This window comes from Cupressus sempervirens, chromosome 3 (assembly GCF_028749045.1).
Source record: "Cupressus sempervirens isolate cs-2001-9-10 chromosome 3, ASM2874904v1, whole genome shotgun sequence".
Taxonomy (NCBI): Eukaryota; Viridiplantae; Streptophyta; class Pinopsida; order Cupressales; family Cupressaceae; genus Cupressus; species Cupressus sempervirens.
Window position 1 is genome coordinate 399602499 of NC_143120.1, and position 72089 is coordinate 399674587.

The 72089-nt window shown below is 34.0% G+C and overlaps 2 protein-coding genes and 1 pseudogene across 2 annotated transcripts; 2 read left to right on the plus strand and 1 right to left on the minus strand.

Moving 5' to 3' along the window:
- Positions 1-36849: 36849 nt before the first annotated feature.
- LOC149566701 (putative beta-1,3-galactosyltransferase 8) lies at positions 36850-46086 on the minus strand (annotated as a pseudogene).
- Positions 46087-46354: 268 nt separating this feature from the next.
- LOC149566702 (secreted RxLR effector protein 78-like) lies at positions 46355-46681 on the plus strand. Its single transcript, XM_089816517.1, has one exon. It carries the CDS (start codon positions 46355-46357, stop codon positions 46679-46681), a length of 327 nt encoding a protein of 108 aa, XP_089672643.1.
- Positions 46682-46826: 145 nt separating this feature from the next.
- LOC149566703 (uncharacterized) lies at positions 46827-48365 on the plus strand. Its single transcript, XM_089816519.1, has 2 exons — positions 46827-48143; positions 48300-48365. Exons 1-2 carry the CDS (start codon positions 46827-46829, stop codon positions 48363-48365), a joined length of 1383 nt encoding a protein of 460 aa, XP_089672645.1.
- Positions 48366-72089: the final 23724 nt, after the last annotated feature.

Consider the following 72089-nt stretch of genomic DNA (forward strand, 5'->3'; position numbering starts at 1 on the left):
GGTCTCCTACATGAATCTTTGACATGCCACCATAGCAAAAATTTTGTTTTTGGGGTATAGCTTCACATAGTTTGGAATCGATTTTTAGTAGTGGTTTGGGACCTATGAAACTCATCTGACCTATTAAAATGTATTTAATATTTTTCATGTCTTCCTGATATTTTGTCAATGATTGTCCTTGTAGTGATTTCATTTCTTGAATTGGAATTTTGAGAGTCGCATGTATGGTGGATGCATGTATATTGAAAGTCATGATGCTTGTTGGTGCAAGAACAAGGAGTGGGTTTATTGTGTGGACAATTGAATTGTATAGTGCATTTCTTATGCAACTAATAAGATATGATTTTCCAAGTCTAGTAGTTCCTTGTATGGAGAAATTAGATGTAGAGTGGTCTATAATAATAGAAAATGCAATTTGTTGATGATGTGATAAACTATAGTTGTTGGAGGAGATACAGATGGAGTGAGGAACTAATCTAGCCATCTTGCTTCTATGTATAAATTGAATGTCATGGTCGTGCAAATTCAAAGGAACATTGTGTTCTTCCCATGGGTAATAATAAATGCTCAAAGAGACCAAAGACTTTAATTTTTTTCTATTATTTTTTTGAGAAATAGATATACTACATTGTCCATGAACACAAGACATTGAAGTATTGCTATAACTTACTTTAGAAGTGCTCTTATGTCAAAACTTTACTTAATCTTATGAAAACCTATTCCTTTTTTAAGTATAAGATGATTTTTTTATACAATTGAATGTTAAAAAACAAAATAATTTGATAATATACACAATTTATATTGGAAGTTGTGAATGTAACAATTTCTATTCATAGTAATTTTTTTCATTATGAATTTCTTATTAATTACAAATATGTTTAGTAGATATATATAGGTAATGTAATTAGTTGCATTTAATGAGAAATTTTATTAATAATATTTAGATTATAAATATCTATTATAGATATTATAATATAGAATAATTATTTAATAGATAATTGTTAAATTTATATAATCTTTAATTTTATTATAATCTTTGTTTAAATAAAAATGTGATATTACTATAATTTTAATAGTTATAAAATATATATAGATTTTAATATTTTAAGATTTTTGTATTTAATTAATATATGTCAATATATTTATTTTAAATTATGCACTAAAATTATATGTTATTTTGTTTTATAATATGATCATTTCTTATGAAGTCTTATATAATTTACACTATTTATATAATTTTTGCATTTAAATTTAATGTTTAAAATCAAATAAATGACTATTAACAATATACACTTTACTCAATCCATTTCTAATGATTATTTTGTTTCTAAATTTGATTACATGTATTTTTTTTTACATCAATGTGAGAGAAGGATCATTCATGATGATGTCGAATTGTTGATACCAAAAAAACATACATAATCAAATCGAGAAACAAAAATATCATTAAAATATTTGACATCCAATTTTCACAATTTAACAAGACTATATTTACTATTAAAATTGTTTTAACTCTTGATAATACTTAAGTAATTTTGTGATTAACTTTACAATAAAATTTGAACAAAATTTAAATTTTTTTTTGACAAACTAATTTTTTTTTTTGCATATATTGATAAGAATTGTGGAATTTAAAACTAAAAATATAAAGAAATAGAAAAATATAAAATATTTACTTATTTTGCTAACCCTAGATGAGTTCAATTTTCTCCTCAAGTTGCACAACTTAGACAATCATAAAACTAATATGGGCTAACAGTGCTTTGGATTATAAGGCCATAGCAACCTAACTTGGACACTCCATAGCTAGCCTTTTTAACCTTGCATTACTTGGAGAAAATAGGGAAATTAATCCTACACAAGTATGAAGTCCTACACAAGTCTAAAGTGACAGAAACTATTCATTCTAGCTAAACTTCAATTCATGCTTGTAAATGATGATGGTTCAAATTATCTTTTTGAAAACCCATATGATCCTATTTGTTGATTTTATGAGACTAACATAAATGAGTTTTACCTTTGTTTCAATTGATGTTTTTCTTTGAATAAATGTTCATAATTTCCCTATATTTCTCATACCCACTAGTAATATTTACAAAATATTACTACCAGATATATACAACTCAAATAATTTAATCCTTTTTAAAAGACAATTGTAAAACAAAATTTGTGCATAATATTTAGAAAAAAAAATCTAGCTAATTATCCTATCAAATAAATATTTAGTAAACATACTATCATAAAAATTTGCTTACGATAACAAGCTCATGGGTCCTGATGTAATCTCTAGATATTTTTTTATTATTCTCACTCCATTTGGAATAGGAATAAGAAGCTATTTGTACTCATTGACCAAGCCATACATAACATTGTCACCAGAGGAAATTATTTCTAATGTTATGAACATAAACCATCATAAGTGATGATAAATAAAAAAGACCTAAAGGTTTATTCAAATCTTTATAGCTGAAAAAAGTGAACAAGAATAAAAAAAAGAGAACAAAAAATTAGGATTAGGTGTTCCAAGCATGTAAATAAAGAGCTTTAGCATGCAAATAAGGTCAATTGGTATGGATCTTGAACAAGTATGTAACATAAATAAAAAAATCACTCTATAGTGACTGGAGTATTGTTGACCTAAAAAACACATTTACCTTTCATATGCATTTGATACAAATCCATGAACAAATACTTGAATGTTAGGAATTGGTGGGATGAAATGACACTTACTAGCATGGGAAACTGAATCAACAAGGAAAAGAAAAAATTGTTGGTCTAATAATGTTCTTTAAAAAGGGGCATAACTCCACACCCTGGTCGATAAGCATCTCATGCAGTGGCATGGTTTCATCCATACAGGCTTTGAAGAAGTAATCCATCTCCAAGAGAAAATGAAGAAAACCCTAGGAAAAAATTGCCTGCCAAGTGATTAAAAAATGTCACATTCCTCAACCATTAACAAAAACCCTATAAAAAATACCCCCCTCCACCAAGTATTGACATTGAAATCCCAAAAAATCTAGTCCATTGCTAAAAGCTTTATAGAATCCAAACAAAAAGAAAAAATTTCTCTGCGCAAGCCACTAAGGTTCTTTTGGTTCCTGGAAGATGACGAGAATTGGCTTTTTCAAACTCCGGATTTAAAAGTTTTTGCATTTTTTTCAAAATTGGAAAAATGGAATTAGCATACCAAACTTCCAATTTTGCCTCAAAACTAGGTTTTCCAACTTCCTACTAGCAAGTAGGAATTGAAAATTAAAACTTGGTTATGTTTTTTAAGGTGTGTTAAAACAATATATTGGACTACTTTTTGAAATTTACCTTAAACTCCCAAGCTTACACATAAAAATGTGTCTTCACATGCATCTTCAGAGTAAAACAAACGATTCAAGTATAATCCCAAAAATCAGAATGAAGATTTGCAAAACCTTGATTTGGATATACCAAGGTTTGTAGAAATCCTAGTTTTTTAAATTCCATGAACCAAACAGGCCCTAAATGCCCCCATTTTTTTGATAAAAAAGACCACATAAAACTTAGAGCCCCCATAATCCATCTTGATGATCATCTTCAATTTTTGGATGTAGAAAACCCTTGTATTTACAAATATTGACAAAAATGAATGCTGAAAACCTCAAATTAGAGACTCCCCACTTGGAAACAAATATCTTATAGTGGCAGAGTGAATGCATCTGCTAACAAACTAAGAATGCATGTTTTCCTCGTTGGAGGCATGTAGTGCACCTTGGCCAATTTGTGCATGATTCTATGGCACAAATCGTCTCCTCAATACTCAAAAATCAATAAAATTGATTTGGACAGTGTGACAGAAACCCACCATTAATGGAAAACCATTTTGTGGCAATCTGGTTGGCTCCCTATAGACTTACAATTAGGTACAATGGGAGCTATTCCCTGTGAAATCTGCAATGTCCACCATCACATTTATAGGTATAAATCTCTTCCTTACTAGGAAATATGGAATTTTTCATTCTCACATATGATTGCACAAAATAATTAAGTGATCACACCTTCTCAAAGAAAATAATGGTTGGATTAATAGTTCCCTCAATTGGGTGAGGATGATATCAAAATCTCCTATATCTCCTTCTCAAATAAAATAATGGTTGGATTAATAGTTCCCTCAATTGGGTGAGGATGATATCAAAATCTCCTATATCTCTAAATAGATATTGAAAGATAGGCTATCGATGGGCACAATCTCACCATATCAACATATTTGTAAACAAGAATTTTCCATTATGAAAGTAGTTGATAGAAGTCATAAATTAATGGTCATTCCTTATATCTAATTTAATGTTGCACATTGATTGAGGTGTTTGTCATGGTTGTACAAAAATATGATTGCAAAATCAAATATATAACCTAAAACTTTTTTTCTCGCACTAGTTTTTTTGCATGAGACAATTCCTAGCTGGAGACAACTCCAAAAGGAAAGGCTACCAACTAATAAAAATTAAGGCTACTAAATTTGGACACAACTAATATGGATAATGCTAGGTAGTTTCTCGAGTAACACCACAGTCATGTTATGTGATCTATCATCGCTATGTAAGAGAGTATAAAAAAAAATAGATATATGCCAAACCTATTAGATTTCCACAAGCCATATGGATAATGCTAAGTAGTTTCTTGATTCTATTGTATGATTTATTTATTTCAATAGTAATGGACTAAATCACACTACGTCATCCATCATCAGAATGTAAGACAATATAACAAGAATCAGATAAATATCAAAGCTATTAAATTTTCACAAGTCATATAGATAATGTTAGAAAGATTTTTTATTCTTTTGTGTGATTTTTTTAACACAAATGGATTGAGTCATATGATGTGATCCATCATTAGAGAGTATGAGGAGAATTAGATAAATATAAAAATTGTTACATTTTGAACAAGTTATTTGGATAAAGTTGTGTAATTTATGAGGTCAATTTTTTTGGAACATCAATGCTTTGGATCTAGTCACACTATATAATCCATCATAAAAATGCAAGAGAATATAAGAAGAATAAAGATGATGGATGACTCTAAGTATGGTACAATTTTTTTATGTTCAATTTTTTTCACAAAATTGAATCTAGATATTATCTAGCACTAAATAAATATTGTATATTAATTAATATACAAGTTGGAAATGTAACTATTTAAAAATAAATTAAAATTTTACTCAAAGAAAAATAGTTATATATTTGATTGTTTCTAACAACTTTTTTTATTGGTAAGAGAATGAAGTCAAGAATAATTATTATGTGTTGTGATTAATTATTATTATATTTTATTAAGCTCGAGTAGACTTGAACCAAAGACCTCCCATATAAGAGGCGTACAATTTACCATTGTGATGTAGGCTATAAGAGCCTTCTATTTCTAACAACTTTTATTTATCATAGAATAATCTAGAAAAAAAAAAAACACAAATAATTTCTAATCAAAAATGATAATAGAATAAAGAATAATGTAAAGTCAAACCTTGACTCTAACAAGAAGTGTTTATGTATCCCAAGTGCCTCCCACCATGGCACCCCTAGCACTCCGTCAATGACTCTTTTATTGATGAGGAAACTCAAGAAACCTACCCCCTAGCTAAAAATCCGTAGTCTACATAACCATTTAAGAAATTGTGAATGTTGTAAATAAGCTAGTGAGGCATATAATTGACAAAGGGAAAGGAAATAAACTAATGGAGTATGAATAATAATAATAATAAAATAGTGGTGTTGATGATAATGACACTAGGAAGGAAGAAAGATCAAGTAAGTCCATGATATATGATAGCCAGGTAAGTGTACAAAGATCTAAAAGAAAAGGGAGGGTTTTAGATGTCACTTTAAAAAAAAATCAATGCAAGGAGGGGCATGGAAAATCCTATTACAACATGTGGGATATACTCAACTTGCAACCTTCTACCCATGCTCAGAGTTACACATGGAAGCTACATGATTTATAAATGAAACCATATAGTACACAAGGCTAGATGTAGCATATTTTAAGGGTAATTATTTCACTTCACATATAAAATAACCACAACATGCCCATCTATGAGGCCTTCCAAGTTGTGGCCTGAAACAAAATAAGAAATATACAAAATCAAAGCCTTAGCTTGCATTTCTAACCTTCCTGGTCTTCTTACTATTTCTTCCTATCTATCTTCCTTATTTCTCCACATCGTACCAAGTTATGCTTATAGCCAACTAAGCCAAAAGTTAGCTAGTCAAGCATAAATTATAATTTAGGACTATACTTGGAACAATTAAAAAAAACCCATGCAAACATTCATATAAAACCATGTGCTCTTGATGGAAGGTCCACAAGTGTGTTAGGATTCATCTCCTAACTGTGTAAAACACCACATAAGAAATTGAAACCACGCTTATCAGATCAACATGTTACACAAAATGAAAACAATAGGAAAATAAGATTGCAAAGATCAGCACATAACTCAAAAAAATCCAAGATATGAATATGTGCACTCAGGACAAGGATCAAGGATAGCCCCTCAATACAATGAAAACTGTACATAACATGATATCAAAAGCAACGATGGCTACAGTTTCATAAACAACATACTAGTACAGAAAACTGGAAATATTTTTGGATGATGCAAGATTACTCAAAGACCCAAGATGCTCCTACATCAAAAATCTACAATTTTTGAACTTAAATGAGAAATTAAAGATTGTTAGACTCAAATTTTCAAGATGTAACAGAAAAAAGAATTGTAGTCCTGTGAATCTAGTTTCTAAACTAGTATTTTTTTCTTGATAAAATGTGCAGTTTAAAGTCCTCAAAAAGGGGGAGCACACAAAGTGGTATTATTTTTTAGTAAAAACATAACATAGTGTTATGTGTGCTCCCCTTAAAATGCTAAATATTCAATTGAAAATTTTTAATTGCTCTAGTCTTAAGTTACCTAACAACACGTGGTTTATACTAAATATTTTTGGCTAATTTTTTAATATATTTATTTATTTATGAATTTTGTAATTGGAAACATCCTGAAAACATGAAATATTTGTGTGCTCCCCTAGAAATCATTGAAAAGTAATCAAAACCCAAATCTTCTTTTTTCTAAACTATGTAGAATGGAGTCCAGTTCTAACAATCTAACTTATTGCAAATTTGATGAATGAGCCAAAACTAGACCCCATATACTACATGCTTCCTTTTGACAAAAAAAAGGGCATACATTCTAAAGAAATTACACATGAAAGGATTAAAATAGTCTAAATTAAATTCAACCATGAAGAAACCTAATGAAAGGCATGAAAAAAATAATTTAAGAATTTTTGGTATGTTTGTTGGAAAATGTGTCTCATACCTATTTGAGATCGCCAAGCCTTTGGATTAGATCTCTAAGGAAAATCCAAACCTTAGGAGGTAATTCCAATGCATTAAGAAATGAGTTCATCATATAACACACTTGCACTATAACATGTATGTGTTATATAAAAAATAGGGAGATCACGCTATCATATTCACACTATAAGGAGTTCATGTTATTTAAGAAGTTTCCAAAGGAGGGAGAGAGAGGGGGGAGAGGGATATAAACATAGAGAGAGAGGGGGGGGGGGGGGATTGAGAGGGAGGGATGGAGAGAGGTGGATAGGGAGACAAAGATAGGATATGATGGATAGAGAGAGGGGGGGGGAGAAAGAGAATAGGAAGAGAGAGAGAGAGAGAGAGAGAGAGAGAGAGAGAGAGAGAGAGAGAGAGAGAGAGAGAGGCCCACATTTTCTATTTAAATATTTGTGTTCTTTGTAGTATATCCGAGAGAAAATCTCTTATCATTTTTTTATGACCACAAAGTAGTACATACTGTATCATTTTGCAACACTTTTTTAAACTTCTAATCCACATTTTAATGAGAAAGTAAACTATTCCCCATCAAGATTGACCACTTGATGTAAGTGTTATCTTATTTAAACGAAAAATGTAATGCCTTATCTTTAATATAATTTGGCATGTTGTAATGTAGTTTAACTGTAATATGACAAATTATATCATCCATTTAAATTGTACTTAGAACATTTCAATGATTTGGTATGTAGAAATCATCATCATGCCAAGAAAAGATGTAAAAACTCAAACACAGAAAGAGCATGAAAGAGATTTGGAAACTAAAAGAGATAGAATGATACTATTTCATGATAATAAAAAATACTCTACATTAGTGAAGAATTTCCTTTGGATGAGGAACATGAACCATAAATAGAAAGAAATAGAGAATCATAATTGGAAAGACAAAGAGAAAGAATGAGACTCTTGTTCTCAACAAGACAATTGAATTGTGAAGATGTTGATACATCATCTGATGATTTCTTAAGTTGAAGTCACACCATCATATCATGTTGAAGGTAACCCATCATATCATGTTGAAGGTAACCCATCATATCATGTTGAAGGTACACCATCATCCAATATTGGAGTCACATTGTCATATCATGTTGAAGGCACATACTGTTCTACATTTGATGGTGTGCACACTCCCTCATCTCATGTTGAAGGAACACCATTAGCATATCAAGTTGGTGGCAATCCATCTTTCACATCTTACTATCAAGGCACCTTATCTTTGGTTGAAGGTGCGAGATTCACCCAAAATTTTGTTGATGATCTTAATGTTGAGCCCACTCAAGAGATTGGAATACATTCTACAATTCATTTTAGAAAGCCAAAATATTTGATTGATATTGATACTAATATTTTGCAACCAATGCCTAACAAGATTAAAAAATGTACTTATCAATAAATTTTAATCATATTTGGAGATTATTTTTTGAAGAATTAAATGTGATGGGAATATAACTATTTTTTGAAATGGTGAGAAATTGGGAATTTAGGACCATCGTGAAGATTTTTGGGCTGATAATGATGGATAAGTCAAATAAATAAAAACATTGTAAATAATCTAATGATTGCATATGAGAAAAACAATGTAAATAATCTAATAATTTCACATGTTGTAATGTATTTTAATTGTAACTTGAAAAATTATATCATCCATTTAAATTGTACTTGGTACATTACAATGATTTGGTATGTAGAAATCATCATCATGCCAATCAAAGATGCAAAAACTCAAACACGGGAAGAGTACGAGAGAGTTTTGGAAACTAAAAGGGATAGAATGATACTATTTCATGAAAAAAAAATACTCTACATTAATTAATAATTACCTTTGGATGAGGAACATGAACCATCAATAGAAAGAAATGGAGAATCATAATTGGAAAGACAGAGAGAAAGAATGAGACTCTTATGCTCAACAAGATAATTGAACTATAAAGATGTTGATACATCAACTATGATTTCTTCACTGAAGTCACACCATCATATTGTGTTGAAGGTAACCCATCATATAATGTTGAAGGTACACCATCATCCAATATTGAAGTCACACTATCATATCACGTTGAAGGTACATAATGTTCTACATCTAATGGTGTACGTACTCCCTCATGTCATGTTGAAGGAACACCATTAATATATCAAGCTGGTGACAATCCATCTTTCACATATTAATGTCAAGGCACATTATCTTTGGTTGAAGGTGTGTGATTCACCCAAAAATTTGTTGATATTCTTAATGTTGAGCCCACTCAAGAGATTAGATTACCTTTTACAATTCATTTTAGAAAGCCAAAATATTTGATTCATATTGATACTAATATTTTGCAATCAATGCTTGACAAGATTCAAAAATGTAGTTGTCAATAAATATTAATCATACTTGGAGATTTTTTGAAGAATTAAATGTGATGGGAAGATAACTATTTGTTGAAAAGATGACAAATCAAGAATTTAGGACCATCGTGAAGATTTTTGGGCTAATAATGATGGACAAGTCAAATGGAAAAAAATTGTAAACAATGATCAAAATGATCAATAAAATACATATATTAATATTATTTAAAAATTCAATACTAACTGTTACAAATAATAAATAAAATTAAGAAAACTCTTCCATATCTTAAACAATGCTTTGGAACTAACAACTACAATGGTAATTTTACGATCAATAGACTCATGAACAATTATATGATTATTTAATGAAAATAGTTGAAAATGATACAAAATGCTTATTATTTGTAGTTATCAAGATTACATTTTTATTTTTTTTCTAACATCACTTATTAATAAATTAGGGTAGCCTTGTTAGTGTACCACCATGTCCTCCACTATGTGGTGTCAATATTGAAGCTGCAATATTTAGCTAATGCACATGTATGTAATTTTGTTAGACAACCATTCATATAAGAATGGAATATAGACATACTAATTATAATTCATTAGTACATATATATACCCGTGGGAATAATGATGTCATCACAAAGCCAAATGACCCTATCTTAGCACTGCCCTGACCACTTTGACAACATATTGATCATAATTTTCCAAATATTTTAATTTCTCATTCATTTATTAAATATACATAATCCATTAAATTAAAATACCATGCAAAGAAAGATATCTTTGTACATAAGTTGCGTCATGTTCATGCTCACTATCAAATGTGGACATCGATGGTACAATAGAGAACTAATGCACATGCATAACAAGTTATGAGACAACCATTCATATGATTATATAATTTAATTAAATCTATTAATTGCAATTATTAAGTCGATACATACTTGTAAAGTCATCAACATAGAGTAAAATGGGGGTGGCAAATCATTAGTAGTGACAATGAGAGTTTCACCCTAAATTTTGAACACATTCAATACATACTAATTTACTAGTCATTGATGTATATATGAGACATGCTAAAATTAGTCTAAAATTATTTTAAATATTTACATGTGTATCAATGTGAAATATCACAATGAGGTATGCATTGGTCATCAATTCATCATTTTCCTCATCTCTATTAGAAGTTTCAACTAAGAAAAAAGATCCACATAACTAGCACATATGAGCTCGTCTACACTTATAACTCTTATCCTCAAGTAATGGAGTGGAAAAATGAATGAGACTCAGAGTTAGAGGACTAATGGTGCCTAATGTGTCGACCTCTACACATTCCTACACAATGGAAGGAGCACTAACTCACTTCACCTAGGGCATGTGAAGAGATGCCCTAGGTGCATTAGGGTCATGATGTACCCCTTACCTATCAAATGATGACATGCCCACCTCTACTCTAAGAATCTAGAATATCAAAATAAACTGGGACCTCCTCGAGGATAAACTTGCCGTATGATGTCCTTGAGAAATATTTAGGAACAGCTCATGATTGTTATAGGGAGGGGCATCAAATACAATCCACCATTTGTCCCAAAAGTTATTATTTATGTCCTCATTAATGCACCAATGAATAACGAACCTCTCCAGTTCTAAGGGTGTCTTTTCTCAAAGATTTTTAAACAATTTGCGTAGGTCATCTTCAGGAATATTTTTATTTTTTACATCTTCATATGAAAACTTATTTGCATAATAACATTTTTTTCTTCTCTCTTATTATGTTATTTATCAAGTTTCTCATTAACTTAGCCTATGTGGTTCAAAATGGATTCAAGTGATTGTGCAAGTTGTATCCTTCTAGGATTTGGTTTAGCCAAAAAATTTGTCTCCTAATCAATCATTCTAATTCAATTTTCCTCTTTCAATTTTATTTAATGATTTTTCTTGTGTCTTAGGAAGGGGTCTTTGGATTGGTGGAGGTCATTGAGGTTCTTGGTCTTTATTTAGAGGGTTTTGAGGTGAATTTTCTAGAGGTATTTGCACATTAGTCATTCCTAGAAATTAAAGAATCCTATTTTTAAACCTAATTAAACATTAAAGATCAAAATTGATTGAAAATTAACAAAAAAATTTAAATCTAATGAAAAAGAATAGTGGAAATACTTACTTATTCACTAGATCTTGATTAGCATTGATGTGGAGACATTTTTTAATCCATTTGTTGAAGAAATTTGGAAAGAAATGCACATTCACACTATTAATAGCTCAAGAATATGCTAAAATCACACTATATTTTGAATTTTATTATTTATTTGGTAGTATAATCACACTATATTTTGAATTTTACAAGTTGAATTAGAAGAGGAAAGTATTGGAGATGGAGAAAAAGAGTATTAACATATCCTAATTCAAGTATTAAAAAATGAAAGACTATTTTACAAGTTTCAACTTTTATTATTTATTTGGTAGTACAATCACACTATATTTTGAATTTTACAAGCTTGAGGCTCGTGTTATCCAACCCATACTATAACCACTCTATGCCTTGGATTGGGAAAAAATGAAAGTGACATCCTTTTGGTTTTACATCTTTGTGCACTTAAACCTAGTGCCAAAATTAAAAACTAGTGTTTCTAACTCAAGAAACATCTATTGGAGAATTATTGTACTCATCAATGGGGTAGTGCAAGTATCTATAGGTTGATTGTAAGACTATTGTAGTGGAGCCAAAAACCTAGAAGAGGAAAGTATTGGAGATGGAGAAAAAGAGTATTAACATCTCCTAATTCAATATGCATGCTATGTATAACTCAACCACCTCTCTATGCTCACTGCAAAATAAAATTCTTCGAAAGGATGTTAACAAAGATGGAAAGCATACACATATTTTTTAAGTGTATGATCTACTAAGGATATTATTGATTTATTTTTTCTATGGGATGTTGACATTCATGTTTTGTCATTGATGTTAACATATATGTTCATATATTTTAGTGATGAGTTAGATAGACTATGAGTCTAAATGCTATAGGCTATTAGACAAAGTAGTATGAATGGCATACACCATTCATAAGTATGAAAGCATGGTTATTTGTTTAAGAGTGAGGTTAAACCTTATGTCTATAGTTGCAAAGTTTAATGTGTTAATCTATGAGATGTTGGAATACTTTAGAATAAATGAGAGGGGGGGTGAATCAGTTAGCCAAGGTCCAAATATCTAGATAAAACTTTTTAGCACTTAACAAATTCATATACATATATCCTTATCATGCATCATGCATGTATCTAATAATTGCATAACTTTCTAGGTCATTGTCCTAGGTCAGAATCACTTTGCAAAAATGTAAACAATAAACACTACAAAATTATTCACACATTTTGACACAAGGATTTTACACAGAAACCCAATTTAGGAAAAACCACCAATAACATGTTGCTAATTCTCACTGTTTAAAGTGATGTCTGTGAAAGGCCAAACCTATTAAAGATTAAAATACACACTACTAAATGTGAATTGGTTAAAGGATTTCAATCACCCTATTAAGAGTGAGCCTTGGTAGAGGACTTCAAAACATTACATTAGAACATTGAACATGGTTAAAGGATTTGCAATGACTATGAGGTCAACCTTAATCCAAAGGATTTATCCTAAACTGATACAATGATTAGAAAGTAAAAATATGACTTGATCTGATAATAAGTCACAACTCACTTGTAGATTACAAATCTCTATTTCAGTCTACCATTCTTCTTGGCTTTCATACTCTTCATCTCTAGGTGAGTGCACCAAGTTGTGGTGCCAAAAAGATGACACCCTTTTTTTCTAACTTTAGAAAGTGTGTACGTGTTATAACACATATGCACTTTTAAACCCCAAAAAATTTATAAATGGGCTGCAAACCCACAACTCATTGATTTTTTCCTCATTTTGCAACTTTCTCTCCTCACAGTGTGTACGTGAATTCAGCAAATTGAAGATTTTCACCACCCACCTCCTCAATATGCCTCCTTATCATCAAATTTTGAGATCACGATCATGCTATATGTTGTCTAGCCTTCTTTTTGCATTGTTCTATATGTTTTTGTATTGTTTTGTAGGTTTTTATCAGTTTTTCTTTAAATTTGTTTATTTATTTAGATTGCAATTAGTTTCTTATCAAGAAATGTGAATAATGAACTAACAAATCCCCAACAAGATCAAAACCAAAACCCTCAACATGATCCAAACCAAAACACTCAACACGATGAGAATAAAAACCCTCCAAAATAAGAACAAGAAATTCCACAACCTAAACCAATTGGAAGACCTCCTCCTTCCACACAAGACAACATAATAAATGAAATAGAAAGAGGAAAAAATGAATTAGAAGCACTCATTGGTGAAAGCTTTTGGGCAAAATAGTCCAATGAGAGCTCAATCACCATCCTCCCTCGAGTCCATTATGACCCATGTAGCTTCTGTTAGTGGTCAATTGGATATTTGGTAGGTTAAGAGGGATGAATAGAAAAGATATTATGCAAACAAATTATTATATCAAGATGTTTAAAAAAAAACCAAAAGGTATCATTTGTACATTGTTTAGAAAGCTTGGCGAACAAAATACTATTAGAGAGACAACTAAATGGTTCTGCATCCATTGGTGCATACACGATAGTATTAGAAATAATTTTTGGGATAGATGGTGGATGGTTTTTGATGCCCCTCCCTGCAATAATAATGAGGTCCCAATGTATTTCTTAAAGAAATTGTATTGTGAGTTTGTCCTTGGGGAGATCCCCAATTATTTTGATATATTAAAATTTTAGGGTAGAGGTGGGGGGTCATCATTTGAGAGGTCGAGGGCACATTGTGACCCTAATGTAGTTGGGGCACCTGTTGTCAAGCCATAGGGTGAGCATGTGACTATTCCTTCAGTTGTGAAGGAACATGTACATGCCAACACTCTAGGGACTATTAATGTTTTGATGCAGACCCTCATTCATTGCACAAGTCCATTAGTTGAGGAGAAGCCTTCTGTGCATCGCAGTCACATGTGCACATCATGTGAATCCTTATGCACATTTAGCAGTCATGTTGGAGATAATGTGGATGATGGGCTAGTCACTGATCAATTTGTGAATGAGACATTTGGCATTGACACATAGGTAAATTACAATTATAATAAACTAATTAATTTGATCACATTTCATATTTAGAGTGAATGACTAATTAATTAGCATGTATTTATGTTGTTCAAAATTTAGGGTCAGAGTGTTTGTGGCCCTAGTAGCAATCCCCCAACCCCATTTTTCATCCCATCAATGAGTCTAGAGGTATGTATTTATTTAATCATTTAAATTAATACATATATTTATTAAGTAATCATATGAAGGATTGACAAAAAATTTATGCATGTGCATCAGTTCTCTACAAGACTATTGGCATTCACTAGGGATGTCGAGCCTAGACGTGATATGAGCTTCATAGAGGTACATTTGTTTCATTTTAATTTAACCCATTTGATTATATTTGTTTCATGTTTCATATTACATGTAACATGTATTGTATGACATGCAGCTCTTGACATCTAAGACTCCTCATCTTCAACAGTCCATCAATCATGGAGTGGCTACAACTATGGCTAGTTCACAACCATTGACTGAGGTATGAAAGAATTTTCTTGGTTTTAATTGTTGATTATAATAGTTAGTATCAAAATTTATAATGTTATTTATAAGTAATTATATTGATTGAATTGTTGTAGGTTCTTATTACACCCAATCATCTATGAGCCCTTGAGGTGGACTTGCAGAGTGACTATTTGATGGCGATAAGAAAATAATTAATTTTGTGTGTACATATATTTGATTTCAATGTATAATAATTATTTATTCATATCTACTTTGTTTGTATCAGCTTGAGTTAGAGAAGAGCCTCAACAAGAGGACAAGTGAGCATGTGAGGAAGACCCCATCATCCCCATCATCTCCCTCCACACGATGACTAAAGACCTCTAGAGATTTGGTTCCTTCCCCTCATGGGAAGGAGAAGATATAGGTGATAGAGACACATGTATAGGCATCAACGAACATATATGTTGGATTTTATGTTAGTGGACATATTCGATATACATTTGATGTATATAGGACATTTTATATTTGATGTATGACATTCATTTGATGCATGACATTATTAGACATGACATTATTGGTTAATATATGATATGTTTGTTCATGTATGACATTATTGGTTATCATAATATATTATGTGTTTGTTAATGTATGACATTATTGGTTATCATTTTATATTATATGTTTGTTCATGTATGACATTATTGGTTATCATAATATATTATATGTTCCTCCATGTATGGCATTATTGGTTAACATAATATATTATATGTTCATTCATGTATGACATTATTGGTTATCATAATATATTATATGTTCATTCATGTATGACGTTATTGTTATCATAATATATTATGAGGTTGCATGGGTACTTGTACCCACACCCCTGGTACTCATACCCACGTACCCAAGTACCAAGTACATGTATCTGAAGTATCAGGTACTTGGTGGAGAGCATCATAGCTAAGGACCTTGATTGAGATTTTGGATTTTTTGTTTGTGTATCAGCTCTTTGTTTATCAAGCTTAATTCAATACCTAATCAGTTTGAAACTTTGATAGAATATTGATTAATAATAAACTTTATCACTATTCAAGAATAAGTTTATCATTTCCAATATGTCATCATAATATGATTTATGATCTTTTCATGTTTAAAGTTTTCCTTCTTTGTTATTTGTTTATCAAGCTTAATTCAATACCTAATTAGTTTGAAACTTTGATACAATATTGATCAACAATAAACTTTATCAGTGTTAAAGCCAAAAATTTATCATTTGCAATATGTCATTTTCATATTATATATAATCTTCTTGTTCATGTTTAAATCCTACATTCTATGTTATGCATCTAAACATTTATCATAAATTATTATTACAAACATATAACGAATCTAAAAATGAAAACAATACATTACATTTGCAAACTTTATCACTATTCTTGATTTGAAAAATTATTGTCATGACTCATAAATTCATATTTTATATAATTATAAAAGTATAATTAAAAATAAAGTTTGACATACCCAAGTACCCCTATCCCCTATTATAAAAAGTAGTTGTACTTGTACCTGTACCCTTACCCTAAGTACCCCAAGTACCCCTGTCCCCATGCAACCTTGTATATTATATGTGGATCTTGGTGTTTTCTCTACACCTATGTGGTCTATAGGATCTCTTGCTACTTATAACATCCCCTAACCTTTCCCAAACTCCTCACCAAGTTAATTGATCCAAACTTGTAGCATCACTCCCTTACTCTTCTAGGAACAATATCCTCCAAAGCTTTTATAGGTATACTAGGGTACCATAGCACTCCCCAGTCCAACTAAGGTTTCCATGATGTCCTAAGGTGTTATTGGAACACTTTTACTATTCTTGAATGGATAAAAACAATGGGTTTGTACCCAATTTCAAGATTTCTTCACAAAAGGACTACAAGGAGAGCCCCTAATTAGGCCTCCAGCCAGATTTCTAGGTCAAATAGCTCCTTTGTCTTAGAGTTTCAACACCTCTAGCCTTAATAATAATTGATACACATGACCCATGCTCAAGGATTTTTAGGGTCTCAAGGTGCGTATAGGTCGTACAACAAAAATAGCAAAATTGAGGGTGTGGTAGGGTTTTCTTGGCTTCTTGATGTCCCCACTTTTAAGAAACCTTCCACACTTCATCAAGAGTCCTACTCCATAATTTAGAACCTCCTCATACCCCTCTTTAATCCCTCAAAAGGGCAAGCTTTCATTCTTCAAGATTTGCTCTTGAGAGCTCTTTCTTTGCTAATAGTCCCTAGTCGGGTATTGCCTAGCTTGCCTAGGGCTTGGTCAGAATTATTTGCACTCACTTTTAGGGCCCTTTCTTGCATAATATAATACATTAGGTTTTTTAGCCTTGAAATCCAAAAGACCATGCAATTTCCATAATGGAGACAAGACTTACAACCCTTTCATGATATACAACTCCAAAACTGGTACCAGACAAGTATCTTTGAAGAAACTGGTACCTTTTTCTTAGAGTTTCAACACCTCTAGACTTAACAATAATTGATACACATGATCCATGCTCAAGTATTTTTAGGGTCTTAGGTTTCGTATAGGTCGTACAACAAAAATAACAAAATTGAGGGTGTGGTAGGGTTTTCTTGGCTGCCTGATGGCCCCACTTCTAAGACACCTTCCACACTTCATCAAGACTCCTCCTCCATAAGTTATAACCTCCTCATACCCCTCTTTAATCCCTCAAAAGGGAAAGTTTTCATTCTTCAAGATTTGCTCTTCAGAGCTCTTTCTTTGCTAATAGTCCCTAGTCGAGTATTGCCTAGCTTGCCTAGGGCTTGGTCAAAGAATTATTTGCACTCACTTTTAGGGCCCTTTCTTGCATAATATAATACATTATGTTTTTTAGCCTTTAAATCTAGAAGACCATGCAATTTCCATAATGGAGACAAGACTTATAGCCCTTTCATGATATACAAGTCCAAAATTGGCAGCAAACAGGTATCTTTGAAGAAATAGGTACCTTTATCTTAGAGTTTCAACACCTCTAGCCTTAAGAATAATTGATACACATGACCCATGCTCAAGTATTTTTAGGGTCTCAGGGTGCGTATAGGTCGTACAACAAAAATAGCAAAATTGAGGGTGTGGTAGGGTTTTCTTGGTTGCTTGATGTCCCCACCTTTAAGACACCTTCCACACTTCATCAAGACTCCTCCTCCATAAGTTATAACCTCCTCATACCCCTCTTCAATCCCTCAAAAGGGAAAGTTTTCATTCTTCAAGATTTGCTCTTCAGAGCTCTTTCTTTGTTGATAGTCCCTCGTCGAGTATTGCCCAGCTTGCCAAGGGCTTGGTCAAAGAATTCTTTGCACTCACTTTTGGGGCCCTTTCTTGCATAATATAATACATTAGGCTTTTTAGCCTTGAAATCTAGAAGACCATGCAATTTCCATAATGGAGACAAGACTTACAACCCTTTCATGATATACAACTCCAAAACTAGCAGCAGATAGGTATCTTTGAAGAAATTTATAAAACCTTTCAAAACTTGGTCACAAACTATAAGTAATGCATGGAAAATGGGAAAAAAACAATAAGACAACTACAAAATACAACAAAAATATAATAACCAAATGATTTGCCTCAAAAAAAGATTAAAAACCAATAAAATATGTGCTAAAACAGTCATAGTCTACTGCATGCATTCCAATAGTATGGATTCATATAAGAAATGAGTTGCCAACCCTTGATTAGGGTTCCTCCAAGCATAAATAGATTGCTCCTTGGGTTAGAGATAAGTTTTAGGGCTTTTTCAAAGCTTCTTTACAAAGTACATGAAAATATTATACCTATGTTGGAACCCAATATTGGTTTTCATGACATGAAAGAAGATTTTCTTAGTCAGTTAAATATTCTTGCTTGGCAGTCTAGGAGAACTCAAGAATATTAGCATAGAGCTAGTATAGTTCTTAGAGAGGAAGAAGATATAGATGATGTTCTTAGATAACTATGAAAACAAAGGCAAAGAAAAAACTAAATAACCTCTAGAAACCAAGAATCCCAAATATCTTAGTCTATGAACTGTTGTTGGGAAAATTGGAGTTTGTATTCTCTAAACAATACAGTAGATCTCAAAAAAAGGAAGGTATCCCTAATTATATATTTCAATAATTAAAAGACCTCAACTTCTCACCAAACCTTATAGGGTCTAGGAGGAAAGAAAAAGGTAGACCTTCATCTCCTTTGAAGGAAACCCAATCAACTCCCACCCTACTATTTTGAAAACTTAAACTTTACATGGGATAAATCTTCCCCCTAAAGTCACTATCTCAACTCTAATTGCTGCAATGGCTCAACCATGGGGAGCTTCTACCTCTTAAGTGCTAATCTAAACAACCTACCCAAAGGAGCTAAGGAAATCTTGCCCAAGTTCAGTGGTAATTCCTATCGAGAGATGGTTGAAAATGTAGAAAATCCTTAAATATTTGTCAACTCTATAAATTTTCATCTTGAATATATATTTGATGTAAAAAATAGGGCAATATCCTGGTAATGTCAGAATATCCTTCATGCACTATTCCAACAAGAAGCCAACTGATCCTTAAGACTCAGGGCAATACATTGTGCCCAAAGTAGCTAAACAAAGGTAAACACCATTTTCGTCAAACCTTTGGTTCAAAAATTCAAAGTTCAATGACTCCAAAATCTCATTTGCTAAAAAAATCCATACTTTTGTAAGTCATGCAAAACTTAAAAATTCCCCCCTATAAGTACCTTAGATCGAACCTTAACAATTTGGATAAGTTGATTGAACATGTCACAGGTCATCAATTTGTGACTAAAGTTGTTGATAAATAATTAACTAATGTTTTATCTTTAGAAATTGGTCAAAATTATGTAGTTCATTCCTCCATTGTTAAATTTGAGGCTAAAGTTGGTTCATATGACAAATATGTCTCATTAAATATGAAGCTCAAACCATTCTATATTTCTATGTTCATACACAACCATAAGATCAATAATTATATAATTGACTCGAGGGCCTCTAACGACACAATGCCTTGTATGTTCTAAAATCCTTAGATCCACCCCCCTCCCACCTAATTAAAATCTTTGGTAAATGGTCTTTTATGGATTATAAGAAGGCCCTTCTAGTACAACAAATAAAAAATGCTCAATTTGCATTAGCCACTCATCCAGGCAAGACACTAAAGATATCTATTTTGGTTCCTAATATCCTAGTTAGTAATGACATGTCAAGAAAGAGTTTTTATAGGGACCTAGGAGGAAAATTTAAATTGGACTGGTCCCAAGATGCTATACTAGTGGGTAAGGAAATTGTGACACTCCAACCAAATGGAAAGTCTATGTACATTCCTTTCATCAGAAGATCCGTGAGCCCAAATTCTATGCAATAGGTGTTAAATTTCTAACTAAATTATTTTAGGAGGGGAAGAGGTTGTTGAATCTAAAATTAATAATAAGGATTCCCTATAGGATATTGAGTTCAATGGTTATGTTCATCCAATAGTATAGGAGTTGGTGTAGTGTTGATATCACCACAAGGTGATAAATTCCCTTTTTCTTTTAAACTAGAATAAAACAACACAAATACAAAAATGGAGTATGAAGCCTTGTTGGTAGGAATTGTTGAGCCTTTTTGTTAGGGGAATATTAAATGTGAAAATCCCAAGGTTGAAGAAGTATCAAAATAAGGCATGGGATGAAGTAGAAAGATTTAAGAATTACCTTATTACCATAAAAAAATAACATGTTTAAAATGATGTGTATGATCACCGCTTTACTTTCTATCACAAGTCTCCATCATTGGATGAGATGACATATCCAGTTGCATAGTCAAAGATCATTGTCCTATGGTATTTAGAAATCCTTAGGGAAATTTTGGTTTAGCATGCCTAAGAATGTTTGAGTGCTCAACAAGATGGGATGAGCTTGGGGATAGTATTTACCTAGCCACTCGGAGCTAATAGAATAGATAGTTTGATCCCACGATGAAGGGTGAGAGAGATTTGGCAGTTGGAAACTTTGTACTGGCCAACACTACAAGTTTCAACATCACCTAAGATGGCATAGAAAAATCAAAATGGAGTAAGATCACCAAAAAGAGAGAGGTTATTGTAGGTCTCCACAACATGGTTCTATAGGACTTGGAATCGCATCCGTACCTCACACGAGCTCTGAGATATGCCCTATCAAAGATCACTACCCTATGGCATTTAGTGACCCTTAGGGAAGTATCTATTTGGCATGCCTAAGAACATTTTAGTGCTCAAAGGGATGGGATGAACTTGGGGCTAAGGTTTACTTGGCCACCCAGAGCTAACGGAATAAACAGTTCAATCCCATGACAAATGATGATGGAGATTTGGCAATTGGCAACTTTGTATTGACCAACACTATGAGTTTCAACATCACTTGAAATGGCATCACAAAATCAAAATAGTGTAAGATCTCTAAATAGTGAGAAAATTATTGTAGGTCTCTATAACAATCGCATCAATACCTCACATGAGCTTTGAGATGTGCCCTATCAAAGATCGTTGCCCTATGGCATTTAGTGACCGTTAGGGACATTTTAGTTTGACATTCCTAAGAATGTTTGAGCACTCAATGGGATGGGACAAGCTTGGGGTTAGTGTTTGCCTAGCCCCCTAGAGCTAACAAAATAGACAGTTTGATCCCATGATGAATGTTGAGAGAGATTTGGTAATTGGCGACTTTGTATTGGCCAACACTACAAGTTTCAACATCACCTAAGATGGCATCGTAAAATCAAAATGGAGTAAGATAACCAAAAAGTGAGAGAGCTTATTGTAGGTCTCTACAACATGGTCCTATAGGACCTAGAATTGTATCCATACCTCACACGAGCTCTGAGATATGCCTTGTCAAAGATTGTTGCCCTATGGCATTTAGTGAACCTTAGGGACATTTCAATTCGGCATGCCTAAGAATGTTTGAGCTCTCAAGGGGATGAGATTAGATTGGGGCTAGGGTTTACCTAGCCACCCAAAGCTAAAAAAATAGATAGTTCGGTCCCACGATGAATGGTGAGGGAGATTTGGCAGTTGGCAACTTTATACTGGCCTACATTACGAGTTTCAGCATCACCCAAGATGGCATTGCAAAATTAAAACAAAGTAAGATCTTCAAAAAGAGAGAGATTATTTAAGTCTCTACAACATGGTCCTATAGGACCTAGAATCACATCTATACCTTGCACAAGCTTCAAGATATGCCCTATCAAAGATTGATGCCCTATGGCATTTAGTGACCCTTAGGGACGTTTCGGTTCGGTGTGCCTAAGAATGTTTGAGCTCTTAACAGGATGGGATAAGCTTGGGGCTAGGGTTTACCTAGCCACCCAGAGCTAACAAAATAGACAATTCAATCCCACAATGTATAGTGAGGGAGATTTGGCAATTGACAACTTTGTACTAGCCAATACTACAAGTTTTAGCATCACACGAGATGGCATCGCAAAATTAAAATGGAGTAAGATCTACAAAAAGTGAGAGAGGTTATTTTAGGTCTCCACAACATAGTCCTATAGGACTTGGAATCACATCCATTCCTTGTACAAGCTCAAAGATATGCCCTGTCAAAGATCGTTGCCCTATGGCATTTAGTGACCCTTAAAGACATTTCAGTTTAGCATGCCTAAGAATATTCAAGCACTCAATGAGATAGGAAAATATAGGGGATAGGATTTACCCAGCCACCTAGAGCTAATGAAATAGATAGTTTGATCCCACGACAAATGGTGAGGGAGATTTGGTAGTTGACAACTTTGTACTAGCCAACACTATGAGTTTCAACATCAGTTGAGATGGCATCACAAAATCAAAATGGAGTAAGATCTCCAAAAAGCAAGAGAGGTTATTGTAGGTCTCTACAACATGATCCTATAGGACTTAGAATTGCATCCATACCTTGGATGAGTTTCGAGATATGCCCCATCAAAGATCGCTGCCCTATGGCATTTAGTGACCCTTAGGAATAGTTCATTTCGGCATGCCCAAGAATGTTCAAGCATTCAACAGGATGGGAAAAGCTTGGGGCTAGGGTTTACCCATCCACCAAGAGCTAACAAAATAGATAGTTCAATCCCATGGTGAATAGTGAGGGAGATCTAGTAGTTGGCAACTTTGTATAGGCCAACACTACGAGTTTCAACATCACCTGAGATGTCATCGCAAAATCAAAATGGAGTAAGATCTCAAAAAATTTAGAGAGGTTATTGTAGGTCTCTGCAACACGATCTTATCAGACCTAGAATCTCATCCATACCTCACACAAGCTCCGAGATATGCTCCGTCAAAGATTGCTGCCCTATGGCATTTAGTGACCCTTAGGGACATTTCAATTTGACATGCCCAAGAATTTTGGAGTGCTCAATAGGATGGGATGAGCTTGGGGCTAGAGTTTACCTAGCCACTTAGAGCTTAAGGAACAAATAGTTCAATCCCATGACCCTTTTCCCACTAAGTTGCAAATTTGAGCAACTTTTACAACTTTCAACAATGCAACTTTGCACAAAAGATGCAATTTTTACATTTTTCACTTGATTCCACTTCTAGGACTTGGAAAAGGTTCCAACATACCTAAAACCAACTAAAAAGAACTCAATCCTATGATTTCTTGACCAAAAACATTAAAAATCATGAATTTTCCTAATGAGCAACTTTTGCTTATAAATTGCATAAAGTGCCTTAAGCATACAAAATGGTGTCTTTCTTTGAAAATGATGGACTTCTCATCCAAGGTTTGTTTATTCTAGCCTAAGTAGGGAAAAAAAACATGAAAACCAAAATATAAACCAAGTTGCAAGCACCTATCAGCTTATTGGTTTCAAATTTGGTATAACACCTAAATTGGAGGTTGATGCTTTTTCCTATTAGTATGATGACAACTCTACCATGGTTGTCTATTATTCCATTAAATTATAGGAAATCTTGTGATGTATTTGAAGAGGTTGTTTGATACCTTTGTATGTCTCTATGAACTTTGTAAAAACCACTAGATTGGGATAGTATCTAAGATCATGGAGGGAACCAAGTTAAGTGTGAACCAAGTTCAGTAAGAGGTGTGAACAAAACAATGTTTATGCCTCCTTTGTTAGGTCTATTTGATATACAAGAATACAAACAAATTTGGAAAAGTTAGGTCTTGACCAAATGACCTTAAGGACTATTAAAACCTTCGAAGGATCATAGAAATCCTATTTGCATTGAAAAACCACCAAAATTGCTTATTTTTTATCCATTCATATAATTTGGCACTCTGGCTTATAATGGCACCTAGAGCCCAGTTGACCTTACATTTTGATCTTATTACAACATTGTTATTAATGTTCCAAATCCAAAACTAGGACCACAATCCATTTACCTTGGTGCCCTACACCAGTTTCCTTCAAGCAAAATAATGTAACCATCCCCTTTCTTTTCTACCTATAACTTGGGGATGGATTATTAACATGCATCATATGTAATTATGCATACTAATGTAGGGAATAGTCAGAGCATGTAGATGATTGGTGCAGAGTCTACAACCTTAATCCACCAAAACCTTCTTAAGTGCCTAGTAGCACCCAACCCACTACAAGACACCAAACAAGGTCTCCAACATTTACCCAATGCTAACTTCTATCTCTTCAAGTGGACTCCACTTCTCCAAGATCTTACCCTCTCCCTAGGGTTCTTAGCAAACTTGGGCCAAAATAAGGCTTTAGGGACACTAGCCCTCAACTAGGCTAAATAGGAAAAATTAGGAAAAATTCTTTCAAGGGTTCAAAAAAATAATTTTTTTGTCATACTTACTCCTATTCCACTAGAATTCATCCACTTTTAGGGTTCCCACACCACCAATAGACCTATTTCCCAAATCTAGGCCTAGAAATCCTAGTAGGTCTATTTTTAGTTTTCAAAGGTTAACTCCCAAGCTCCCCAAACAATGTGGAAAAAAAATAACTTTTTGGATACTCATTTTCAGACTCTTGAAGATTCCAAAGACTCATGGGCTGATCCTACTCTAGCATACCCAAAAACCAACGAAGTTCACAGTCCTAATAGGCTTAATTAGGTTGGCTTTCGAGGGCAAGTGTCAAGAGATGGGGTCATAGAATCAGCACATCCACTTGGGACTCTTACTCACCATTACAAAATTCCATTCCACCCTTCACCTAGGTCATTATAGAAAGTTTGAGAGTTTTACATCAATTTCTCTTCAAAACCAGGTTGAACACATGATGATGTTTAGCCTAGGGCCTACAAAAAAAAATAGTAAACCAACTTTTCTACCCCTAGAACTATGAAATATGTAAGAATACACCCCTAAATTTATTCTCACCAAATGGCATCAAAAACCCACTATTGGATTTCAAGTTAGAGGGCCATAAGTGTAATCTAGTCAATTTACGGGCTTACCCAGGCAGCCATCAATAAAATGGCAATATCTTATACAAATGAATAGATCAAAACCTCAAACCAAATGAAAATGAAAGATACTTCAAATGCCTATCCAACCATATCAAATTTTCACATGTGGAAATCCATACATGTCTATACAACAACAAAACATAGGAAAAATGGTAGAAAATTAGGTTTTTATTGCTTCAAAAGACATCAAATCCATACAACCATCACCCACTAAGGCCTGTATGGTCATCTCATACATATATTATTACATTTAAATGGTTATAACCACATTTCAAATGGTGGTTGTAACATACACTTGGTTTTTCAACAAAATTGCAAAGTTGTCAGCATTTTTGCAATTTTGCTTTGACAACTTTTGCAATTTTTAGCAATTTTTGACATCTTAACTCCTAGAAACCTAAAACTTAACCCAATGACCATAAGAACCATTATAATCTTCTAGGAAACATAAAAATCCTTTTTTCCTTGAAAAATCACCTAAATTTTTCATTTTTGACCCCTTGATTCAATTTGGCACTCTGGCTTATAATGGCACCTAGAGTCCAATTGACCTTATATCTTGGATCTTATTAAATTATTTTGCAAACTTGTTCCTCATTAAAAACTAGGATGACACCTATCTATTTTCCTTAGTACCCTGCACCAATGATCATCCAACTAGACAAGTTTGGAGTGTTTGGGTGCATGAAAATGCACTAAATTTGATGTCATAGGTATAGCAGCGGGAGATCTGCCTAAAGGAGGCCATGATTTTTTGTTAAAAAGTCAAATTAATCATTTTTAACATGGTGTAGGATCAACTAATAGGTCCTGGAAGTGATTTATTTGTCAGATTTGAAGAGGCCCTAGTTTTTTGCCTTATTTGGTGAGGGTTTCATAAAAAACACATATAGAGAGTTTATGGGTTCAATCCAATTGAAGAATCCTCACTTTAGAATCATATTAAGATACTTTACCAAGTTGTATGGTTGGGGGATAATTATTACATATAGTTCTTTTTTAAATGGAGGGGTTATTATGCCTAAAAAGTGGCACATAGTATAACAGAAGAGACTTGGTCCAAAACAACCATACCTCATATTTTGATATGTTATAGAGAATTTAAATAGGTATCCTAATATTTAATTTATTGTCTTTATTTTATGGAAAAAGTGGAGAAAAATGCAAGAGGACAACATTTGAGGGCTAATTGGGGCTTGTAGGCCTAGTAGGCTGGGATGATTGGTTTAGCTTAGAGATAGACTCTTGGTATTTAGTAAAATAGTTATTTGGGGTGTATTAGGGTATTAAAAACCATTATATTAATAAAAAGTCTTTGGATAATTCATTTACTTGATTTGGGAAACTTAAGCCTAAAGGTTGCATTCAAGAACCTATATAATTCAAACTTCTACTACATGCAAAATACTTGTTAACACTTCCAACTTGTTAAATGGGCTATCGCTTAGCAATTCCATGCTAGGGACCCTTCCCTAAGCTAGAGACTTATCCCTTAAGTTTCTTATTTTCCTATGGTAAGGTATTCCTTAACTTTTAGGCCAATTAGTGACTCTTCCAAATACATTGTGACTTCCTACACCCTAGCTATCACACCTAGGTCTAGTGACCCTTATTGATGAAGAGTGTTGAATCTAAGGCTAGGTTTTGACTATTTCGTGTCAACACACTTAAGATTTTTACTAAGTTCATGGCAAGCTAGTAACACATGTCAAGTAAAATATGTATAGATGTCGAGTAAATAGTTGATGCCGAGCTACAAGGTATGCCGAGCCAGATAGAACTACAATAGGTGCTGAGAAATCTTCAGGTGCTAAGTGAAGTTCAAGCGCCAAGCAAATTATAGGTGTCAAGTCACTATAGAAGCCGAGTGGAATAGAATTTCTATAGGTGCTGAGTGAGCCAATTTTTCTATATGAGCTGAGCATCAGAGATAACAAGTGTCGAGTAACACAGATTGGACATAGTTGTTTGTAATTGCACAAACACCTATGTAAACCATTTTCTGAGCTGACATAGAAGAATCTCAAAGAATATTAAAGATATGAACGAATCTTTTATATTTTCTATGCAATCAACATGCAACCAATAATAAAAATGGAGAAGGCATGCAACCAATAAGAAAAGTGCAAGGAATGAGTGGGAAATAAAGACTTAATATGGATTGTAGATTCATACCTAAACCTTAGTCTTCAAAATCCTTAAAAGGAGGATGAAAACCCATTATATTCATGGATGAATGAAGTGTATGGGTAAATTATAGTGAAATTCAGAGGGAAGTGTGAAAAGACTTAGAAGAATAAAGCAACATAATAACATCCAATTGATGAAGAATAAAGTATCAGACTATTGAAGAGAGATATATCAGATCAAGCAAGGATCAAGTCAATCAGAGTAGAACAAGGATCTAGAATCAGCAATTGGATATTGAAAATTTATCAAGTCAAAGACTTTCTAATACTCTCTAGCAATTGTGTTAGATAATGGAAATCCTATGGACTTAGGTTGGCCTAGTAGCCATTTGTAAATCCTTTAATATGGTGACATTCCAACTGAATGTACTAAAGTCCTTTAACTAGGCCTACTTTTAGTAGGGTAGTGAAATCCTTTAACTAGGTCACTTTTGGCAGAGTGTAAAAGTCTTTAACAGGACATGCCTTTTATAGGGTAGACCATTAGAAGTGGTCAAACATTATAACCTTGAACAATTACACATTGCTACAGTGATATTTTGTGGGTGTCATCCCCACCCCAATTTTACCTTCTCTTTTTGGAGGGTTTTTGGGTTACCAAATTTGTGTGTCATCTATTTTCATGCATGTCTTTACTTTCAATTTTAGTAGATAGATTGAATGCATGTGGATGCTTTTAGTTAAAGGAATTTAAAAGAGTTAAAGTTAGTTATTTCTAATTCAACCCCCCCCCCCCATAGAAGTAAATCTTCCCACTTGTTAATTTCAAAAATTGTATCAAAGCTGAGTTCTCACAAGCAGGATCGGCCTTATAGCTTGGAGAAAAGTTATGGAAATGGAAGTTTACAAACTTGGGAAGATCATAGAGAATCAAGCAATTGATATACAAATTTCTTTACATGCTTTGGAAGAAGCTGGAGGAGAACTGAGAAAATCCTTAAAAAGAAAAAAAGAGATTGCCATAGCTAAGAATGACACATAGTACAAAGAGGTTGACACGTCAAATCTGTTTTCAAATGGAGATTCCAAAGAGTTTGATGTAGCAATAGTAGACCTGATAGAGAAGAATAGAGCTCAAGTAGAAGAAATTAGAATACTCAAGCTTGAACAAGAATCACAAGCCATAATGCTTTGTGAAGTGACTAAATAGAAGAAAAGAGCCATTGAAGACAAGGCTATGCTAGAAGATGACAAAAGAAATCTTACCAATAGACTAGAGGAAAAGAAAATTGAGTTTGAAAGAATTTCCAACATGCATCTAGACACCTTAAGTCAAATGATGAATGCACATCATGAGTTGAATATGAAGGATATTGAGATCTCTACACTGAAGATGTAGAATGATCAACTGCAAAATGACTTAAAAAGAGAGAAGGAGATTGTAGAAAGCTTCAACGAACCTAATGAGGCCATCAAGTACTTTGAGTAGCTACTAAAGTCACCAAGGGCTAGAAATGGCACTTCAGGATTGGGATACATTAGCACTGAACAAGGAGACTCCTCCAAGACTATAGAAGAATGGAGTCACAAAGGTAAGAACACTAAACCTACTTTTCATTTCTGTGGTAAAAGGGGACATACTTCTAATGTATGTAGGAGCAAGAATTCCCATTAGCATGATAAGCCTAAGAATGCAAGCTATTGGCACAAATGTAAGAAGCAAGGACATCAAGCACATGAATGCAGGACTAAGACTATCAGTACACCAAAATTTGAAGGTCACTACTACAATTGCAAGAAGTATGGACATAGAGCATTTGAGTGTAGATCAAAGCCTATGTGGACATCAAATTAGGCAACAAGAGAAGGTAACCATGGTCATCACCATAATTGGGACTATAACACTAGGTATAGCTATCATTACTGTCAATAATATGGACACATTAATAAAAATTGCATAAGGACACATTTTAGAGGGAACTACAGTAGATGGTTAAGTCAAACCACATGTTTCAGTTGCTTGAAGATTGGTCATATCACCAGGAATTTCCCAAAAAATTCGAAGGCACCCAAGTCAAAAGTCAACAAAGGAAAAGAGAAGGTAGATGTTGAATACATTAGAGGACAAATGAACAAGACATGGAAGAAGAAAGATGAGGTTAGCACATAAAATGAAGGGATCACTTCACCTAACAGGTCAAGTGGTCACACTTCATCTAACTAAGCAGAAGAAGGCATAAGGGACTAATTTACAAAGCTTTATCATATATTAGTTCCTAAATAAGATAGCACTAAAAAGAGGAGATCAACATGGTTAGAGATGCAAAGTTGGAATTCAAAGTTTTCACCAATATTGCCAAGTTGACCTTAGATGTCAAGCGAATGTTAGTATATGCCAAACTAATAGTAGGAGCTAAGTGATTGGCCATAGCTGAGTTGGTAATGGAAGTCGAGCAAAGAAGAAATCTAGTTGGAGCCAAGTGATGGAAAGCCAATGGAAGTCGAGTTATGCTGAAATCCTTAAGGAGCCAAGTGTATAACTATATACGCACTAAGCATTTAATGCTATGTTTTGAAGAGTAAAAGGTTTCTTTTTCAATCATTTCTTGTCATGTCAAATACAAAGAAAGAACAAGAAGAGCACAGAAGTGATTGACAAACAACAATTGAAGCCTTTGCATGGATTTCAACAAAGATCAAGCATTGTTTTCATCGATCGAAGGTATTCCTCAAGTGCCGAGTTGCGTAGTCATAAAGTTTAATATCTTTTGAGACCCTAGATTTACAATATGGCTTCCTATTCTAAAAACCCTAATGAAAAGGAAGGTTTCAAGGTTTAATTAGTTAGCAATGAGGTCAAACAACTAGATTATAGGCTGATTCCAAAAGTTACATATAAGAACAACCTTGTCAGTGCACTATCTATTATTCCGCCCAAAGTCATAATGGTGCAAGATGTTAGGAAATGCTACAATTGCAATGTAAGAGAAATAGGAGACTTGGAGATTTATCAAGCATATGATAAACTATGTGAAAATGGAGTGCTAAAGGAAGAATTTCAAATAGTTGAAAGAAAGGGCTTAACACATGCCCTAGTTTTCCCCACAGTTTTTAAAACTAAATGGATAAGAATTGTTTGAAGTAGGATACATAATGGTTGTTTATGGCTAGAGGGAGGTCCTATCAAGATAATGAAGAGAATAATACATAGGGTTATAGTTTTTCCAACCCTAGATCAGTACAAGACCCTGCGAAGTGATTCTAAGGAGGTTATTAAAAAGAACACTAGGGAAAAATGGAACAAAAGGAGCATGGCTATTGATACAATAATAGATCCCCTTTTGGAATTTGTAGTAAGAATCATATCTCACAAGTTTTATCAATCAAGTAGATTGACTATTGTTCCATGCATTGCTATGGATGTGGCCTACAAAATTGTCAAGAAAGATCATACATATGATCTAGCAGAATTGTTATTACAGTAGATCATAGAGAATCTTGGAGTAATAAGAAGATCAAAAGGTGTTCAGTGTAAGTTTGGATCAGTTCTAATTTGTATATTTTTCTATGTTTTGGAAGAATTTCCATCTTTTGCCAAAGTAAACTCAAAAATAGATAAGTTAGCTATTACTCAAATCAATGAGTACATTAAGCAAATGGGAGACAACTTTGACTCTCTAATGACAGGTTACTTTGAGGATTTCTAGAAATCTATGAAGCAAAGACTAAGCATACCAATTTCCCTATTGGAACAACACATCAATGATATTTGTTTCTTAGTTGATATTGATTATACTTATATCCAAGTAGCAATTCCAAGGGTTAGATGGTTAAGGCCATTAGGATATGAGCTAAATATTGATGAAGCATTAGCAACAGTCACAACATTTCTTGCAGAGGAAATTGATAAGGAGGCACCACACTTTGGGACATATGATGTGGTACGATCCAAAGTGGACATGGACTTGAAGACTGCCTCCACTCTAAATAAGAAAGATAAGCTTGTAAAGAAGCTTAAGGAAAATTTTGGAGAAGGAACTACAAGAGAAGCAAAAGGTGAAGGTGTTGAAGCCAAGGAAGATGATGATGATGATGAAGAGGAACATCAACCTCTTGCATTGACACAAGGCTTAGGTGAGGATGAAGAAAAGGAAGAAGGTACTTAGGAAGAATAAGTGAAGGAAGCACCAACTCAAGCCAAGCCCAAGAAGAGAAAGGCCAAAGCTCAGCCTACAGCCTAGCCTCTAGCAAAGAAAGATAAAAAGACAACCCAAGGCAAGCCAACAATACTAGTAACAAGAGCCACCACAAAGAAAAGAAGAAGGCTACTGAGCAGACTGGTCCTATGCAAAAGAAACTAAGGAGAAAATATGTTGCATAACTAGAGTTAGATGATGAGGAAAGGATAGAATCTTAAGATATCAGCCAATTTAGAGTGGTAATCCATGCTCCTAAATCAAATATTGATAAAATTTGTGATAATGTTAGGAAGAATGTAGATTTTTCTGGATTGAAAAATATTGATTTTAATAAATTAAGTAAAGAAGATTAGAATAAAGTTGAAGAATTAGTATATACCATGATGACAGAATTCAAGAACACTCCTCTTGAATTAGACAATACAATGCCAAAGGAATTATCTGAAATTTTTGAAAATAAGTGGCATTATTGTTTAAAAATGGAAAGAGAGATAAGAGAATCCACATTGGCACAAGTAATGCCAGAATTGAGTAAAGGTCAGATCACTAAGGTAAATAAGAAACATGGTAGCAAGTTTACACCAAAATATAGAGCCTTTAGCATCTTGCAGAATAAAGTTGAAGAAGTTGTCACTAAATCAACAAGAATGTGGAAGTTGATATATGGCTTGAGTACTATCAAGGATAGAGAAGAAGATCCCTTTGAGGGACAGAGCATTGAAAAGGATAAAGATGCAAATAAGGTTGGGGCCAGTGAGAAAGAAGAAGAAAGAGAACAAGAAAAAGATGAAGGAGAAAAAGAGCAAGAAAAAGAAACAGTGGAGGAGGAAACATAAAAAGAAAATGAAATGACAACAACTGAAGAGGAGCAGCAAATTGAACAGAATGTACAAGATACACAATTGCCACCTCCTAGTCCTCCACATACAGCACCTGTAATTACATTCATTGTAAAGGATGTCCCTAACACTACTATTCAGATGATCAATCCTTTAAGTGTAGAGGATCTCAAGAAGATCCTTCACCAACCAACACTACAAGCACAACTATGCACAAATCCAGTATTGGTGAGTGTTGATGAGTTGTAGAAAGCTATCGCAGCAATAACAAGGGAGAAAAAAACTACACAAGAACAATCCTCACAACCTCCCACAGCTACAGTTGATCAACCTAAAGAGCAAGAGGTACAAGACAAAATTGCTAAGGCTAATTCTACAACAAAGGTGACAACCACTACCGAGGAGCAACCAAAGCAACAAACAAGACAAGGTGTTCCTGCATCACAAACCCAAAGTGAACCTCCTCAAATTGTCATAATTCATCAAGGTAGTAGAGGAGAGGAGAATGAAGCAAAGAAAAACCCTAAGGAGCAAGAGGCAATACAAACGTTGGTAAACTTGCCTACCTCAAGGACTCCTTAGCAGAAGCTGAGAACTAATGCAATGTCATTGCAAATATCAGCACCAAGGTCAAGCTCTACTAAGGTTACAAGGGTACTTCACTATGGAGACCCTACATTAGATGAAGAAATAGTCATACCAAGCTATGACTCAAAGACAATGAGCCTGCAATAGATATATGAAGTGCAAGAGGCACTAGAGAAGAGGAAAAGACAAGAGATACTTAGAAATGAGTATAAGCAGAAGCAAGCATTAGTAGGAATAAAAGAAATATTTCTTGATGCCTTCAGCTTGCAAACACCTAATGAAACCAAGCCTATATTGGAACAACTAATAGATATTGTAGAACATGTGACTAATGAAGACTAGGAAACCAATGTGAAACTCATAGAATGGTCAGAGAAGAAATTTCAAGGAAAAGTAAATGAGAAAATATCTAATGAAATAGCACTATCATGGGTTGAATTGGAAAAAAAGATTGAAAAAGTGAAAAAGGTACTTGAGAATGTATTCTCATTGTACAAAAAGTAGTGTGATTTTTCATACTTCACACAGGAGACAAGCTAAAGAATAATGAGATTGGAGAGAAATCTAAAGATTCCAACACTTAACTCCCAAAAGATCCAGCTCAAAGTGAGAAGCATTTTACTCAAACACTTTACACATAGAAAGAACTAGCTATGTTGATAGTTGAAGAGGCCAATATCAAGGCCAAACTGATGCAAAAATAATCCTCCACAACTCCACACCTGGAAGTACTCCATAAAGAACAAGCATATGTGGAGAATGTTCTAAATAAAGATCCTAATATTTCTACTTTGGAAGGACTTGTTCATCTTGTAGTAGAGACAACTATCCAACATAAATCATTGGAAATTTCTTTGGATAATTGGGATGCATCTCTGAAGATGATTATGGAGGTCAATAAAACATTTTTGGAAAAATATGGTCTTAATCCTTAGAACCCTTTGACATAAGTGTCAAAAAGGGGGAGATATAATAAAGGGGGAGAAATAATTGAGAAGGAGATATAATGTTTTAGGGGAGTTGTAAATAAGAACGGAAGGAAATGTAGATATAGAGCACAGGGTACATAGATACATTAGCTCAGGGGGAGCACAAGAATTTTGGTTACACTTATAGGAATAGAAATGACACAATAGCTTAGGGGGAGTTACAAAACTTTTGAGGTATATATATAGTTTTTACAAAATTTTGAGAAGTTTTCAAGTTTTGTATATATGTCGAACTGTATGCATATTTTACTCAAGGAGATTAGACTTTGATATACTGCTAAGTGTTTTGACACTCATGTCAAAGAAGGAGATTGTTGAATCTAAGACTAGGTTTTGACTATTTTGTGTCAACACACTTAAGATGTTTACTAAGTTCATGCCGAGCTAGTAACACATGTCGAGTAAAATATGTATAGATGCTGAGTAAACAATGGATGCTGAGCTACAACATATGTCGAGCCAGACATAACTACAATAGGTGTTGAGTGAACTTTAGGTGTCGAGCAATCTTCAAGTGCTAAGTGAAGTTCAAGGGCTGAGCAAAGTAAAGGTGTCAAGTCACTATAGAAGTCGAGTGGAATAGAATTACTATAGGTGCTGAATGAGCCAGTTTTCCTATATGAGCTAAGCATCAAAGGTAACAAGTGTCAAGTAACACAAATTGGAAATAGTTGTTTGTAATTGCAAAAACACCTATGTAAACCATTTTATGAGCTAACAGAAGAATCTTGAAGAATATTAAAGATAAGAACGAATCTTTTATATTTCTTATGCAATCAGCATGCAGCTAATAAGAAAAATGGAGAAGGCATGCAACCAATAAGAAATGTGCAAGGAATGAGCAAGAAATAAAGATTTAATATGGATTGTAGATTCATACCTAACCCTAAGTCTTCAAAATCCTTAAAAGGAGGATGAAAACCCATTGTATGCGTGGATGAATGAAGTGCATGGGTAAACTATAGAGAAATTTAGAGGGAATTGTGAAAAGACTTAGAAGAATAGAGCAACATTGCAACATCTAGTTGATGAAGAACAAAGTATTAGAATATTGAAGAGAGATATATTAGATCAAGCAAGGATCAGGTTAGTCAGAGTAGAACATAGATCTGGAATCAACAATTGGAGATTGCAAATTTATTAGGTCAAAGACTTTCTAATACTCTCTAGCAATTGTATCAGATAATGAAAATCCTATGGAATTAGGTTGGCCTAGCAACCATTTGTAAATCCTTTAACAAGGTGGCATTCCAAGTGAATGTACTAAAGTCCTTTAACTAGGCCTACTTTTAGCAGGGTAGTGAAATCCTTTAACTAGGTCACTTTTGACAGAGTATAAAAGTCTTTAACAAGATAGGCCTTTCATAGGAAAAACCATTGGAAGTGGTCAAACATTATAACCTTGAACAGTTACACATTGTTGCAATGATATTTTGTGGGTTTCATCCCCACCCTAGTTTTACCTTCTCATTTTGGAGGGTTTCTAGGTTACCAAATTTGTGTGTTGTCTATTTTCATGCATGTCTTTACTTTCAAGTTTAGTAGATAGATTGAATGCATGTGGATGATTTTAGTTAAAATAATTTAAAAGGGTTAAAGTTAGTTACTTTTGATTCACCCCCCCCCCGCTTTAGAAGTAAATCTTCCCACTTGTTAATTCCAATAGCAGAGCACACATCCTAGTTTTGCCACTTAGTTCTTAAACCTCTAAGGGTACCCAAACCCACTTTAGGATGATGTCTTGGTTACCAGCCTTTGCCAAATGATGACCTTTACTTATCCAAGTGGACTCCACTCTACTAAGGTCCTTCCCTTTTCCTAGGGCTCTTGGTAAACTTGGATCAAAATATGGCTTTAGGGACACTTGCCCTCAACTAGGCCAATTGGGGCAAAACAAGTAAAAAGGTTTCAAGACTTCAAACTTAGACTTGATTCAGCATTTCTAGGAATAAACCACTAGGATTCATGCACTTCAAGGCCCCAACACCTTCAAAGGATCAATATCCCTAACTCAGGCCTAGAAATCCTAGTAGGTCAAAATTTAGTTTTCCTTGGCAAACTTTCCAAAGCACAAAGCCAACTTATCACCTTTCCATATACCTTTTACCTAGTTCTTGAAGACTCAATGAATTCTAAATTATCTTCAGATTAAAATATTACAAAAATTTAAAAAATGTTAGATTTTTAAGATAGATATCAACTTTAAACAACATATAAAATGGCACTAGCTTTTTATGTAGAATTACCCATCTCAAAAGAAAAAAAACAAATAAGTTCTACCCAAAAAACAAACACATGAACCATCTAAAAAAATTATAATATAAAATATACTATTTAGATGAAACCATGAATGATGATAATATACCTAGATTGACATGCACATCATCATCAACTTTAACATAGAAATCAACATCCCATTTAGCGAGTGCTATAGAGAAGTAGATCTTGGTCTTTGCTAAGAGTTGATGGTAGCCTTCAACATGTTCAAGTCTAAGGAAGTCATTATGCTCGACATCTTCTTCTTCAATTGCATGATCCAAAATGCCACCTAGTGTAGCACTATGCCCAATCACAAACCTTATCACTATCCCCTTCTCCTCCTCCAACTTCTTTAGCTTTTCCCCTGCCATTCTCATTTCCCATTTCCCATTTTATTCATGGGCTTCAAATAAGACATAATAATATTCAAATTTAAAAACTTACAATTGTTACAAGTGTTTTAATTGAGTACAGTTCTTGACCTTGTGGCATCCAAGTGTATTGAACAGAATCATGTCATTTTCTACTGCTAAAAGTATTGTTGATTCCCACCACGACAAATGCTTTTTTGGTAGAATATTTATTTTCTTTCTCCACTCCATTCATCTTCATTCCACTCACAACTCTTGTTTCTTATAATTCCATTTCCAATGAAGATATCATTTTGTCTAATGACCTGCATCACTCATACCCCTTTATATTCTTCAAATGAATCTTAAAACTATCCATTACAATACCACTTATACCAATAGATTCAGCTAATTTAAACTTCCCATACATTTATATATATCGTAGGTGATAACACATCAAAATTCAATCTAGCATTATAAGATGGGTTTTATAAGTTTATGATTCAAAAATAAATTTGTTTTGGAGTTTATCTAAAATAATTACTGAAGACAAAACAAATAAAAGATAAAAGCATGTTAGTCATAATATCCTTATTGGTAACATGTTCCAAATTCAAAGAATTATTTGTTTGAGCTTGTAGCAATGATCAAGTAGCTTACTGAATGGCTTGATGAGTCATAGAAACTTCTCCCATTATATCCTTGCTTTTTTCAGTTTCAAGTTTCTGGTTACATGCACACAATCATGACTTCACATCACAAAGCATTCACATTTTAACAATTTTCATGTTCTTTCATTACATTTTGATCTAAACAAAAAATTATAAACTTTCACTTATTCATATGACTAATCTGAAAATTGGTCATATTAAATAATCTAATATAAATTCAAATAATGTATTTAGATTCTAAACAAATCAAAACATAAAATATGTGATTTAAACTTATCTCATCACTTACACATAATAACAATACCAACCTTGTCATGTGGATAGTCTTGGGGGAGAGGTTACAACATTGTATTTGAATCCAATTGATCACTCTTTCTCTCTCTCCCTCTCTCCCTATTCAATCTAATGAATCAACTGGATCTGCTCTACATTTTAATGTCCTAAGTATTGCCTCATGGTTTGACTCGCGTGTTGGAGAAAATTGATCAACTGTGTGTTGTCTTTGATGTTACACAAATTTCATATCAGTTATCAGACAAAGTCTACCAAGCTCAGTTGGTTAGCAAAGTGAATTACAGAGTCTACCGAGAATTCCTAGAAGTTACTTTGTGGAAACAATTTCTATCAAGCTCACTTGGGTGTTGAAGGATTTTGTGGCAGAAGTCAGTTTCTACTAAGCTCACAAGGTCAGCAAAGGAAAGTCAGTGTTTTACAAGTTCACTCAGTCTCCAAAGGATTTTGTAGAATTTGTAGTGTTTATTGAGCTTCAGTTGGTTAACATTGGAAATAATTTCTAGAGCAGTGTTTATTGAGTAGGGTCGGCCAATGAAAGATTTTATATTTTTGGAAAATTAATTCTAATTGTTTCATGTAATGTTTGTAGTTGACTGATGTAATGATTATTGATAATTATAACTTTTAAATGAGTTGACTTGATAATTTGTAAGGTATAAATAAAAAGGTCAAGTTGTGAATTCTAAGAAGTAATGAGTGAGCATGCAAGTGAGGTGATTGTGTGAAGAGGAAAGTGTGAGCACATTTTGAAGAAGGATCAAATGTCCTTGAGGAGCAGAAAATTTGTATTCGATTAGAGAGGATCTAGTGAAGCAGAGCATAGATTTGTATTAGAAAATTTTAGTTGCATCTCATTCAGGTCAACTCATTGTTACTTTCTCACAATTTTAGCAGTGATTTCTAAATCTCTTAATAGAGTTAGTTTCACAGCCATTTTGTAAATCCTCTAACAAGGTGGATAGTTCTATTGAATTGTTCTAAAGTCCTCTAGCAAGGCCACTCCTAGCAAGGTGATTAAATCCTCTAACAAGGTCACACCTAACAGTGTGTTTTGTAACCTTTAACAAGGTTGGCTCTTAGCAGGGTTCACTTCAGAAGAGTGAAAATGAGTAGCTAGTTTCTTGATGGTTTTTCTCATATTGGGTTTCCACGTTAAATTTGATGTCTCTTGTGTTGATGTTATTTCTTTTATGTATGCATGTTAAATCTTTGTGAATGCTTAAAGAGCAGTAATAAGTTAATACACAGTACATCTACCAAGTTACATCATTTTTCTGTGTGGCTACTGAGTGACAACAGTAACTAAGTTTATAAGGCATCTAAGAGATCTGTGGATTTATTTTTGTAGTAACTGATTCACACCCCCCCCCCTCTTAGTTACTCCATCTATATTTCCAACAATTGGCGTCAGAGGTTTTGGTGCTTGCAGGAAGGATTTCAAGGATCTAAGCTAAAGATCAAGATGTCTTACAAGAGGGAAATTCCAAGACTTAATAGGGATAACTTTTCAGCATGGAAAGGTCTCATGAGACTCCATCTGGCTTCCATTAGAGATATAGGATTGAAATATCTTGATGAAGCATATGTAACTCCATTAGGTGCACTATCAGTCAATGACATTGCTGAGAAGAGGACTCATAACACCATGATGATAGAAATTGCATATGCCCTAAGCTATGAAGAATTTGATGATGTCAATGATTGCAAAACTACCTTTGAAATGTGGAACAAGCTGAAGGATATTTATGGAGGTGATGACAATGTGAGAAGAGCTAAAGTAGAAAGTCTAAGAGGACAATTTGATCAGATGAGGATGAGAGAGGATGAACATTTCCAAATATGTTGAAAGAGTCAAAGTTGTCATCAGTGCAATTAAGGCTTCTGGAGGAGATATCGAGGAGGAAAAAGCTATAAGTAAAGTTCTCAGAACATTACTTCCCATTTATGCAATTAGATTTTCTGCAATTCAAGAAAGAAGATGTGAAGAAAATCATAAGATAAATTTAGAGGCCATAGTAGGAAAATTGAGTGCATTTGAGCTAGATAACTATGACAACTATGTTCCACCTTCCAAGAAAATTGAATCAGCATTTGAAGCCAAGCTTTCACTCAAATAAAAAGGCAAGAAGATAAAAGATTCTCAGTCAAAAAGTGAAGAAGAATCAAAATAGAGTTCTAAGAGTGATCTTGAGGTGGTTGAAGCTCTACTAGAAAGGAAATATTCTAGAGGCTAAGGGATATACACAGGTAAGGTTTCTCTAATTTGTTTTTCATGTGAGGAAATTGGTCATATTGCTACTAGGTGCCCAAACAAGAAAAATAAGGATGAGAAGAAAGGTCACAAGTGCAATGGCAAGAAAGACTTCAAATCATTCAAGGAAAAAGGTAAGAAAACATGTTTCATGGCTAAGGATTCTAATAATTCTAATGATGGTGAAGATGAAATTTTTTACATTGCTGTAAAAGATGAATCAAATAATGATGAGGAAGATAAAATGGCATTTATCTCTCATGTGAGAAAAAATGATGCATGGATCATAGACAATGGTTGTTCACATCATATGACTAGTGACAAAACAAAGTTTGAATATTTTGAAGACTACAATGGTGGTAGCGTGAGGTTTGGTAACAATGAACCTTGTTGCATAGAAGGAAGAGAAAGAATCTCACTAACCAAAGAGATTGTATGTGATAATGCCTATTGGGTTGAAGGACTAAAACACAATCTATTGAGTGTGCCATACCTAATCAATATTGGATTCAAGGTGGAATTCATGCATGGAAAAGCAAGACTGCTAGATGATAAAGGAAAGCTTATTGGATTAGGCATACAGACAAAAGGTAACTTGTTCTATCTTGAACTTGGTGAATGTTCATGTTTTATTGCTCAAGTTGAAGACAATTGGTTATGGTATAGAAGGTTATGTCATGTGAATTTTGATAACTTGGTGAAAATAAGAAAATTCAAAAAAGTAAGAGGCATTCCTAGTATAAAGAAACCTGATGTTGGTCTATGCAAGAATTGTCAAATTGGTAAAATTGAAAAGACTAGCTTTAAAAGTAAGAACTATCAGTCTGAAGAAGTTTTGGAAATCGTGCATATTGATTTCTGTGGACCTAACGGAATTGAGAGCTATACTGGAGAAAAGTTCTTCATTCTTTTGGTTGATGATTACTCAAGAATGATGATTGTCATGTATCTAAGAGAGAAGTCAAAAGAATTTGAGAAGTTCAAATGGTATTTGGCTAGAATAGAGAAGGAAATAGGGAAAAGACTAAAATGCTTGAGGTTAGACAGAGGTGGTGAATTCATCTCCCTTGAGTTCAATAACTTTTGCATTGAAAGGGGAATCAAAAGACAAGTATCATCCCCTGGAACTCCCAAGAAAAATGGAATAGCTAAAAGAAGAAATAGATCTATCATGGACTATGCAAGAACTTTAATGATTGAAAAGAACATTGCTATCAAATACTAGAAGGAAGCTATCAGCACTGCAGTTCATACCTTAAACTGAGTATAGCTAAAGAAGGACTCTTTCAAAAACCCCTATGAGTTGTGGTATGGCTATAAACCCAATGTAAGTTACCTAAAAGTATTTGGAAGCAAATGTTATATTTTGAAAAAATCTAAAAAAGGTAAATTTGATGTAAAGGGTGATGAAGGAATATTTTTGGAATATTATTGCAAGAGTAAAGCATATAGATGCTTGAATTTGTCTACTCACAAAGTCATAGAAAGTGTACATGTAAAAGTTGATGAGTTTGCAAAAATGACTAAAGAATAAAGAAAAAAAGAACCAAAAAATTACAAGAGATTTTTTTCATTGAACTTGATACAGTGCTAGATGCATCTATCAATCAGGAATCTTCCACTCTTGAGTCTTCAATCACCAAGTTGCAAGAAGTTCAAACTAAGCTACAGGAACCTGAGTCACATTCAGATGCTACTGAGCCAATGCCTATCGAGTTTGAAGAACTTGAGCAATAGACAGATCAACCTGAGCCAGAAGTTGAAACTCAAAATGAAGACAATGGAATTCAGTCAAAAGGCAAGGAATCTGTACTAGCCAAGTACGTCAGGAGACATCATGCACCAGATCAGATTATTAGAGACAAATATGAAGGTACTATGACAAGAAGTAAGTTAAAAGGCACTTGTTTACTTGTTGATTTTAAACCTAGAAATTTCATAGATGCATTAGAAAATGAAAGTTGGATTGAGGCTATGAATGAAGAGATAGTGAAAATAGAGAAGAACAAAACATGGACTCTTGTACCTAGGCCTAAAGATAAGAATGTGATTGGAACTAAGTGGGTATTCAAAAATAAGTTGAATGGAGATAGTAAGGTATCAAGAAACAAAGCTAGACTGGTATGTAAAGGATACTCTCAAGAAGAAGGAATAGACTATGGAGAGACTTTTGCTCCTATTGCAAGACTGGAAGGTGTCGGGACCCTACTTGCATATGCTACATACAAAGGATTTAAGGTTTATCATATGGATGTCAAATCAACATTTCTAAATGGTATACTAGATGAAAAAGTCTACATTGAGAAACTTAAGGTTTTGTTGATCCAAACAAGAAGGACATGATCTACAAATTACACAAAGCATTATATGGTCTGAAACAAGCCCCTAGAGCATGGTATGAAAGATTGCATAACTATCTTATTCATATTGGTTTTCATAGAATTAATGATAACAGTAGCTTGTATATCAAAGAAGGACCAAATAACAAGATTGTTATGGCAGAAATATTTATGGATGATACTTTGTTTACAAGAAATGATGATCTATGCAAAAAAAAATAGAGCAAATGAACATGGAATTTGAGATGTCAATGTTTGGTGAGATTAAATTCTTTGTTGGTCTTCAAATTCAGCAAAGTAAGAATGGTATCTACATCACTCAATCTAAATACATCAAGGAGATACTCAAAAAGTTTGGGATGAAAGATTGTAAACTAGTTGGGACTCCCATGTGTACTAGACTAAAGCTTACCAAGGATGATGAATCAAAAGAGGTAGATTAGACATTATATAGATCAATGATTGGAAAGTTGCAATATGTAGTTCATACAAGGAAAAATATTGCTCTTGTAGTTGGTATTGTAGCAAGATTTTCAGCAAAACTGACAGAAAATCACATGATGGCAATCAAAAGTATCATGAAATACTTGAAAGGCACTAAAGACTATGGATTATCGTACAAATTTGGAGGTAATCTAGACTTGAAAGTGTTTACTGATGTAGATTGGGCAAGAAACATTGATGAAAAAAAAAGTACAAGTGGAGGAGCATTCTTTCTTGGAAAGAGGTTGGTTTCTTGGACAAGCAAAAAGAAAAATTGCACATCCCAATACATAGCCAAAGCAGAGTATGTTGCAGCAGTAGTAAACTATTATAATATTGTTTGGTTCAAACAATTATTGGAAGGCATGAAGATTGAAATCAAAGAACCAATTGTTATGTTTTGTGAACAATACAAGTGCAATCAACATATCTAAAAATCCAATGATGCATTCCAAAATCAAGCACATTGCAATAAAATATTATTTTGTCAGAGAATTGGTGTATAATAAGGAGATTAGATTGGCATATGCCCATACAAAGGAACAAATTTCTGACATACTCACCAAGCCATTATCTAAGGATGCATTCTTGTATCTAAGAAGTAAGCTAGGGGTCATTCCCCTATCCGAGGCTCACTAAAATGAAGTTTTAGTGATGCATCAATAGGTAACAAGATGAAGATCTATCAGTTGATGTAGCATAATCATGGGAACATTGCATATGAATCGGTACTTAAGGTACTTTGTTACTCATTTGGTTTGTGTTGTCTTTGGCATGTGTTCTCAAAGAGGGAGAGTATATTGTCATATCTTTCTAAAATTTGAATTTGTTTGTGAAGAGTTTGTTGTTTGAAAAGAAGCCATGTAATTCCTTCACAAAGGGAGATTGTTGTATTAGAGAAGTTTGTGGCATAAAATCTAAGAGGGAGAAATGTTCTGTTAGAAAAAGACTTGTTCTCAAATTTCATTCTGCTATGACATGTTGTGTTTCCATCAATGCCAAAGAGGGAGATTGTTGGATACAATTGATCAATTGTGTGTTGTATTTGATGTTACAAAAATGTCATATAAGTTATCAGACAGAGTCTACTAAGCTCAGTTAGTCAACAAAGTGAATTACAAAGTCTACCAAGTGTTCTTGAAAGTTACTCTATGGAAACAATTTTTACCAAGCTCACTTGGGCATTGAAGGATTTTGTGGTAGAAGTCAGTTTCTACCGAGCTCACAAGGTCAGTGAAGGAAAGTTAGTGTTTATCGAGTTCACTCGATCTCCAAAGGATTTTGCAAAATTTGTAGTGTTTACCAAGCTTTAGTTGGTTAACACTGGAAATCACTTCTGGAGCAGTGTTTACTGAGCAGGGTCAGCCAATGAAGGATTTTGTTGTTTTGAGAAATTAAGTTTAATCATTTCATGTAATTTTTGTAGTTGACTAATGTAATGATTATTGATAATTGTAACTTGTAAATGAGCTGACTTGATAATTTGTAAGGTATAAATAAAAGGTCAAGTTGTGAATTCTAAGAAGTAATGAGCGAGCATGCAAGTGAGTTGATTGTGTGAAGAGGAAAGTGTGAGAAAATTTTGGAGAAGGATCAAATATCCTTGAGTAGCAAAAAAGTTGTATTTGATCAAAGAGGATCTAGTGAAGAAAAATAGAGATCTATATCAACTAAGTTCAGTTGCATCTCATTCAGGTCAACTCATTGTTACTTTCTCACAATTGTAGCAATGATTTCTAAATCTCTTAACATAGTTGGTTTAACAACCATTTTGTAAATCCTCTAACAAGGTGGATAGTTCTATTGAATTGTTCTAAAGTCCTCTAGCAAGGCCACTCCTAGTAGAGTGATTAAATCCTTTAACAAGGTCACATCTAACAATGTGTTTTGTAACCTTTAATAGGGTTGGCTCCTAATAGGGCTCACTTCAAAAGAGTGAAAATCAGTCGCTAGCGTAGTCATCATTTAGATAATTATTTTTGGGAGCCAATTGGATGGTGTGGCATGTATTAAGGATTGTCAAGTATTGGTTATAGATCATGGCATGTGTTTTGGTTTTTGTGATTATTATACACTTGTAATAGGTACTATGTGTACCTTAGCATTGGTTTATGCAATAACTTGTGCATTGGGAAAGTCCTAACAAGACAACCTAATTATTTGTTGTAACTTGTATTAAGGAATCTAATTCATTTGTTGTGAAGTGTAGAGTGTATGGTGGGTATGTGCAGGAGCATGGTATGCCAGAAAGTGATGACGTGAAGAAATACTTTTTTTCATCCATCTAAAAATGCATTTAAAAGTGTGTCGACTTTTTGGGCTTAGGTGTCAATACACATGACTTTCAAAGCTAACAATAAAGCACACACTATATTTATTGGACACCCAATATGTTTTATGTACCTCAACTTCCATAATATTATAATATTCGTATATTATAATATTATTATTATATTATTATATTATGATTATATTATAACAATATTACATAATAATAATAATAATAATATATTATAATAATAATATAAAAAATTACATTTGTATTTTTATTGTAATTTTATCCATTTTTCTTTGTTTACTTGGTCATTTCATTATTTTTTTGTCTAATAATTTCTAGGAGGTTGACCATGTATGACTTTCAATCTAATCATATTTTATTGTGGAGACTAAATGGCAAGTTTAATCTTCAATTAAAGGACTAAACAATCTATAGATTCTTTTTTAAAAAACTATGCAAGAGAAAAGATACATAATTTTCTTATGAATTCGCTTTGATATTGAAATATGCTAAATATTTTTTCTATGGCTTTTTAAATTTCTTGATGACTCCAAAGAGATAGCATATGTTATCAGCTCCTAATGAGCCAACCTCCACAGCCTCTAAATAAAGACGATAAAAGTCATCCTTGATAAAAGTCATCATTCCTAAAGGGAAAAATGAGGATACTATATCCGGGTGGCGACCTATTTCTTTATTAAACACTTCTTATAAGATTATTGCTAAAGCCTTGGCTACTAGGATCAAACCTGTGGCTCAAAACATTGTTAGACCAAAACAAACAGGTTTTCTTAGTGGGAGGTTTATTCTTGACAATCTAATTCTAGCATGGGAAACAATAGACTGGGCTCAACACTCAGGCCAGAATGCTATCCTTGTGAAGTTGGATTTTGAGAAAGCTTATGATCGAATGCGTTGGAGGTTTATTCTTAAAATGTTACATTGGTTGGGGTTTGGTCCTAAGCTGTGCAAGCATGTTGAAATGCTCTTTGCTAATGCCAATGCTCTGCTGATTATAAATAAGGAATTACTTAATCCCTTTCCTTTGCAGCGCTCTATTAGACAAGGTTGTCCGTTATCCCCCTTCCTTTATGTGCTCACAGCTGATGCTCTCGGTTACTTGCTCCAAAAATATAACCAAATGAATCTTATTAACGGTATTTCCATCGCTGATAATTCGGTGGTATTAAACTCTCACTTTGCTGATGACAGCATGCTTTTCTTCCAGAATTATTAAGCTGAGATTTCTAATATTATGGAGGTGATCAATCTTTATTGCGAAATCTCTGGTTCTAAGTTAGCACATCATAAAACAGAATTTATCATGACTCATATAGATGTAGTCCCTTCTTGGATTCCTAAAGAATGGAAGCAAATAAAACATGGCCAAATCTCTCGTTATTTGGGCATTCCCTTTGGACTGGGCGTCTCTTTGGCTGATATGTGGAAATGGTTTCTTAACAAATTCAAAGCCCAAGTTGTATGTGTGGGAAAATAAGTACTTATCTCTAGCTGGCAAGATCCAAGTGGTTAATCATATTTTTTTGGCTTCTCATGTCTATTATTCTTCATGCTGGATGCCATCCAAAAAATGCTATAATGATCTTACTAAACTTATTCGAGGCTTTCTATGGTCTAAATGGAGTGGTAATGCTGGTTATATAGTTACCTCATGGTTGCATTGTATTCAACCTAAACCTAAGGGGGGCTTGGGCTTATTGGACCCTCAAACTCAAGGGGTTTGCCTAGCTGCCAAGTGGATAATTAGAATTATTGATGGGGAGGAACGTTGGAAGAAGTTGGTTCGGTTTCGTATTTCTCAAGCATCTGCTTATAATAGATGGCAATCAGTTAGATGGGTGGATAAAATTCTATTGGCCCCTTCCTTTCAAGTTAAAGCTTCCCTTCCTTTGCAGTCTATCTGGAAAGCTTGGCAGTCAGTTTGCAAGTTTTTGAATTGGAGAAATCCTTCCTTACAGCATGGTTTCAGTTTCAGCGATTCTTCTATTTGGTGGAACAAATTGGTTCAATATCATGAACAACCTCTTGCTGTAGCTTTTCATAAACATGCTCATTATCTTTTTAAGAAAGGAGTTTGTAAGTTCAAAGATTTGTGGGACTTCAATTCTCTTGATTGGGCATCTTGGACAACCATTAAACATAATTTTCTTTTGCACAGCAGGTTCAAAGACTTTATTATATTTGTTAAATCACTAGTCCCTATCGAGCTTGCCATGAAAATCTGCACTCCATTGGAATGCAACTTTTCAAAGGACTGGTTATGGCTGTCTACTCATCAATTTGGCCACCTCCCCCTCAGGAAAATCTATTTAAATCTTGTGCCGCCAATGCCTTTAAATCCACGACTTAATAATAAATGGAATTGCAAATTCAATGAAACCACTTGGAGTAATTTGAGTGCCCAGATCTGGCTGTCTAAAGCTGAGGCTAATGCTCAACTCTTGGCCTGGAAAGTTTTACATTTCAAATTGCCAGTTGGTAGTAGGCTGAGATGTTTGCTGACCCAACCTGCTAAATGTCCATTTTGTTTGCGAGAGGAAGATATGGAACATCTCTTTTGGGATTGTATATGGGCTAAGAAAAAGTGGAGTGTTGTCTTCACCTTTCTTCCAGCTATCTTCGAACATTCTTTAAGTTGGAAGGAAGCTATTTTTGGTATTAATCTTAAAAGTAATATTGTGGGTGACTCTTTGCAACAGATCATTTTACTTAACATTTGGAAGTGCAGATGTAGGGTTGTCTTTTCTAAATCTACAACGCATCTTGAAGGAGAAATTTTTCAGTTTTACTCTGACATCATTTTCCAGATAATTTTTTTGTGTAAACTTTTGCAGGGAGGACCCAAGGCCCAGTTGAAGATTAGTAACCAGCTTGACAGGATTAAATACCAGCTGCTATAGCTTTTTAAAAGAGATGCTTTTTGCTCGAAGGAGCTTCAACGAATGTTAACATTCAAGCTGTAATGTTCGTTGTTCGGTTGTAGCTCTTTTGAGCTGGTTGTGTTAACATTTAGCTGTAGTGTTCTTTGTTTGGTCATAGCTCTTTAGAGCCGGTTAGTTGCTAATTGGTTGTAGCTCTTTAGAGCCGGTTAGTTGCTGATCATGCTGTCCACTTTATGAACTTTTGATTGACTTTCTGTATATTATTCTTTTTGCATTATTCAATAAAAAAAAGAGATAGCATATGTTGTTACATGCATGTTTTTCCTACCACGCTTTATTTATGTAGATGTTGTTGGACTATCGTTCGCACCTCCATTATTTGGAGAGATCTCACACAACCAACACTTAACCACCATGGATGCAAAATCCCACCAAATTCATTAACGAAAAGTTCATTCTCCATAGGACCCTTCTATTCATTTGGAAAAATGTCAATGTTTAAAAGTCACTAAATTGTTGGACAACAATAGAAGAACAATTCAAGTTTTATTTTGATTATATCAGCATTTATAAATGAGAATTTAATTTTCAATTCAAAATGTTATTGTTATATTTTTTATTTTAAACATTTAAAGAATAAACACATTAAATTGTGATATAGTTATAAAGATTTGACCATGTAATTTTTGAACGAAGGTCAATGACCCATTTTCATAAGTAGTGGTTCACAAGAACCTATTTCTTATGAAAATAAATAGAACACATAATATCCATTACATTTAGATGATATTTATATTTTTTTAAAAATTGATTAATTTAAACTTGTTTATATGCATTTCCGTCTCTTACCCAAAATTTGAAAATATAAAAATATTAATTATAAATATAAAATATAAAAAAGAAAAAACTCGTCACCATAATCAATTTGTTCATTACACCATTGCTGTTGTTTATAAAGCCTACACGTCATTTTAAATATTGTTTTTGTTTACTACCTGTTCAAATGTGCCGACTCCAAAGTGACCATTTTGTTAATAATAAAATTAAAAGTTAAAAATTTGAAAAGTCATTCTTTCCATGTATTTAGAATGTTGGTATACTAAATAAATGGAGCCCCCACCAAGCTAAAAATGACCTCCATTCCAAATAAGGAAAATTAATGTTAAAGATAAAACGTATCCCATCGAATAAAACTTTTTATGCTTTGAGGAATAAAAAGTCTAATTTATTATTATTATTTTTATTGCAGAAATAAATTCAGCTTTACCCAAATGCACAAGCGCAGCTGGCAAGTAAACGGATCCTTGAAGAGCACGCTTTGCCCCATGTGGGTTGACTTAAACCCACTTGGGTATATATCAAGTTAGTATGACGTGAGAGCCTAACTACGTTTCACATTTAGTTACGGTTTTCCTTTAACCTCACAGCTGTTGGTCATATCAAGGATCGATTTTATTCCATATGGAATGTCAAATAGACAAGGCCTTCCACGATGGAGGCGTGGACTTGCATATAATTATTGTTCTTGTGTTACATGGAGACATCATACCATATGGGACAAGTATGTTAGGTAAATATGAATTATTTCACCTTTATTTATGTCATATACGTTGTTTGATGGTACATAGAGGTGCAATGAAATAAAATATTATATGGGACAAGTATGGCAGGTAAATATGAATTATTTCGCTTTCACTAATGTTATAGGTAAAGAGAGGGGTAATGTAATTAAAAAATATTTATTTTTTAATTTTAAGTTTTACTACTGTTCTGGGAATGGATTCAACATTGGCCTATCTTAATACTATGTATCTTTAAGTTCTTAAATAGCAGTGAGTGTTTATTTAGATTTTCAAGAGTAATTTAAGAATTTGGTTGATTAAAAAAATCTATTATGTGTACAAAGATTAAAAAATGTTAATTTAGAAGTGACAATTCGTGCTTATTTATAAATACCTCAATAAAAATGTGCTACATATGCACGTGCCCTCATAAATGTTCTAAAAGTCATGTACTATAGTTACCAAAATAGTTGGACAACTCGTGTAGTTAAATATTGAACTTTTAATTGTTGGGTGCAAAAGAGCATGGCCATTAGTACATGTGAAATTTGTTTAATGGACTTATTTATTATGTATTGATGTTTTCAATGATAGTCATGATGATATTAGGTGTGTAAGAGGTTAGTTGCTATTGGAACACAAATAGCTATCATTGGAACGTAGTCAACCATTGGATGCTACTCATATATTATTGAAATAAAGATTAAAAAGTCATATTTATACTATATGCCTACACCTTTTACCATTAAATTTTGAAACAACTTCTACAATTCTAAAGGTTTTATCATAAATACCTAATCTAATATTTGGACATACACTTTCCTCTAATAAATATTTTTGACTAATATATGTTTACATATGTTCAAGAAATATACAATCTGGTTAGTAAAAAAGGCAGCTCTTGTTAATATTCAAATTTTAACTCTCAATGCACAAGTAAAAATTGAAATCTTGATACTTCTATAACATACCCACAACTTTTATCATTAATTATTATAATAATTATATATTTTTGAAAGTTTCACTATAAGCATGTTATTTTAAGATTTGCACATTTAATCTAATAAATGTGTTGATTGATAACTATGTACACATGCTCTAGAAATCATGCGCTATGGTATTCCAAAAACCTTGCACAATTTCTCATTTAAATTTTTGCTCTTGGATGTACAAATAGGGACTATTAATACATGTGAAATATTTTAGTGGACTATTAATTGTAATGTACTTATCTTCTAAAGATAATATTTGAGGCATTATCTGAACCCTACTAGAAGCTATTATAGCTAACTTCGTGCCCTTGTAGAATCTAAAGGCTACATTGGATTACAATGATTTTTTCTTGTCTTTAAAACAACTTAACTCTTTATAGCACCCATTTTGACTTTTGGCTAGTAATGACACGCATTGTAGGATTTGTTACATCCACTAGAGTAAAAAACCGTCATTTCAAAGTTTCACCACATACCTTCTTAAAGACCCCCTAACAACTATACACTACAATCAACTAACAAATTGGCAAAGCTTGTGCACAAATGTCCTAGTATTACTTAAAGATTCTCACTACAAGACATACAATTGGACAACTATTTATACATCATATATTTATTATGAACTTCTAAACGTTGTTTTTTCACATTTCTCTAAAATTAGTATTTTGAAAATTGAATGAATGCAAAACAACCACTACTTGCTACTCTTCACTTAGATGTATAAAAGGTGAGTTGTTATGGAAACACAACTATAATTAAATAAACAAGACATTTATTGCCAGAGTCTTATTTTTCAAAATCTTTGCCTGCAGCTTCTGACACTAATTCTCAAAATAAATACTCCAAAACTTAAAGAAATTCCTAAAACTTCCCAGCAGTAGCCCTCATTCCCTCCATAAGACCACAGCCTTTCCACTCAAAGCGAAGGTAGTAATTAAACATGTCGACTGTCCGTTGTTTCTGCCGGATTTCCTGCAACGCTAGTCAATGAATTTCACCGGATGAGAAGTCGGTGTTAATGTGCTAAAAATTCAAACCCACCTGTTTCTCGCGACCGCTACAGTCAACAACAAACGAAGAAACCAGCGAATTTCTCGACGGATTCACGCTTACCTTCTCAATTCATCGCTTATATATATCCCTCACTCCTTCCCATTATTCCCCATGAAATCTCGCATTTTTATGCTGAAGCCAATTCTTTTTCTAATTCCCGTTTATTGGGCTTCATATTTGGCTTTCAGAGATGAAAAAGGTTGCAGTTTTAATCTTGTTGGTGCTTCTTGTATTGAAATCGAGCTGTGCGGGCAGAATACTGAAGGAGATTCCGTGCGGGGAAGTGAGGGAGATGAAGACTTGGATTTCTGCTGGTGACAACGAGGCCGAGGAGCTGACGTTTCGATTTAAGGAGATTCCAACCCGAGGCGATGCGAAACAAGAATCTGGGTACAGAGAAAATTACATGGCGATTATAGAGGAAAGGCTTTCCAGATCAAAGCACAGCCCAGCGGTCGGTCACATGCAGATGGGACCGCGACGTAAAGAGAGCGAGAAGAGGATTCTCCGGTCCACTCCCAGCCCGGGAGTGGGTAACTAGAAATAAATCAAATTACTCTTTTTGTTTGCCAAGAAATATTTCTGCCTGATTATCTACACATAGTAATTCTTCTAATGTTAATGCTTTGGGCTCATATGATTAATTAAGAGTAGTATTAATTTTTCATTCTTTTCTATTTGAGGACAATCTATCCAAAATTTTCCTCTATAATTGTCTCGTTTGTGGTGATGGAGATTATATTTATCGGCATGTTGAATAAGGGCATGTAAACTAGCCAGTCTAGCGACTTGTAAAGCTTCTCCTTCTCTTTTGCTAAGTTAAAATGAGGCTTATTCCTTATTTTGATTTCAGGATTACTGTAAATGAGCCACATGAGAGTTCACGGTGGGTGTAAATTGTTTCAACTCTGGCGGATGGTAATATATTAAAAAATCTTTGAATGGATCATGTGCAGTGCAAATTTCAGGAATAGATATTCTATGGCATGTCTTCTTGTTTATTTCCCCCTTCCAATGCTTTTAGAGTTATTTGAAAAGAATAATTCCCACTACTTAGAGGAGTTGAAATGAGGTTAATAATATTCATATGTGTAAGTGGAGATAATTTTGTAGATATTATTTTGTTTAAAATAAGAGCTTATTTAATGGGCTTTCGATCTGTTGGTGAAGTTGAATGGCTTTGAATAAGTCCACTACAAATCAAGTCTTGTTGAGTGCGTGACTCCAACATCATAAGGGATGAGGCCGAGATCATGCCTTGAACACATTTTTGTAGAAGGGATACCATCCAATTCTTGGCTCTTACCTGAAGAAGTTCTTCAAACCTTTGACAAAAAATCAAATAAGGAGTTATTCTTACCATCTTGTAGTGAAGTTTTTTATGGATACAAAAGAGGATTGGAGACATCTAAAATCAATAACCAATTCTTTTGATAGTATTCAATTTAGCTGTGTTTGATTAGTTAGGGTGCTCAATCAAAAGCACTCGAGAACTTGTTATATAGATGGGTTTAAATTTTATTGTAATTTTTTATTATATATTATGTTGGTTATTAAATTATTGAAAAGCATATTTAGAAGGTTCATAATAAAGAAATTGTTTGGTTAGCATTTGTAATTTTCAATATCAATAAGGTTCAAAATGCTAGATTATAAGTCCAAGTATAACATAATTCATAAGTACAAATAGGAATATCAAGAGATGTTAGAAGCTATATTGTAAGAGCATCAAGAATCTCCCACTAATCTTGTAGATCCTACATAATTGAAAGAATAGGTAATTAGAATCCTCCAAATTGGTGTTAGTTATAATCATGGCCTTCATACCACCTTGTTGATGCACAAAATTTGTTCCATTTAGAGTTATAGAATATTTGTTGCATTTAGAATTATAGAGCATCTCCACCATTTCATAAGAAGTTGAGACAATCGATTTTGACTACAAGAGAATCTTTTTCTAAATAGGGCAATAGGGGAATGACTTGAGTATTCCATCTATAGAGACCTAGCTAAGAGTGCAAACAAATCTCACTTAGTGATTGATTAAATCATGTATGTTAAAAATTCAATTCTTGGCTTTAGTGTGATAAGCAATAAATAGACAAAGGAAATACAATAAAGTGATTAAACAAAAGATTCTATTTTATGAGTATTTTAAGCCTGTTCATTCCTAAAAAGTTCCATCTTCTAGGCATGCTAAGAACCAAAGTAACTAAAAAAGTGTAAGAATATTTAGAATTTTGAGAAAATATATTCTTTCAATCTCTTAAGATTAACTTAAATGAACACTTTGATTTGACAACTAAAAACAAACATGACAAAATCTTTTGAAAAATGTATAGTAAGAATCATGAAAAATAATTCAATGTAACAAAAAACATGATATATATATATATATATATATATATATATATATATATATATATATATATATATATATATATATATATATATATATATATGCTAAGTAGCATGAAACAAGAAAACAAAAACAAACATTTAGAATTTTGAGAAAATATACTCTTTCAATCTCTTACGGTTTACCCAAATAAATACTTTGTTTTGACAACTAAAACAAATATGACAAAATCTTTTGAAAAATGTATAATAAGAATCATGAAAAATAATTCAACGTAACAAAAAAGACATGATATATATATATATAGAAGAAAGATGCTAAGTAGCATGAAACAAGAAAACAGAAACAAATCAAGTAAAAATAAATATCTTAAATGAAATCAAGAATTAGAATAAAAATAATCAGTAAATTGACAAGGGAGAGTGATATGCAAAGATAGGAATAGACAAACATGAAAGAAAAACGTGATGAGCACAAATTGTGTGATTATTTTTGAATTAAAAGCAGCCAAATTATGTGATTGTTACTACAAGATAGTAATTTGATGGAATGAAATCGTACGAAAAATTAACAAAGAGTAGAAATATTGAAGACCCAAAACAGATTAATGAAATTACATAATTAATCTCTGTCAACAGAACACAGAAAAATAAAAAAGGCATATCAATTCTACGTACTTATACATTGCAGAAAAACTATATAATATGAAAGATAAATAAGATATATTTAATTTACAATTGAATCAGCATAGCAAACATCATAATCAAAAATGTCTAATTTAATTCTGTCTACGACTAGGCCCAGAAGGAGCTACGGGTCCTTTGGGAAGAACATTGTACACCAATTTCCCGGCTTCACCCGATCCATCTTCCGAGACGTCACGGGTTCGATTCTCGTTAAACCTGAATGTCATTCCACTCATGTCTCCTGTAGCGCTGGGTATAATCTCGTTCTCACTATCCTCGCAAGGCAATCGAAGATCATCTACGACGGGATTCTTCAGTTTTCCGTCAAAGTCCGACTTTTTTCCCCGGGCGGCACCAAATTCATTCTCCACCAGTACTCTTGCGCCACTGCAGAGCGTCGCAGCCACCAAAAATAACAGAACAACCACCATTTTCATACGTAAAAACTCCATCTTTCTGTCAGGAAGTCAGTCTATTACTGAAATAATTAACATATGGCAGCAAGGCAGATCGATCAGGTTGTTTTATAGGCGGAAATTGAAGTGTGTCAGATCGCTGGTTCCTGGAATTTAAATGCGGCCTAATGTCGACTATTCAGACGGGCACAAGGGAAAAATGACAAGATTATAAATGATTGAAATGTGAGATTACCAGCAGCGACGTATCAAAACAACGCGGATTGTTCAACTACTCCCTCGGCTTCTTGGAAATTAAGAAGGAAATCTTTGTTATTTGTTGTCCTTTGTGGGTGCGAATTATTCCTCTACGCGCTTCGACAACTCCAATTCATGGGTGCTCCACGTGTCTGGCTTAGATATGGAGATTGGAAGAGTCCACGCAGATGAGGACGTGGGCAAAGATTTGAAGGAAAGTCCAGTGCGTGTGATATTCTCATCTGATTTGAAGTCAGTGCGAAGCAAACTCCCGTGATGTTCTCACGAGATGAATGACGATGGGACAGTGTTGGTGGGTCTTCAATGTGAGGCAAAGGTGGTTTCTATGTTGACAATGAATGCTTCAATTAATGTGCCTCTCTATCAAGGTTTGTTTTGTTTAATGGATAGTTTCTCATTTACAAAATTGTTGAAGAATGGTAATCTATGTACTAATAGTTGATAGCACATGTCTTAGTAGTCGATCACACATGTACTAATAGTTGATCATTTTTAAGCTTTCTTGGTTGTTAATTGGTCTATTTGTGCCAAAAGTATTTGAACAACTATTGGGCTGTGAACATAACGAGTATCAGGCAAATATTTTGAAATAACACTTTTTGACCACTTTGCACTCCACGACCTCTACAGAGATCTCTGTAAATGTAGAAATGCCTAAACCTTAGTTTTAAGCTCTTCAGTCACCAACGAAGGTTAATTGAAAAAATTGGCAAAATTTGACATATGGATTAGGAGTTCTAGATGTGTGACATTAGTTTGGGCGACTCTTGGGTCTCTTCCCCTATTTATGTAGAAGGCAAGTCTTAAGGTGATATCTTTTCAGTTAGGAGTTACTATACATAGTGAGATTCTGAGTGATATTGTGAGGGAATTTTTTTAATCAACATTTCAAGTCACATTTTTGTCATCCATCATCATGATGACAATAAAGTTAGAGGAGAAATACTAAGAGGTGTCTATTTTGTTAGTTTTATTTAGGACAAGATGTTGGTTCCATCTTTTATGATGTTAGAGCAGAGCATTATGCTTAAGAAGACTCAATTCCTAGTGGATGCATGAAGAACCATTCCATTTTACCAATAAGGCAAAGTCCCCTCAACATAATTTCATATTATGATATTTATAGAAGCAGATTAATGAGTTAATTACGGTAAAGATTGACAAGTAAATATGAATTACGGGGATTGTGCTTTTTATATGGTCAGAAATATTAACTAGAAGGGGGGAGATAAGTTGTAACTCATATTGAGCTTATTTGTGATTTTAGAATAAATCTTGAAGAGAATAATTTGAAGTGGAATATTGAGATGAAGAGTGGCATTGGCAACTCTTTAAAATGTGGTTTCATGATGGGTACCTCACTATACTAAAATGAATCTTGAAAATGCACAATTTTGTCTAAAAAGCAATAAACATGCCAATGTCTCATATTATAAGTCAAACATCTAAAAGTAAAATGTTCAAAAAATTTAAGATTATTGCATATGTACATATCAATGGTGAAATTTATTAAATTGATATGCTGTGAGCGCACTCTTTCTTTTAAAATAAGAGATATGTTGCATATAATTGTATACCATTATACAATTAACTTTTATGGTTACGTAGTGTCCCAAATTTAAGCACTTACAATTTTGGTCCTTAGCTAGGCCTTGCTTTAGTGTCTAAGGCTTCCATGCTTGCTATACTTGATCTTACCTTGATTTTGAACAAATTCTTGGTATATCCATGTCCAAATTCAACATCTACAACATACAACAAGGAAAATCCTTATTGAAAAGGGATCTTACAAGAAAGGAATAGGATAGTGAAGTTTTTATTGCAGATATGAAAATACCCTCTAAAAGCTTTTGGAAAAATCTCCGTCAACCTATTGACAGAGCCCTAGGAAGAGGGTGACCTTGTGGCACATTTTCTTGACACTTTTCCACCAAGTCAACCTGTTCCAAAGATCTTGGAAGAAAAAATAGCTGTTGGGTTTTTTTGGGATTTTTTATTTCATTGAGAGATGTGTAGTCAAATTTTCAGTAACTTGTTCAAATCCAAACTTTTTAGAGAAAAAATTCAACTTCCTCTACACATTTCAAGGTGAGTACTTTATCTTTCATTGTTGTAACATAATTTCATATCTTACTTGGGTTGTTTGCATACATTTAGCATCTAGATTTACAATTCACATCTTACTTAAGCAATTAGTTCAATTTTGCATTCACATTCACACATATCACACATGGGACAAATAAGTATTTATTTGCATCATATTCCTTTTAGTAATTCAAATTATTTATTGATCTCATTTCCTCTATTTGGGTCTTGCTAATCTAATTCAAATTCAAGGGATTGTGCTTAGAGATCTTCCTTCTCCCCATATCCATATTTAATGTTCTAGCATGAAAAGTGGAGGCATTACCCTATTAAGTGCTTCCATTTTTTCACCTTATATTTTCATAAATCCAACTTCTTTCCCCCTTCTTGTGGATTTTGGAGTTAGATATTTCTATCTTATAAAGTTGGATTGCTTTATATATCTTCTTTGTGCATCTAGATTAGTCTTCTTTTGCATTGGATGTTTAGATCTAGCTTGTATGCATTTCCCTCATGTTGCAAAAGTTGTTTACAGTATTTCTCCACCATTACTCAATCCCCTTTTCTGTAAAACATCCTTTTTCAAAATATGTTTCCCCTAAAATGACACAATTTAGTGTATGTGATGTTGCCTTGTCCTAGATATCGCATCGCCTTATAAGGAACCATAAGAGAAAGACCATGATTTCAACCCCTCTCTTAATGCTCTTTCTCTTTGTGAGGAAGAGTTGAAGATTGATGTTAACCTTTTTCCTAGTATAAGCCTTACTTATGAGGATACCTTCTATATGGAGGTATCTACAAGATCATGGTGTACCAAACTATGCCCTTAAGTGGTAGTGAGAAATTAGCAAATCGAGATTATGCCAACTTGATGCACAATTTTGAACTAGTTATGAACTTTATTTCAAAAAGTTGTCAGAAACAAATTTGTTTGAAATTGAATGTAGGTTTTAAACTACTAGACCTAGATCTTAAAAAATGATTGGTCAAAATTTTGGATTTTAATGTAGTAGTACAAAATTTCATGACAAAAATAAGAAGTAGGTGTATGTCTCACCATCCTAATCAAAATCAAATGATAATATTTTATTTATAAGATTCTAGATATAAGAAATATACTCATTCCCAAATGTGATGCATATTTTTGAGAATTTTTATTCTAGATAAACAATTAATTATAATATTTTACTATATTATGTTTAGAATAAAAAACTCTCCTGTCTGATCACCTTAACTAATTCAAAACTTTACAAAATTAGAAGCATAGAATGTGACACATATTTCATATTTCAAAAATGTTATACTATTTAAAAGTTATAGCTATTTTTCAATAACTATGTCAATAAACACTTTATAGGTAACTCTAGTAAAAATTACTTACTGAAGTCGTAATTTGACAAACATTATATTGATGGAATGCTGAGAATTTTCTTGAGAAATCCTTTTCAATTCATGAAATTTGGGTGAAACAAAGGTTGTTAGCTATATGCTCAAAGTCAGAAATACACAGGAATAAGAAAAAACAAATTTTTGGGACATTTTTGACATTGACTGTTAGGTTTATTAGCCAACGTAATACCATGTCTAATCTGATACTCGATATATATCAAGTACCCTATTTACCCAAAAAACTTATTATTAAAAAAAAATTCATAGTACTTATGAACTCTTTTGTGTACCATGTGTGTGTGTGTGTGTGTGTGTCACACATATGGGTACCCTATGACCCCTTTTGACCCATTAGATCATTGTATGTGCACTTAAGGGTCCTAAGACCCATGACCACATAGATAATATGACTTAATGGGTCAAAATGGGTCTTAGGATATCTTGTGACCTAGTTTGACCCATTTAATCTCATTAAATGTTCTTAGTGGTTTTAGAACCCCTAACCACATAGAAATTGTAATCCCATGGGTTAAAAGGGGTGATAAGATACCCTATGTCCCCATTTAACCCCTTTGATGACATCAAATGTGCTTAGGGGTCCTAAGACCCCTAACCGCATTAATAATATGATCTAATGGGAAAAAAGGGATCATAGGATGTTGTGATGCGGAGCCTAATCAAACTCGAAGGTTTATTTGATGCAGTTTCTCCCCATATTATTTTTATGGGGGTTTGGGGGTAGTGCCTTCGAAGCCAAAAATGATCTTATATTGTAAAAGGCATCGACTTCTATTATTCTATTGTATGACTTATTCTAGCCCTAATTTTGTAAGTAGTAAAAGCTTGTATAAAATGGCTTAGGGTTAGGGATTTCATAATGAATGGTGATATTGTAGCTTCTTGTGACACTATTGAACTATAAGGGATCACAGATTGTAATCACTAGATAATACTAATATTGGACTTATTATTGGTGGACATATCTGAGGGATTGGGTGAACCATGTTAAATATTGGTGTCTTATGTTCTCTTTTTTGGCGATCTATTATTTTATTACATTGGTTATATTTGCATATAATTGTTATTTTTGTTTGAGATTAACCCTAACATAGGATACCTATGACCTCTTTTGACCCATTCGATGATAATAAGTGCACTTAGCAATCCTACGGACCCTAAACAAATAGATATTGTGATCTAATGGGCCAAAACAGATCCTAGGATATTCTATGATCCCTTTTAACCTATTTGATTATATTAAGCATTCTTAGGGGTCCTAAGACCCCTAACAAGATAGATAATGTAATCTAATAGCTATTCAATGACATTTAGGGTCATACGAACCCTAACCACATAGATATTATGATCTAATATGTTTAAAGGGGTCATAGGATATCCTATGAGCCCTTTTGACTCATTTGATGACAATAAGTATTCCTAAGGGTACTAGGACCCCTAACCACATAGATAATTTGATGTAATGGATACAATATGGCCCCTTTTAATCTATTGGATCATATTAAGTGTACTTAGAAGTCCTAAGAATGCTATCCACATAGATAATTCAATCAAATGGATCAAAATAGGTTATATGGTCATAGGATATCCATTAGATGCCATTATCTATGTTGTTAAGTATTCTTAGGCATCCTAGGACCCCTAACCACATAGATAATTTGATCTCATTTGTCAAAATGGGTCATAAGATACCTCATATCCCCTATTGATCCATTCAATTACATTAACTGCACTTAGGGGGTCTTAGGACCCCTATGCACATAGATAATTCAATCAAATGGATTAAAAAGGGTTATAGGGTACCTTATGACCCGTTTTAACCCATTCAATAACATTAAGTGTGCTATGGGGACCTGGTACCTCTAATCACATAGATAATTCAATGAAAAGGGTGAAAATGGGTCATAAGGTACCTTATGATCCATTTTGACCCATTCGATGACATTGTAATTAAGGATCATAGGACCCTTTAGAACATAGATAATTTGATCAAATGAGTAAAAAGGGGTGATAAGATAACCTATGACTCCTTTTGACACATTCAATGATATTAAGTGTGCTTAGGGGTCCTAAGACCCCTAACAACATAAATAATCTAATCTAATGGGTCAAAAGGGGTGATAGGATACCCTATGACTCATTTGATGATATTAAGTATGCTTAGGGGTCCTAGGACCCTTAAATACATAGATAATTTGATCAAATGGGTCAAAAGGGGTCTTAGGGTACCTTATGACCCATTTTAAGTCATTCAGTTACATTAAGTGTAGTTAGAAGTCTTAGGATACCTAACCATATAAAAAATGTGATAAAATGGGTTAAAAGGGGTCATATGGTACCCTATTACCCCTTTTGACTAATTCAATGGCATTAAGTGTTCTTAAGGGTCTTGGGACCTCTAACTGCATTTTTAATATGATCTAGTGGGTCAAAAGGGGTGATATGATACTTTATGTTCACCTTTGACCCATTCAATGATATTAGGTATAAGGGTCCAAGGACACATAACCACATAGATAATTTGATCAAATGGGTCATAGGGTACTCCATGATTACTTTTGACCCATTTAATGACATTAATTGTGTTTAGGGGTCCAAGAAACCCTAATAACATAAATGATTTGATTGAATGGGTCATAAGGTACCCGATAACCCCTTTTGACCCATTTGATGACATTAAGAGTGCTTAGGAGTCCTAAGACAACTAACCACATAGATATTAACATATAATGGGTCAAAAGGGGCCACATGATACTCTATGACCCCTTTTGACCTATTTGATAATATTAAGTATGCTTAGCATTCCTAGGACAGCTAAGCATATAGATAATGTGATCTAATGGATTAATAGAGAGGTCATGGGACATCCTATGACCCTTTTTGACCCATTCATTGATACTAAGTGATTTCAGCGCCCCAATATGCCTAACCACATAAATAATGTGATCTAATGGGTTAAAACAGGTCATAATCCATATCCTGTGATTGCCTTCGACCCATTTAGTTACATTAAGTGTGCTTAGGAGTCATATGACCCCTAACCACATAGATAATGTGATGTAATGGTTTAAAAGGGATCATAGGATATCCTATGATGACATTAAGTGTGCTTAGGTGTCCTATGACATGTAACCACATAGATAATGATCTAATGGGTCAAAAGGGGTCAAAGGACACCCTATGTCCCCTTTTGAACATTCAATGACATTAAGTGTGGTTAGGAGTTCTAAGACCTCTAACTATATAAACAATTTAGGTGAATGGTTCAAAAGGGGTCATAGGATACCTTATGGATCTTTTTGATGTATTTGATGAAACTAAGTGTGCTTAGAGGACCTAAGACCCCTAACCACATAGATAATGTGATCTAATGGGTCATAAGAGGTCATAAGATACCCTATGCCCCCTTTTGACTTGGATTAGATGATATTAAGTATGCTTAGAGGTCCTAGTATGCCTAACAACATAAATAATGTTATTTGGTGGGATAAAATGGGTCATTGGATACCCTATGACTCATTTGACCCATTCAATAACATAAAGTGTGATAAGGGGTCCTACAACCTCTAACCACATAGATAATGTGATCAAGTGGGTTAAAAGGGGTCCTAGGGTACCCTATGTTCCCTTTTGACCCATTCAATAATACTTAGTGTATTTTGGGGTCTTAGGACCCCTAACCACATTGATAATTAGAAGGAATAGGTTATAGGGTACCTTATGAGTCCCCCTTTTAACTCATTTAATTAACTTAAGCATGATTTGGGATCTAAGGACCCTTAACCACATAGATAAGTTAATTGAATAGGTTAAGAAGATTCACAAGGTACTTTATGACCCTTTTTGATCCATTTGATGACATTAAGTGTGCTTAGGGGTCCTATGACACCTAATCACATAGATAATGTGATCTAATGGGTTAAAAGGGGTCATAGGATAACCCACCACCCCTATTGACCTATTCGATGATATTAAGTATTCCTTAGGACCCCTAACCATGTAAATAGTATGATCTCATGGAAGAAAAGAGGTCATAGGATACCTTATGTCCCCTTTTGACCCATTAGATGATATAAAGTGTACTTAGGGGTTCTAAGACCCCTAACCACATACATAATGTGATCTAATAGGTTAAAAAGTGTCATATGATACCTTATGACCCATTTTGACCCATTCAATGACATTAATTATGTTTAGGAGTCTTAAGACCCCTAACCACATATATAATTTGATTAAATGGGAAAAAATAAGTCATAAGGTACTCTTTGACCCCCTTTGACCCATTCAATGACATTAAGTATGATTATGGGTCCTAGGACCCCTAACCACGTATATAATGTTATCTAATTGTTGGTAAGCTACAAGTGAGGTATTGAGGAGGGGGTTGAGGGGGTGAATCCATACCTAATAATTTTGTAGCTCAAACCATTTTCTTCACATAAACTAATAGTCTGTCAAAATACTTAAACTGATAATCCTTCTATGTAACCAATAACACTATGCATAGTTAATGCATTCATATAATTAGTAGCAATATAAAGTAACCAAACAAACCATAAAACCATATATTCATAATAAAATAATTTTATATTGTAGAAAACTCTTGGTAAGAGGGAAAAATTGTGGCAAGGATAATACCTACAACTCATCACTACAGTAACAAGGCGCCCTCTTTATATCTTATAATGATATCATCTTCTAAGAAATTACACTTTGTTAAAAGTGTCTAACATCCTATTAAGAGTACCAACAATCATATTAAAGACTACACTGTTAAGAAATTCAATCCCACTAATATAAAGTTCACCCTATTAAAGGATTTACAATATGTTTGAAATATGAGCTTCTAAGTCCTATTAAAGGTTACTTTGTAAAAGGATATTATAATATTGTTGATAAACTTGTTAGATAAAAATAAAAATAAAATTTAACTATATTTTTCTTTTCCTTTTTCTTGATAGGTCCACTTTAGTCTTTACTATATGTTCTTCTGATAACTTGTTGCATTATTCATTGTTTCGATAATCACTTTACTAATGCTAACCACAGCTTCCCAAACACATCACCTTCTTCTCTTACCTTGTTCTAACATACTTCCTTTCTTTTTCTAACTTCCTTTTTCCTCACTTCATTACCTAATTAGGGTTTCCATATCTTTTCATAAACCATCTTTTACATTTCTATTTTGGTACACAAATAAGTCTTATCATCTAATAAGTTAATAAGTTAGGGTTCTAATAACATTTTGACCTCCAATAGAGTTCAATAAGCTCTATAGTAATTTTCTTTTAACCTTTCACTTATACTTTTCTTCTTTAATCTTTCTTGTTCCAACAATGAAAATCTCAACTATCATCACCACAAGGATCTAGGATTTGTGAAGGTAACAATATCCCCCTTTGGCATTGATGGAAAAACTAAATCATTACTTAGCTCAATGCTCCCCCTTTGATCTTTCTCCATCATACATTAATTCTCTATACAACACCCCACCACTCCCCCCCCCCACCCCAACCCTCACCTCTATTTCTTTCCTATGTACATATCTCTTCCCCTTTGATACTAATGCCAAAGGTGAACAAAAAAAAATTTCATTGTTGCTATTCAAGTGCTTTGATATACTACATATTGCTAGTTACACTCATCAAAATTTTATTCCATTGATCTTACAAACTTCAACTTCTAGAAATATGACCTTTTACTTATATTGCCTAATCAAATATATTTTCATCCTTTGCAGCTAGTAGTGTACTCATTAGAGTGTATATTTTATGCATATGTTGTTGCATGAGGTTCAGATACATTGATAATTGATAAGAGTCTTCTATTGTAGTATCATTCACTGTGAGAATTAACTTCATAACTTCCAAAACTTATTATATTGTTTCTTGCATATTGATCTATTTATCTAATGGTGCTTCTATAACTTTAGTTAATCTTTCCTTATCTAATCCTTTCTGTAGCTTTCTAATCAATTCTTTCTTGATATTTTAATCATTATTGATTTTTTTCAAATATGTTTACAATTTTTTTGTACTTGGTTTTTTATTTTCAATTTCTACTTCAAGTAATAAATGTGAAAATGCACTTATTGTTCTTTTCAATTGATTTTTTCTCTAGTTGTCTTCCAATCTTCTCAATTGATCTAATCTCCCTTGTAATCTCATTGCATATAAATTTCTATCTTCGTGACTAAGTTCAACATAAGGACTCTTTAGTAATTCAAATTATGATTTGTTACTAATTTCCTCTTCCTCATCTCCGATCTCTCTTTTTTTGTTTCTCTTTGGTTTCTTCCACCTATATCATATATTTTAATGTTATGGAAACCTGTACTTCTAAAGATTCTACTTTTACTTTCACAACTTTTATTTCAACTTCAAATTTCTCTTTTGCACATGTATTCATCACTTTTATGATGAAAATAAGCTTATAGGTGGATGTTTCTTCCTCTTTGGTTTCTTCTGACTTCACATATTCTCTGGTTCCTTCCTCAGGTTAAACTTCTCAATTTGTAACACTTTCATATTCACTCTTTGTACTTTTCAAGTGCTTTCATTGCTAGTTAAGTCCATATGGTCACTTCGCCTCAATTGTTCATTCAAATCATACATTTCTCATATAGGTAAAGGTTCCTATGTCACAAGTGTCATTTGCATGAAAAATTATACTCCACATCCTCAAACTGTCCTTCTCAACATCTTCATGCATTCCAACTATGATCTTCTCTCTTCTTTAAGAAATTAAAATTTTTCTTATATGAACCTAGATAGTAGTCTATGTATCTTAGTAATAGTCATATTTGGTTTTTATATGTAATTCTCTTTCTCTTCTTTTCTTCTCCAATTATTTTGGATCATCCTATTGTACTATGATTTTTTTAAATAACTCTTTTGGGGTTGTGTTCTTTAATATGCTTAGAATATATGAAAATTTATGCATTGTGTATATCATAGCTTCATCTATAAATGATTTCTCCTCTTCATTCTATTTATCATACCTTTGATTTGACATGGCTCCAATAATTCTAAACTCCTTCATAGCTTTTTTCTATTTCTTTAATTGTTCTTGTAGGTCTTATACTCGGTTATTGCACAATTATCTATGACTATTTCCTCTTGCTATCTAAATTATTTTCATTTTAGAAGCTTGGGTTGTTGTTGACCTTGTTTGTATCCTTTTCTTTCGTTCAATTAGTTGTCTCTACTTCTTTATCTTTGCATAGGTTAGTGCCATTTCGATAGACTTCTTGTTGTTTCTCCCCTTTCTTTTCAACTTTCAACATCTTCTCTTCGGTAGTAATCTTCCTATCATTTTTCTTATATGTTCCATACCTTTGAATTGTTTCATCTATAGGCCCAAAAAGTAATTTCTCTATTATAGGTTTTAGTTTTTCATCTGATACTTCATTGCCAAATTGTGCAATCCAAGATAATGTTGGCTTTAAAACTTTCATTATACATGCGAGTGTGCTTGCTAGAAATCATAGGTCTTTCTCATGTCTATTCACTATGTGAGATTAAATTTAGTTTTTTCTTTGCACATTCTCTTGAACTTCTTTGAAGTAAAACCACATTAAGCTTTTGTAATTTTCTCCTAATCTCTCAACAAATCTTTTATCTGATGTACAATTGGTTCACCATCTATGTAATTAACTGTTCCAACTCCAAGAAAATATATTTTCACATAAAAGAATATGTCAACTAGTAAATGTCTATGCCCTAGTCCTTACTTTTCAATCATTCATAGATTCATGATCAATGGATCTCTCATCATTTCAGCTAAGTCAAACTTCTTGCCTTCCATGATAGTTTCATAAGCTACTTCTATGCCTCCTCCAAGTATCTTATCCATTTTTTTAGCCTAATTATGTCCAACAACTAGAATTACAAACCTAACACTTTTATCCTTGATAGTACTTGAATCAAATGTGTTATGGTCTTCCCCATATCTGACTAATCCATTGATGTATGTTTTAGAATCCAACTCTTTTGCACATTTTCAACTATTACCTAGTAATCCTATGACAATACTGACAATATGCTTTGTTATTTCCACCTTTTTTCCAACCATAGATATTCTCTATGTATTCTACTAAGTACAATCTTGATCGACTCTTAAACAAGGTTCTTAGGAAAATGAACAATGTGTTCCAACCTAAACTCATCATTGTATGGTTGCTTAGTTTTAAATAATTATTTATATGTTGTGCCAATTTCTTTATTTCAAAACTCAATTTTATTTCTCTAAAGATAGCTACTCACATCCTTTATCGACACAACTACATTTGGTATGTTTGATAGTAGTCATGCTCCAGCTAGATATCTAGATCTGAATGAGCACAATCTTTACTCAAGTTCTTCTTCATCAAATCTCCTAATCAACATACTCTTTCTCTCCACAAAATTTGCAATTTGATTTTAGAATTTAGCTCAAGATCTCACTAAGATTCACAATTCACAATAAGAATAATATGTGCTTATTTTCTTTTCCTAACTCTTTACACTTTCTCTTTTCACAAATATGTAAACTCTTCTAACAACTACCTCTACTTAAAGTAATAAAGTATCTAACGAATATTGTATTAAAAAAATCTAATGCGAGCTAATAGTAACCAATAACCCATTTAGCAATAACAAAATATTTTATTCTTATGTTCACCAATTCAATGAAATTCCATGTCCCTTAACATGCACTTACATGATTAGGTCGTAGATGAAGTCCATGTGTCATCCAACAAGGGTTTTGTGCATGTACATATTAGTGTACAATTGGTAAAATTATTCTAATTTAAAATTCATTTAAAATTGTATGCTATGAAAAAAAATGTATAGATTTACCTATTGACATATTAGTCAGGTTTGTTATTAGTGACACACACTTATTCAGAGTGTATATAGCTACCAAGCTCATTGTATAGTTCATAGTGTTTGCCAAGTATTTTAGTTGTCACCAAGTTCTACAATTGCTACCAAGTCCTTTGGACAAATCTCAGTGGTTATTAAGTAGTCATAAATACAGTAAATATCAGTAGTGTAAATCATGGATCTCAATGTATGCCAAATTTACCAATACAAGCGGAGTTGTATAGTGTTCACCGAGTTCATAGTGTATGTCATGCGAGTCCAATGTTAACCAAGCTTCTTAGTGTTAACCAAGTGACTTAGTTTATATCGAGCTCAAGGTAATAATGTTTACTGAGTCTTACCAGGGTAAACAAGTGATTCAATTTATATGATGAGTTTCACAATATATATCAAGTCCTCAATGCAGACCGAGTTCAAGATGACCTGGAAGTGATTAGTATGGACCGAGCTTCTATGTCTACAAAGTGAATGATGATGCCAAGTATTGATAGTGGATGCTGAGTATCAAAATCTCACCAAGTCAGTATTTAGAACTCAAGTGTCTTCATGTGGGCCAACTTTGTAATATTTATGTTAACTTGTATTGTGGCTGACTTTGTAATTTGTATAATTGGATTGATGTATATGTAATGTGTTGTTTCATATCCAAGTGTGAGTATGGTGAAAGATGTGAATGTGAATAAAATCAGAGAAAAGAAAAAGGAGTGAGTTACAAAGGCTAAAATTGTATAAGGAGTAGCAAAGTCATATCTATCATAGCAAGGTGATTAGTACTTAGAGGAATCACATTCAAAAAACTAAGTAGCAAATCAAAGATCATCTATTGCTTCATCCTAATATGTGGATCTATCAAATCCTTTTACAAGGTAAACCTAACAGTCTTTTGTAAATCTCTTTATTGAGTGCTGTTGTCACTTAGGTTTGCACCCTTGTCCAAGGCCTATGCGCGAGGACAACCTAGTGAAACATGGAAACAACCTCCAAGCTATGGGACTTGAACTACGAGGTTGAGTCTCCAGAGAAGGCTGGCTTCCTCTTACTGTCAGGGTGCACCTATCTATTCTCAAAAGGGAAAGGGAGAAAGAGAGCGTCAAAGAAAATCTACCTAGTCTAATCTAAGGCGGTGATGCACCAAAACAGAGTGTTCAGACTCATTCCTGCCCATATATATACTACAAAACCAGAATAACATACAAAAGTCATACACATCCAGACTTGTATCGATCAATAATCACATACAGATCAGAAAAAACCAACCAAATGACACTAGGAAAAGGAGCTTTCACTTATGTATTATCCAATAGGCCAAAGATAGATACAGTATGCAGATCATTGATCTCAACAATACACCAATGGGAGGCAAAGTGATGCACATTCACACTGATGGCTGAAAGAGATGCTACAGGCTATTACATGGCTCAGAGACAAAGGGGTTTTACATTGCAAGTCTGCAAGCAGTAGCAGAGAAAATCAGAAGGAATCCCCCTGAGAACAGATCACAAAATTGCCTTTATAGATCAGGCATAACAGAAGATTTCCGCGTTACATTCACTTCTTACCTAATGGCATTAACTTCCCATCTTGAGAATCCAATCGGGGATCTGATTGAAATCCTGGCCTGCATACTGAGAAATCTCATTTCTTTCTGAGAAGAGCCTGCAGAAGATAGAAACGGCACCACAACATTCCCTGACATGGTAGATGGATCGACCGGATGGGTGGAATGTCCTTATGTCCTACATTCATTCCTGGTAGGCTGGAAATGATCGCAAAGATTAGATTGCAAGATACGTCGATCATCTCTGCATCTTGATTCATGAATCATCCAAGCCTATCAGTCGACCCAATTTCTTATATGCCGACTAGGCCATGCGGGCCAATCGTAATCCTTTGTTTGGCCACCTGGAGAGTCCCTCCGCGGTTGACCGCCTGCGAACTAACCGTGCCAACCTTATCATCTAACCGCTAGCCGTTAGCTAATCGCCACGTCGAAAATCGAACCGCGAGGACACGTGTCTTCCGAGTGCTAACTCGCTATTGTAAAATCCGCGTAGTTCCTCCATGGCGAGATAGCGCCGACCCTAGATTTCAGCAGATCTGATGGTGGAGAATCCACCCCTTAATGCATTGGTCGTATCAAGAAATTTGGCCCCTCGACATATCTGTGTTCTGACTTGGTACACGTGGTTGTTTTTGATTCGCCGTGGACTCTCCTTCCTGTGACTGGGCTCCATCCGAATCGGGGCCACCTCAATGATGCATCCGGCGAGACCTGACCCCACCGACACGTGTTAATCGGGCGCGATGTCGCCATGGTAAAAATCTTGCAGCTTCACTAAGGCGACATGGCGCCTACCGTTGATCTTTTCTCATCCGACGGTCACGAACTTGACCTCCCGTAACCCTCCGTTCCTATTGATTCATCGGGCCCGCTAATACATGGCATCCTCCTGTTGGTTTTTCAGTCACCCCACCCTAACTGCTTCTAACGGCATGAAATGCAGCCCCGCCAGGACACGTGGCACACGGGCGCTATGTCATTGATGCTAAAGTCCGGGCAGCTCCTGATGGCGAGATAGCGCCAGCCGTAGATCTTTGCAGATCTGACAATCAGAGTGACATCGTACTTCACTCGTCGTCCCTCCTGAAAACTACTGGGCCCGTGGTTGTCGTGTCCTAACATATACACATGGCATCATCTGATTGGTGAACCAAAGACTTGATCCATGGAATGGCCACGCGGTGGGTGGGCGCTATGTCGCCATGATAATATCTGCGCATCTCCGCCATAGTGAGATGGCACCATCCGTTGATGTAATCAAATATGACGGTGGAGATCGCAAACCTTGACTGTGCCCGACCGTCGCAACATTTTTTCGGCAACGTGACCCGCCCGCCAACGTGAGCATCTCTGTCGGGCGCTATGTCGCCATGGAGATTTTTCGATTGGCGTGCGATAGCGCCATAGCGCCTGCAGCGTCGGAAAACTTTCCCGACCTGCCCTCCATCGTAGCCCACCCGTCGGGCCCACCAAACACGTGTCAATCGGGCGCGATGTCACTGATACTATCTCCCGTGCAACTTCTGATGACGAGATCGCGCCGACCGTCGATCCATCTAAAATCTGACGGAAGAGAAACTTTGGCGAGTCAGGGCATTAAAATAACAATTTTTTAGGCTAACCGTTGAACAGGCCATGGATTTGAATTAAAAAAATTTTGGCGGTAAAACCAGAGGTAACACTTCTGGCGACTCGCAGGGGGCATGAGCCTGCTCAATGCATGACCAGTGCCTAAGAATGATCCATTGGGCTATGGAGTCGGAAAGAGGACCAAGAGGCACAAGCTGAGAGCTACAAGAACCCTAACCCTTAAAGAGGAAATCAAAACATTAAAAACCCTTAAGGTTCTAACTCTACTTCTATGATTGGAAACACAAAAAAAATAGGACCTCCTCAGCAGTGTGAGACATGTCAAAAATGACTCACGAAGAGAGCCATGTGCTCGTGCAGTTATTGCAAAACAGAAACAAGCAAGAAGCAACTGGATTAACTATGTACATGGATTCACAACCCTTCATAAGCAGGGCTTCAGATAGATTCCATTGACTGGAATGGGTAGAATTTCACCACTTGGCCTGCTTAGTTGGAATGCGTTGGCCTGTTTGCAACTGGAAATCAGATAAGGGCCACTCCATAATGGGTCAAATTTGGAGTGCCTTCCTGGTTTTGCTCTGTCTGAGTCCCACTTGAGAACTAAATCTCCCTCTCTGAAGATTCTGGCCCTTGCCTTCTTGTCAAAATTCCTCTTCATCTGTTGCTGGTGAATCTCTAGAGTTTTAATGGCTTTGTTTCTCTTTTCTTCCAACTCAATTAGTTCTGCCATTCTTACTGACATGGCATCATCTTCAACCAGTTCCAGCTGATGAGCCAACTCCAAGGATGGGAACTCCAATGAGATTGGGAGTCTAGCTTCCCTACCATATACTAGCACAAAAGGTGAATTCCCAATAGATCTCTTGGGTGTTATCCTATCAGCCCACAGAGCAGTCCTTA

Excerpts from the sequence above, each read along its gene's own strand:
- LOC149566702 (XM_089816517.1), top strand. The coding sequence starts at position 46,355 with ATGCGTTGGAGGTTTATTCTTAAAATGTTACATTGGTTGGGGTTTGGT.
- LOC149566703 (XM_089816519.1), top strand. The coding sequence starts at position 46,827 with ATGGCCAAATCTCTCGTTATTTGGGCATTCCCTTTGGACTGGGCGTCT. Across the intron at positions 48,144-48,299 it reads TTAATCTTAAAAGTAATATT|GGAGGACCCAAGGCCCAGTT; the intron begins GTGGGTGACTCT and ends AAACTTTTGCAG.